This window comes from Solanum stenotomum, chromosome 5 (genome assembly GCF_019186545.1).
Source record: "Solanum stenotomum isolate F172 chromosome 5, ASM1918654v1, whole genome shotgun sequence".
In the NCBI taxonomy this organism is placed as follows: Eukaryota; Viridiplantae; Streptophyta; class Magnoliopsida; order Solanales; family Solanaceae; genus Solanum; species Solanum stenotomum.
In genome coordinates, this window is record NC_064286.1 from 38,793,816 (window position 1) to 38,865,904 (window position 72,089).

Consider the following 72,089-nt stretch of genomic DNA (forward strand, 5'->3'; position numbering starts at 1 on the left):
TAGCCCATTCACTCTCTCAAGCTAAATGTGTGGGAGAAGGACTAGGATTCACTCTCTCGGCTAAACCCATGTCGACCTAACACCATTGGCTATCAATTTAGTAGTCTTAGTTTTACGACCTCTCTCTCGAGCAAGCCAAAAACACTAAGATGAAATTGTATTTCCAACTGCAATTCCATTAAGTTCGTACACAACTACTAAATGAAATCACATTTAAACAACAAATAAACCATCAACAAGCAAGACCCAACAAATAATCTAACCCATATTCACAAAATCACACCCCAAGAATTGGGGTTTTAGCTAGACATGTAAAAGAGATAAATATTTATACCAATGTTAGTTTCCATCAATGGGTATGAAGAATTTAGTCTTAAAATACGTCAAGAGTAAAGAATCTTTGAGACCCATGTCCAATTTCTTGGAGTTGAAACTCTTTGAATCTTCAAGGTCTTAGAACAAAGTCTCCAAAACCCTCTAAAACTTAGACTCTCAGAAAAAACTCTAAAAATTCGATAATAGAATAATTGATTGATTGATAATGAGTTAGGAATTTAAAATAAGTATTTATAGTGTTTGAAAATTTGTTCTGCGGAGGACCATTCGGCGCAATTAGTCGGGGTCGCCGATACACTCGGCAATCCACCTTTTGGTTGATTTCATCGCCTTCCTGCTTTAGCCTTTAGTCTCTTTGCATTTTGAGTCATTAGGCGATATGGTATTGTTTCATGGAACTGCTCCCTTTCATCGCCAACTTGACCTTTTCCTTCATGGCTCAGCACATTAGAACAAAAGGCGATCTCCAGGATAATCGGTGACTCGCCAACTCGGCGATCTTCAGGCCTTCATTTCTTCATTCCTTTCAGCCGTCTTGTTCCTTTTTGTTAAGTAGTGTCCATGCTTTGCCTCAAACTCTAAATACCTGAAATTAAGGGTTTTCATCAGATATTGAGACAAAATATGCATTTGAGGACACTAATTCTATCAAAATATAGCTCTAAATGAGTCCAATTTATGGACTCATCAGTTATACATGCTCCAGTTTGGAATGTTTCATTATCAGTATGTTAATGTTGAATTTTCAGTTAGTATGTTAGTAATTGAGCTATTCAGTATTATAGAAATCCAGTCATAATGTGTAAATTAGATAATCAGTTGGGAGTATACTTAATATCGAGTCGGACTAGGGTCAGTCACCCTCATAGTCCCAAACTACGTGCCCCCGTAGGTTACGTCCCTTATGTGGGCATCAGTTTTAGTGATCACACTAGTCATGCCTCTATACCTCTGGCAGGGTATAGTGGGTCCTCTCGATGGAGAGTATACATCTGACTTCACATTTAACTCATTTGGTTTTATGTCGGTTATTAGTAGCTCCCACAGTCAGATTCTAGTGTATTGACCAAGTTATCAGTTACTGTTCAGTACTCAGTTTCAGCATGTATAAACTTGGTCATTGCATGCAGTTAGTTCATGTTTAGTGTTTTCAGTATAGTAACATGCTCATCCTATATCATTGGTTAGTTATATGATTTGTTCAATTATGTATATTGTTCAGCTTTATTCTATCCTGCATGCTCAGTACCTTTCAAGAACTGACGCATACTCTGCGCTACATTTTCTCGTGATGTAGGTTCAGGTCCTCAGCTTCTAGATCACGCATAGATCGATTCTCGATCTTCAGTTCATTAACATCAGTGGTGAGTCCTCATTCTTCGAGGACAATTGACATGATTATCTTTCTACTTTCAGTCTTTAGTTTCAGTTTTTGCTAGAGTTAACTGGGGACATGTCTCAACATCTCTAGTCAGTTAGAGGCATTATTTCAGACATAGTTAGATTCAGTTTTAGTTTGAGTTTGACTTTTCATTTGTCATTAAACTCTGAGATTATATATATTCAAATTTAGTATGGGTATTCCCCATCACTTTAGTTTACATCATGTTTTAAGCTTCCGCACATAATTATGTTGTTTCAGTTATCACAGTATGCTTATGTTATTCTATAAAGGTTAGCTTGGGGTCACTCGTGATCCTAGGTCCCGTGTCCGCGTCCTGGGGTAGCTCGGGGTGTGACAAACTTGGTATTAGAGCATTAGGTTTAAGAGTCTTAGGATGTCTTAAAAGCCGCACTAAGTAGAGTCTTTTTCATGGGTGTGAAGTGCACCACATATAATGAGAGGGAGGGTACGAAGTGTTTTAGGAAAATTTCACTTTCTTACTATTCTTATCATGCGTGGGTATGATCTACCTTCTAACTAGTCGTTATGCGTTTCAAATCATGCCTCCTCGTAGAGCTTACGCAAGAAATGTGAATGCCCGCAATGCTAATGTAGCTCCTCCAGTCCCAGATCAACAAATTTCGAATGCAGAGTTTAAGAATGCTATCCAACTTTTGGCTCAGAGTGTGACCAACCAGAACAACCAGCAGGTTCTAGTTCTTGAAAATGCTAGTAGGGGATCAGGGGCAGCCAAGGTTCGTGATTTTGTTTGGATGAATCTACCTGAGTTTTTAGGGTCGCAAGTTGGTGAGGATCCCTAAAACTTCATAGAAGAGGTCAAGAAGATATTTGGAGTGATGTAGGTAACTGGGAATGATAGGGTTGAGTTAACATCTTACCAGCTTAAGGATATGGCTCACATTTGGTTCACTCAGTAGAAAGAAAACAGGGGTACAGATGCAGTTCCTATTACTTGGGAATGTTTTAGTGAAGCCTTTATAGACAGGTTTGTCCCAAGATAATTGAGGGAAGCAAAAGCTCAAGAGTTCATGAATTTGAGGTAGAGTAGCATGTCAATCCAAGAGTATGGACTCAAGTTCACCCAACTCTCTAGGTATGCTCCTCACATGGTTGTGGATTCCAGGGCTCAAATAAACAAGTTTCTATATGGGGTATCTGACTTAGTAAACACGGAGTGTAGAAATGCTATGTTACTGGAGAATATGAACATCTCTAGGCTCATGAATCATGCTCAAAAGGTTAAATGAGATAAGCTTAGAGAACAGGCTAAGGAGAACAAAAAGGCTAGGACAGGCAACTATGAGTATTCTCAACAGAAATCGGATGGTGGAAATCGCTCGCAGATTCAGCAAAAGTCTTCAGCCTTAGCACCTTTATCAGCTAGTGCTCCATCTTCCAGGTTTCGACATGAGTAGAAAGGTAGGGCATCAGGCTCTAAGTCTGAGGGGAGTGTTTCAGGTACCAGAACCTACCCAACTTGTCCTAAGTTTGCTAAGAACCATCCGGGCGAGTTTCTTCCAGGAAAGGAAGGATGTTTTGGGTGTGGTCAGACTGGTCACAAGTTGAGAGATTGTCCTTCTTTTAGTTAGGGTCAAAGAGGTAATAATCGTAGAGCTCAGTCCACAACCTCAGCAGCACCAACAGGTCGCCTGACTCAGCAGTAAGTCATCTTGTAAAGGTGGCGGTCAGTGCCAAAACAGGTTGTATGATCTCCAGGATCACCAAGATCAAGAAGATTCTCCTGATGTGGTCACTAGTACATTACGGGTCTTTAAATTAGATGTTTATGCTTTGTTAAATACACGGGCTACTCTTTCCTTTGTAACTCCTTATATAGTAGTCAAATTTGATATTAGTCCATAAACTCTTTCAGAACCCTTCTCAGTCTCCACCCCAGTTGGTGACCCAATTATAGCTAGATGGGTATACAGAAATTGACCCTGTCACAGTCTGTCAGAAAGTCACCTCAATAGATCTTGTAGAGTTAGAAATGGTAGACTTTGCTGTCATTCTAGGCATGGATTGGTTACATTCCTGTTATACCTCAGTTGATTGTAGAACTAGGACGTTCGTTTCAAGTTTCCAGAAAAACCAATCTTAGAATGGAAGGGTAGTAGCTTAGCGCCTATGGGTCGATTCATTTCTTACCTTAAGGCCAGAAAGATAATTTCCAGGGGATATATCTATCATCTAGTTTGGGTTAAGGATTTAAGCTCTGAAACCCCAACTCTTGAGTCAGTTCTAATAGTTAATGAGTTCCCAAAAGTGTTTACAAAAGATCTTCTCGAAGTTCCTCCTGAAAGGGAAATTGACTTTAGAATTAATCTCCTTCCAGTTACCCAATCGATTTTTATTCCTTCTTACAAAATGGCTCAAGCTAAGCTTAACAAATTGAAATAGCAGTTGAAATACCTTCTAGATAAGGGCTTCATCAGACCCAGTATTTTCCCATGGGGTGTACCAGTGTTGTTTGTGAAAAAGAAAGATGGTTCTCTCAGGATGTGCATTGACTATCGACAGTTGAACAAAGTCACAATCAAGAATAAGTATCCCATCCCTAAGATTGATGACTTGTTTGACCAACTTCAGGGTGCTAGTCATTTTTCAAAGATAGACCTCTGATCGGTTATCATCAGCTCAGAGTCAGAGATAGTCACATTATGAAAACAACCTTCAGAACTCAATATGGTCATTATGAATTTGTAGTTATGTCATTTGGACTAACCAATGCTCCTGTAACTTTCATTGATTTAATGAACATAGTGTTCAAGACGTATTTGGATTTGTTCGTTATTGTCTTTATTGATGATATCCTCATTTACTCTAGGAATGAGGAAGAACATGCTACTCATTTGAGAGTTGTTCTGCAACCTCTCAAACATCACCAATTATTCGCTAAGTTTAGAAAATGTGAGTTTTGGTTGCAATTTGTTATTTTCCATAGGCATAAAGTATCTAGCGAAGTGATCCGAGTGGATTCTCAGAAAATAGAGGTAGTGAAGCAATGGCCCAGACCCACATCTTCTATAGATACTAGAAGTTTCTTGGGTTTGGCGGGTTATTAGAGAAGGTTCGTGGAAGGATTTTAATCCATAGCTTCTCCATTGACTAAGTTAACTCAGAAAAATGTTAAGTTTCAGTGGTCAGATGAGTGAGATAAGCTTTGCAGCACTAAAAACTATGTTGACTACAACTCTTGTTTTGACTGTACCAGAGGGTTCACACAGTTATGTTATCTATTGTGATACATCCAGAGTCAGCCTAGGTTGTGTTTTGATGAAGAGAGGTAAGGTTATAGCATATACTTCTAGAGAACTTAAAGTGCATGAAAAGAACTATCCGACTCATGACCTTAAGCTTGCAGCCGTAGTATTTTCCCTAAAAATTTGGATACATTACTTGTATGGTGTTCACGTATATGTGTTCATAGACCATAAGAGCCTTAAGTATGTGTTCACCCAGAAAGAGTTGAATCTTTGCCGGAGGAGATGTCTTGAGTTCCTCAAGGACTATGATATGAATATGCTTTACCATCCTGGTAAGGCTAATGTAGTAGCTGATACTCTTAGCAGACTATATATGGGTAGTGTAGTGCATGTTGAGGAAGAAAGGAAGGAATTAGCGAAGGATGTTCACTGACTTGCTCGCTTAGGAGTTCGCCTTATGAGCATAACAGATGGTGGTGTAACAGTTCAGAATGGCTCAGAATCTTTATTGGTAACGGAAGTTAAGGAAAAACAAGAAAGTGATCCTATACTGCTTAAACTAAAGGGAGCAGTTCAGCAACAATGGGTTGAGGTTTTCTCCCAAGGGGGAGATGGTGTGCTCTGCTATCAGGGATGTTTATGTGTTTCTAAAGTGGGTGAGTTGAGACAACATATTCTTGCAAAATCCCATAACTCCAGGTATTCTATTCATCCAGGGGCCACCAAGATGTACTATGACCTGCGAGAAGTATTTTGGTTGAACGGTATGAAAAGGGATATAGCAGATTTCACGGCTACGTGCCCAAATTTCCAACAAGTGAAGGTAGAACATCAGAAACCAAGAGGTATGACTCAAGAGATCAACATTCCTACATGGAAGTGGGAAGTGATCACCATGTACTTCATTATAGGTTTACCTCGTACTCGCAGACAACATGACTCCATTTGGGTGATAGTTGCCAAAGTTACTAAGTCTGCGCACTTTCTGGCTGTCAAGACTACAGATTCGATAGAGGACTACACCAAGCTTACATTAATGAGATAGTCAATTTGCATGGGGTTCGTTTGTCTATCATCTCAGATAGAGGTCCTCAGTTCACCTCTCATTTCTGGAAGTTATTTCAGAAAGGTCTTGGTACTTAGGTTAATCTTAGCACTACATTTCATCCATAGACGGATTGTCAGGTAGAGCGTACCATTCAAACCTTAGAGGACATGTTGAGAGCTTGTGTGATCGACTTCAAGGTTAGTTGGGATGATCACCTTCCTCTTATAGAGTTCGCCTACAATAATAACTACCATTTCAGCATACAAATGGCCCCTTATGAGGCATTTTATGGGCGCAGATGTAGATCTCCAGTTGGTTTGTTTGAAGTAGGTGAAGCAGCCTTGATAGGGCAAGATTCAGTTCATGATGCTATGGAAAAATTTCAGCTCATCAGGGACAGACTTAAGATAGCCCAGAGTCATCAGAAGTCCTATATATATGTAAAGAGAAGGGACTTGGAGTTCCAAATTGATGATTGGGTTTTCCTGAAAGTGTCACCTGTGATGAGATTTGGCAAGAAAGGAAAGCTCAGTCCTAGATATGTAGGCCCTTACATGATCTTGAAAAGAATTGGTAAAGTGGCTTATGAGTTAGAGTTGCCAGCAGAACTAGAAGCAGTCCATCCAGTCTTTCACATTTCGTTGTTGAAAAAGTGCGTGGGTGATCCAGCATCCATAGTACCATTAGAGAGTGTGGCTGTGAAGGATAGTCTCACTTATGAGGATGTGCCACTTGAGATTCTTGATCGTCAGGTTAGAAGGTTGAGAAACAAAGAAGTTGCTTCAGTTAAGGTTTTGTGGAGGAGTCGGTTTGTAGAGGGAGCTACTTGGGAAGCAGAAGCAGCCATGAAGGCCAAGTATCCTCATCTTTTTCCTTTCGATTCCATTCTAGCATGAGGTGATAGTTCCTCTCCAGTTTTTCAGTCATTTATGCATAAAATAAGTCTTAGTATCTTGTTCCTTTAGTCAGTCTTGCATTTTCAGTGTATTTGCATGTTCTTGGAACTCAGTTCAGTTAGAAATCAGTTTCCAGTATTTAGTGGTAGGGTTTGCAACTCTTTCCCTCCATGTTCAGCTAGTTTAGTCTTCATTCGAGGACGAATGTTCCCAAGGGTGACATAATGTAACACCACGTATCCTAGACTGACCAGAATGCAGATTTTAGAAGTTGCAAGTGCCACCGACGAGCACCACCCACAAACCGTAAGGTGACCCATGAACCGTAGGTGGTGTCTGTGGATGGCCACCTGCAGCGCCTCCCCAGAAAGCCCAGAAATTTTGGCCAAGTCTGGACCTACGGCAAGACCTACCGTGTGTAGGTTAGACCACGGTCCTTGGTCCAGGACGTGGTTCAGACCCCTAATTTTCAACTCCCAGACGCTGAACGACGGCCGACCAGAATAGACCGTCGGTCCATTCGTGGTCCGTCGGTGACCTGCAACAACTTTTAAGTTAGAGGTCGTTTGGTCATTTCCCTATGTGTTGGACCCCTAAACTATGTCGTTTAACCCTTAAACTACGTAGTTTTGGTCAGTTTTAGCCTAGTAACTTAATTACACTTTCCCCAAGTCAATTCATTCTCCAAAAATTCATCAAGTTAAATGAAAAGAAGGAGAATGAGTCGACCAAGCCGTAGTCCAAGATCGCAGCAGGGTTTCATCATTTTCAGCCTCGAAATTAAAATATTTCTCCGTGGAATTCGTCACCAGGTATGTGGGATTTCATTAGTGGGTTTCTTTCGCCCATTAGGTCCCAATATTTCAGTCAAATTCTTGGTTCCATTGATATTATCACGACCTAGGGTTTCTTGAATGATAGAAATTGTTGGGTTTCAGCTATTAGAATGATCCAAATTAGATTATCGTGTTGTTTCTTAAGTTCTTGCATGAAATTCAGAACACTAGTAGTGTAGATTCGTTTAGTTCATAAATTACACATACTAGATCAGTTTTTTCAATTATACATGCTCCAGTTAAGAATGTTTCATTATCAGTATATTAATGTTGCATTTTAAGTTAACATGTCAGTAATTTGAGCTATCTAGTATTACATAAATTCAGTCATAACGTGTAACTTACATAATTAGTTGGGAGTAGACTTAATACCGAGTTAAACTAGGGTCAGTCGCCCTCATAGTCCCAGAACTACGTGCCCCCGTAGGTTAAGTCTCCTCTGTGGCATTAGTTTTAGTGATCACGCCAGTCATGCCTCTATACCTCTGGCAAGGTATATTGGGTCCTCTCGATAGGGCGTATAAATCGGACTCCATATTTAGCTCATGTGGTTTTATGTCAGTTATTAGTAGCTCCCACAGTCAGATTCTAGTGTATTGACCAAGTTATTAGTTACAACTCAGTATTCAGTTTCAGCATGTATAAACTTGATCATTGAATTCAGTTAGTTCATATTTAGTGTTTTCAGTACAATATCATGCTCATCCTATATCATTTCTCAGTTATATTCTTTGTTGAGTTATGTATATTGTTCATCTTTATTCTGTCATACATGATCAGTACCTTTCAAGTACTGATGCATACTCTGCTACATCTTCTCGTGATGTAGGTTCAGGTTCTTACATTTAGATCAGGCATAGATCGGTTCCCGATCTTCAGTTCAACAACATCAGTGGTGAGTCCTAATTCTTCGAGGACGATTGACATGATTATCTTTCTACTTTCAATCTTTAGTTTCAGTTTTTGCTAGAGTTAGCTGCGGACATGTCTCAACATCTCTAGTCAGTTAGAGGCTTTATTTTAGACATAGTTAGATTTAGTTTTAGTTTGAGTTTGACTTTTCATTTGTCATTAAACTCTCAAATTATATATATTCAGATTTAGTATGGGTATTCTCCATCATTTCAGTGTACATCATGTTTTAAGCTTCCACACAGAATTATCTTATTTCAGCTATCATAGTTTTCTTATGGTATGCCAACAGGGTTAGCTTGGGGTCGCTCATGATCCTAGGTCCCGTGTCTGCGTCTTGGGGGTAGCTTGGGGCGTGATAATTTTCCTTCTTGCAAGCATTGTGGAAAGAAGGGTCATCCACCATTCAAATGCTGGAGAAGGCCAGACCAGCAGTGTGAGAAATTTCAAAAGATGGGACATCATCAAAAGATTTGCAAAACCAACCCTCAACAAAATAATGTTGCACAAGTAGCTAATCAGGAAGATGAAGATCAACTCTTTGTAGCAACCTATTTTGCAACTAGCAGCTTAAGTGACAAGTGGCTTATTGACAGTGGTTTCACAAACTACATGACATTTGATCGTGATCTGTTTAAGGAGTTGGATACTTCAGTAATTTCCAAAGTACAAGTTGGCAATGAAGAGTATATTTCTACTGAAGACAAAGGTACTGTAGAAATTAAGATTGCTTCAGGTACAAAACTAATCAAAGACATGTATTTTGTACCTAATATAAGTCATAGTCTGTTAAGTGTTGGCCAAATGCTTGAGAATGGTTTCAAGTTTCATTTTGAAATCAATTATTGTCAAATCAAGGATGAAGGCAAAAATTTGTTCAAAGTAATGATGAAGGGAAAGAGCTTTACATTGGATCCTTTAGTGCATGAGCAAAAAACTTATTTTACAATTAAGATCAATGCAGAAGTTTGGCACAAAAGGCTTGGACATTTCAATCATGATGCTGTAAGGAACCTAGAAAAGAAAGATCTAGTTCGAGGGCTACCTAACCTTGAAGCTGAAATACCAAATTGCAAAACTTGTCGATTTAGCAAAGCCAAAAAGACTTTCTTCCAACAAAGCAACTTGGAGAGCTATTGAAAAACTAAAGTTAATCCACATAGATCTGGTTGGTCCTCAAAGAACTCCGTCACTCAAAGGGAGTAAGTATTATACAGTTTTCATTGATGACTATATGAGAATGTGTTGGATTTGCTTTCTCAGGTTCAATTTAGAGGTTGTCGCTATCTTCTAGAAATTCAAGCATTGGATTGAAACTCAAAGTGGCTGTAAGATTCAATCTTTAAGGTCTGATAATGGGAAGGATTACACATCTGATCAGTTCAATATATTTTGTGAAGAAGCTGGGATTGAACACCAACTCACTGCTCGATACACTCCACAACAAAATGGAGTTAGTGTGAGGAAGAATGGTACCATAATGACGATGGCTAGATGTTTAATTGTTGTATGAGAACTGTTTCCCAAAAGAGTACTGGGCTGAAGCTGTGCATACTTCAGTCTTTCTACTCAACATGCTTCCAACAAAAGCATTAAAAGGACCATTTGAAGTCTGGTATATTTATAAACCTTTTTTGAAAAATCTCGAAGTGTTTGGATGCTTGTGCTTTACTTATGTACCATAGGCTAAAAGAGATAAGTTGGATAAAAAGGTAGAAGCTGGAATATTTGTGGGTTACAACACTGTTTCTAAGGCTTAAAGGGTTTTCCAACCTCATACAAGAAAAATCTTGATAAGTAGAGGTGTGCATTTCATGGAAGATGAACAAGGGAACTGGAAAGAAGTAGAACCAACATTCATTCCAGATAAAAGTACAATGCTCTAGCTAAAAGCAGATGAATTGGTGGATGACATCCCGATAGGAGGCATACGATCTCTCTCTGATAACTATCAAAGATTCAATATGGTTGTTCTTGAGCCAACAAATTTTTGGGAAGCAGAGAAAGATCCAAAATGGAGAGTTGCAATGAAGGAGGAACTCACAATGATTGAAACGAATCGGACATGGAAACCTGTGAAATGACCTGAAGACAGGAAAGTCATAGGAGTGAAGTGGATTTTCAGAACCAAGTTAAATGTAGATGGCTCTATCAACAAGCACAAAGCCAGACTAGTTGTAAAGGGGTATGCTCAAATTTTTGGTATTAATTTTTCTGATACATTTTATCCTGTTGCTAGATTAGAAACCATCAGATTCTTGTTGGCAATAGCTGCACAAAATGGTTGGAAAGTGTTTCAGTTGGACGTTACATCTGCATTCTTGAAGAGAAAATTTATGTTGAGCAACTTGAAGGATTTGCAGTAAAAGGGCATGAAGATAAAGTGTATCATCTAAAAAAGCTTTGTATGGACTAAAGCAGGCACCAAGAGCTTGGTACAGTATGATTGATGAGCATTTGGTTCAACTTGGCTTTATAAAATGCCTTAGTGAAGCTACTCTCTACATTAAATGTGATAAAATTAATTTTATTGTTATTTTACTATATGTAGATGATCTATTGGTTACTGGAAGTAAAAATGAACTTGTTAAGAAATTTAAAGAAGATATGCAACATACTTTTGAGATGACGAATTTGGGAGAAATGGTGTATTTTCTGGGAATGGAAATCAAGCAAGAGCAAAATGAAGTGTTCATCTGTCAAAAGAAGTATGCAAAAGACATTTTGATAAAGTTCAAAATGTAAAATTGCAAAGAGACAGTTACTCCTATGTGTCAGAAGGAGAAGTTGAGTAAGATTGATTAAACTGAAAAAGTGGATGAGACTCTTTACAAGAGTTTGGTTGGCTATCTCATGTATCTTACTGTAACTAGACCCGACATTTTATATGTTGTAAGTATTCTATCTAGATTCAGTAATTGTGCAACTGACACTCATTTTAGAGCAGCTAAAAGGGTGATAAGATATGTTAAGGGAACATTGAATTTTGGAATCAAGTTCTATGCGAATAAGAAGTATGTGTTGCAGGGTATTTTGAGAGTGAATGGGATGGCTCTTCTGAAGACATGAAAAGTACTTCTAGTTATTCTTTTGATCTTGGTTCAAGAGTATTTTCTGGGTCTTCTAAGAAGCAAGAGATTGTTGTACAATCAACGGCTGAAGCTGAATTCATAGCAGCAACATCTGCTGCATATCAAGCCTTATGGCTTAGAAAAGTGCTACTTGATATGAATTTAAAGCAAGAAAACTACACATAGGTGTTTGTGGATAATCAAGCAACTATTGCTATCTCAAATAATCTAGTTTTTCATGGAAAAACCAAGCATTTCAACATCAAATTATTCTTTCTCAGAGACGCGCAGAAAGAAGGGTATGTTGTGTTAAAGTACTGCAAGACAGATCTTCAACTAGCGGTTATTTCTACCAAAGCCTTGCCCAGGAGCAGATTTGAATTTATCCGAGAAAGACTTGGAATTTGCAGAAACTCAAGCAAGGAGGAGAGTTGATTAATTACCTCAGTTACTGACGTAATTAGTCAATAGAAGTTTGCTTGATTTTCTTCAGCATTTTTAGCCATCTTCAGCATTTTAAGTTAGTTGCTGTTTTTTAGGAGTTAATTTGCTATTTTTAAGAGTTTGTTTATCATGGAATCATGTGCAAAGTAGTTTCTTAGATATAGGCCTTAGTTATTGCATTTTCTCTATATTTAAACAACATTTCAGTTCAATTAAAAATCATCTTTCCACCAGAAAATATATTATTCTCTTCTTCTTTCCTTTATTTTTGTTTATAGAGTTGAAGTTCAATCAAAGAACTCCAACATTAAGAATCAAAGTTACATGGTGCAGTTAATGGATTTACCTATCATACATGTGGAAAAGAAATGCAAGAAAGCATCTGTGATTTCCTCTCCCATGCTTTCCCAAGTATTTTTTAAAAATAAAGAACTAAAACCATCACATCCAGGATCTTTGGTATCATTTATTCCTTGTAATGCCATTACTATTTCTTGCCTATTCACAGGCTCAATCAATTAAGCTTGCTGACTTCTATTCACGACAGGTCCATTTCTCTTCCTTAATATCAGTGCTATGTTTTCAATCCTCCCAGTAGCAGTCGTTAAGCTTGTGATCTTGTTCTGGGCTATTCTACTCTTCAAACTAGCATTAAAGTAAGTTGTGTTTCCATCCCCCAGTTTTAGCCATTAATTGCACTCTTGACTTTTGCTTTACTATACTTTCTTCAATATTTAGCCATTTTTCTAAATTACTCTTAACCTCTTTTTCAACATTATTAATTTTATGTGATTGCCCAGGCTTCCTCATAGTACTTCGCAAGTCATGCAAATTTTGCCTATACATTCTTATTCTTTCCCACTCCATGATATTCAGAGGTATTCAATTTTTTCAGAATTGTCATGCCTGTATCTATAAAAAAAGAGTCAAGGTCCTTAGTTTTAGCTTCATAGATTATAGAACCAACCATTTTATCCTCAAATATATGGATAACATTATAATCTCTCATAGACATCCATGGCCCATGATGTCCTAGATCAATGTTTCTCAGCTTTCCCCATAGTCTTCTTCTATCCTCAATGGTATGCAAATCATATACTACATAAAAAGAAAACTTGAAATTTTGAGATTTGATTCTCACATCCGAGTGGATATATTTTTTATCAATTTCCACCGATTCATAATTCATGACTTGAGGGTCCCATATTGTCATGACCCAAGGTAGACCCTAGGCGTAACATGATGTATAAGACCCCGAAAGGCCCCATACAAGTCACTGAGCATTCTTCATACACGAAAATAGAAATTTTAAGAGATTTAAAAGAGTAAATCAAATCACAGAGTTTCATAAATCGAAGTGGAAAATTAACAAAGTCTCAAAGCCATTAGTACATAAGAAGTGCTTGGGACGTAGACCGTACATCAAGTTCAAAACTGAAAAGTAAAGACAAAATGAATAAAAGCTTGGTCCTCGGAACATGAAGACTCACCTATCTTCGAATCTCTAATAAAGATCCCTAGTCGTAGGAGTGTGAACCTGGAACGTCGAACCCTACATTTGGATCAGAAATGATGGCAAGAGTATGCATTAGTACAAAGATGCACTAAATATGAAAGCCATTCATAAAACATTTGAAAGCATGCTAAAAATGGACATTTTCATGAAAAGCAATGACCAAAGTAAAACATGAATTAAAAGAGTGAGAAAACATAAATCATAAGGTAAACATGGTCAATGCAAGTAACATCTTTAAACCTTCATGAGACACTTCAAGAAGTAACCTTAGTTCATTATTGTGGGAGATTTACCTTTAACCGACATGTGAGACCATGCGAGCTATTAACATAGAATCCGGTGTCTACCCCACACCGACAAGAGGTGTCCTACTTGCCAAGGTAAGACCATGAACTTCTAGGTATTGTGGATCCACTAGCTAATGTCTATCTAAGACAATCATCCTATGGGGCACATAGGTATGGGGTAAAGATATTGTTAGTAGAAACCCGACCTCAACTAACAGGAGAGCTTTCATCGCAATATCCTCTCGGTGCTAAGGGTAAATCACACAGAAAAGTCATTTTTATAACTAGTCCTTATTGTCCATGGAATGGCACGTCATATTGCCAAACCAAGCTAAGTCATATGTCATCCATGGAAAGGTAAACTTAAGCGACCAATCCAAGCTAGGTTTCATTTGAATAACTTCTTAACATTGATTAAATTTAGGTGAGAAAACCTTTCAACCTTAGAATTATTTATGTGAGAAATTGTTTCACAACAATTAACAACAACAACATCATATATTCTTTAATCTCAAAGCAATTTACATCATAATTCATCAATTTCATAAGAACATGCATAATTCCATAATTCTCCTATCATAGTTCAAAACCCACTTTCAATCATCATAATCTAGAAAACATGGGTTAGGCATGGGTTCTTGGGGATTCATCTTTAAAACATGGAATTATCTCAATTTATGCATCAAAGTTCATAAATCAATCGAATAAATCAAAATTTAAAGGAACCCATGACATAGAAGAAAATCCTAACTCAATTGGGAATTTCTGGCTTTATAAATTGGAGCATTTAGGAGCTCCACGGAGGAAAGGGCTCCATAGATGAAGACTATCATATCTCAATGCCAAAAGTTTGTCTTCAATGGTAGGAATAGGAGACTTGACTTGAAACCCTAGGTTGACTCCTTCTTCTTCAAGCTTTCTAGAGAGAGAAATACTTTTGGAAAGGAAGACTTGTTCTTCTTTTTGGAAAATAGAGAGAATGAGTTGAATTTGGGTGATTTTGTGGGTAAAAACCTTTATAAAGTGGCTTGGGTTAAGGAAAAAATGGCATTGTATTGGGCTAAAATAATTAGGAAAATACCCAAAAGACCCTGACTTAAAACTGACGCGAGCCTCTTCACGGCGGTTTTCACAGCCCATCAAGGACCTCACAAACCATTATGGTAGTCGTGGTCTTTGACTAATTTCTAGGGAAAGAAGCCTTGCTAGTGGGTCACTTTGACGACGACGACCACCGCCTGTCATCCTCACCACGGGCCATCAAGGCTTTCGTGGGAGGGAAGCTGGCCATTACAGTCAGTAGTTAGCCCCCTACAAGCTCTTTAACGAGCCGTCAACCTCACCATACGCCATCAAGGCCTCCGTGAGATATAATCTTGCGAGGTAGGCCTGGGAGACTTACCACGAGCCCCTTAATGGATAGTTGTCCCCTTCATGGCCCATAAAGGGCTCTGTGGAGGGTTCTATGGTACAGTTCTGGCTTGTGAGTTTCCCGACTAGACTCGTTTTCAAGGCTTTCTTGAATCCGAGGTGTTACAATATATCCCCCTTGGGAACATTTGTCCTAAATGAGATTTAAGACATCATAAAGAGGGTAGGACTTAATCTAACAACCCATCATGCATGAAATCACATAATGCACATATCCGAGGAGGAAACATCAACTCCAAGCTACATCATGTTCAAAACATCATTTCATGAAGCCTATATGCAATTCATACTCATATGCACATAAACATGAAGAAATCAATCAAGTTAGCTAATTTTCTCAAAATTAAAGTTTTTCATGAATCATGCATAAATGAGATCTACATCTCCTACCTTATAGAGCCTCAAATACAGCCATAAAAATGATTGAATGATAACTATTATTGTAAGTGTTGATGATCATGGGAGTGACACCAGTGGAAAAGGTGGTATTGGCCGCTTATCAACTTAAGGTGTTTCTCAAGTTTGGTTCAAGCAATAGAAAGAAGAGAGGGTGGTAGATGAGGGTCCTCTTGATTGGGATAAATTTAAAGTTGTTTTTCTTGATAGGTTCATTCCCCTTGAGATGAGGGAGACAAAGTTACTTGAGATTATTCACCTTCGTCAAGGGTATATGAGTGTGAAGGAGTACGCTTTCAAATTTACACATTGTCTAAATATGCTCCAATTATGGTTGTCGATCCAGGGGCAAGGATTAGTAAGTTTGTGTTGGGTGCTTCCAACTTATTGGTCAAAGAATGCTTAACTGCCATAGTTGTTAAGGAGATGGATGTCTCCCTTTTGATGCTTCATGCACAACAAATATAAGAACAAAAAACTTAAGGGGAAAACTAGGGATTCAAAGAGGGCAAGAAGAGATGACGGTGAGTTCTCACATTCAAGGGTAAGGGTAGTAGTGAGAAAATATGGCTTGAGTGTCGGGAGTGTGGGAGAAGACATAAGGGTGAGTGACTAGCCAGTTTAAGTTCATGTTTTGGTCTTGGAAAGATGGATCATAAGATAAGTGATTGTCCTTCGATTGCTTGAAATGAGGGAGATAATCGTCGATAGGCTCAACCCTACCCTTCCTCAGGTCCTAGTGGTGGTCAGAAACATGATAGGTTTTATGCTCTTTTAACTTGACAAGATCATGAGGGTTACCTAGATGCAGTAATTGGTGAATTATGGTCTTTTAGCTTGTGGTTATGCATTGCTTGATATTGAGTGTTTCATTTGGTATGGTAAGACTCCATGTATGGTTATTGTGTTTGGAGTAGTCCTTGAAATCATTGTGGAAACATCTTATGTGTTTACTTGTATCAATGGTTTAGTGGTTGTTAAGACTTTGATGTTATGGTTGGGTTGAGGGAGATGGATTCGAAAAGACTAGTGGGGTTTGCTCCCAAGGGGGAGATAGTGTGCTTCATGGTTGATGTGAATAGAGCTATATTGATTTTGGAAGAGTTCCTTGTTATGGTGGGGTGTGTGAAAGTTCCATGGCGATGTGATGTCTTAGTGTCACTATATTTTCCTTCTATCTTTGGGTCTAGCTTGAAGCCTTAGCCCTCATGGTTCACTCTTTAGGACTCGTGTGTCTTAGTCATCCTCATGTTTCCTGATGCATGCATGCTCAAATAAAAAATGGATTTTCAAAGATATGATTTAGCTTAATTGATTGATTCATGTTTATGTGCATTTTAGTATGAGTTGCATATAGACCTGATGAAATGATGTTTTGAACATGCTTTAGCTTGGAGTTGATGTTTCCTCCTCGGATATGTTTATTTATATGATTACATTCATGTTGGACTGTTAGGTTAAAGATCCTACCATCCTTATGATGTCTTGAATCTCATTCGAGGACGAATGATCCCAAGGGAAAGATAATGTATGTCACGCCCCGAGACTACCCCACGAGACGCAGACACGGGACCTAGGACCACAAGTGATCCCAAGCTAACCCTGCTGGCATGATCATGAGCATACTAAAGATAAGTTGATTAATAAACTAATGCGGAAGCTATAATCATAAATAAAATGAAAAAAATGGGGAATACCCATATACTATAACTGAGATATATGAAAAATGATGAGTTTAATACAAAGAAGATATTAACTAAATTCTAAGTTGAATCTAACTATGTCTGAAATAAGCCTCAAAACTGACTAGATATGTTGGGACATGCCCAACTATATCTAGCAAAAATGAAACTAAAGGACTAAAAGTACTGAAAAGATAAACATGTCACTGGTCCTCGAAGAATAAGAACTCACCACTGATGTTGCTAAACTGACGATCGGGAAGTGATCTAAGCGAGATCTGGATGCTGAGAACCTGAACCTACATCACGAGAAGATGTAGCGCAGAGTATGTGTCAGTACTTGAAAGGTACTGAGCATGCAGGATAGAATAAAACTGAAATAACATATAACTGAACAAAGAAAATAAGCAATGATATAATCTGAACGATATAGATACTGAATGCTGAGCTAATTGAATGCAGTGACCAATTTATAACATGTTGAAACTGAATATTGGATATACTGATAAATGGTCAATGCAATAGAATCTGACTGAATTGTGGGAGTTACTAATAAGCGATAGTAAAACCACATGAGCTAAATGTGGAGTCCGATGTATACGCCCCATCGAGAGGACCCAATATACCTTGCCAGAGGTATAGAGGCATGCTGGCGTGATCACCGAAATGATGCCCATAGAGGGGACTTACAACCTACGTGGCTAGTAGTTATGGGACTATTTGGGTACACTAAACCCTAGTCCAACTCGATATTATGCTACTCCCAATGGATTAAGTAATTAACACATTATGACTGGATTTCTGTAAGTTATTGGATAGCTAAAGCTGAACATGCAAACTGAGTATGCAACAATTAAACTGATATTCATGCATTAATAACTAAGGCATTTATAACTGAATAACTGAAATATCATACCTAGCATGTGTAATTCAAGAACTAAAGAAATACATAGCTAGGGTTCTGGAATTCATGCAATAAAATGAATATTAACATACTAATCTAATTTGCATCATTCTAACAGCTAATAACCCAATAATTCTAACTTTCAAGAAACCCTAGGTCTAGTCATAATAAGGGAATCAAGAAACTGACTGAAAACTAGGGACCTAATGGGTGAAAGGAACCCACTAGAGAAATCCCACATACCTCGTGACGAATTCCACAGAGAAATCTTTAGATTTCGGGGATGGAACTGATGGAACCTTGTTGCGTTCTTGAACTAGGGTTCTTGACTTCTCTTCTCCTCTTACGCTCTAATTTTTCTAAGTTTTGATTAATGATCTGACTTAGGTAAGTTCTAGTTATGTTTCTAGGCTTAAACTGACTAAAACCTCATAATTTAGGGTCTAGACGACGTAGCTTAGGGGTTAAGCGAAATAGGAAAAGACCAAAAGACCCCCGACTTAAATGCTGTCGGAGTGACTGACGGACGAGACCTACGGTCCGTAGGTTGGGGCTATAGGTCAAGTCTGCCCAACAGGGCTTCACTAAAATGAGCATAACTTTTTACTTGGGGATGGGATTTTAGAAAACTTGGTGGTGTTGGAAACAGAATCCAATTATCTATCATATAGTAGGTCATGGGACACCTAATTCCTTTTGTGCTATGAGTGATGACCATTTGAAGTTGACCCAATCAACAATTTCCCCTTAACTGGCTGCTGACCTTCACCAATGATTAGACCTACAGACCGTAGATCGAATGATGGTCTATGCTGGTCGGCCATCGTTCACGTCAGAGGTTGGGTAAAGGGGGACCTCGATCCACGGACACAGACCGTGGACCATGGTCTAGCTTACGGATCGGGGGTCTATCCGTGGGTCGAGACTTAGTCAATTTTCTGAGCTGGGTTTGAGGAGGGTTTGCAGTGGTAAACCATGGACCCACAACACAGGCCATGGGTCAGACCACGGTCCGTGGGTGGCGACTGTAGGTTGCACCTGCAACTTCTCAAAATCTAAAATTTGGTCTGCTTTCAGATACGGGGTGTTACAACTTTGTCTTTGAAGAACACTTTACCAACATAGGTTGTGGTGCACTGGTGGGAGTGCTTAACCCTTAACCAGTGGTCTCGGGTTCGAGCCCTGGTAAGGAGAAAATCATGTTGGGAGCGCCACCCCCAAATGGGCCCTGTAGAGCGCGATTTGAATTTAGTCGGAGCTCAAATGTGGGCACCGGACACTGGGTGAGAAACAAAAAAGAAACACTTTTCTAGATTTTGGTGTTTTACAACTTGGAGTTTGAATTTGATAAATTGAAGTTGAATCTAATGTGGTTTTACTCTTAATTGCTTGATTTCAAGTTACCCATGGCTTCTTTCATGAAAGGTATAATTTCTTTAATTTTTTTAATGGGTGGCTAAAACTCCAAGATCTAGTGGGTGCTCAAATGTGGTTGGTTGTTGATTTAATATAGTGGTATTGTGCTATGTTCTATTTTGTTGTTGTTCATACATGAATTTGGTCTAATTACCATGAAGTTATCTTAGGGATTAAGGACGCAAACTTAATTCCTAGTTTCGATCTCTAGTTGACGCTCAAAAGAGACTAATTGGAGTGGGTAATTAGTTTAATACAAGCAATTTAGGTTTGATGTCTGTGGCTTGCTTGAATTTGAGGCTATGGGTTGGATCTATTTTCCCTATTCTTGAAAGAGAGAATAGAGTAAGGTATTGGGTTGTTTAGAGTGACATTTAGATGAGACCAAAAGGAGATTATATGCATAGATGTTTTGAGATCCAAAGATGATTAGTGTCAATGAAGATGACTTACCCTATTCATGAATGTTCATCACTATAGAGTAGCACAATTACCCCTATGTGATATCGATTAACAATCCCCGCACCCCTAGGTTGCTTGTTAACTCTTGATTTCGTCTATATTGTAGTGCAATTGGGATAATTGATAACCAAATCTTTATATTAAGTTGGTGGTATCATCCACCCAATTGTTCTTACTATTACAAATGAACTAAATTAAAGTCCAAATTTCTTGATAAGGAATTCTTGACACAAATTAGATTTTCTATTTCAACTTTGAGTGGGAATTAGAGAAAGTTATTACTATTTTTAAATTTTAAACTTGTTTCTTAAGGGACTTTCAGAGAAGACTTATAAAATAGAATAAATGTGTCATTTTGGCATTTAAATTTGGGACAATAATTCCAAGATTGTTATTTTACGTTATGTGGACAAAAATAAGAGTTTAACTAATATCCATCGATGGTGTAGATTTTTTTGCACGGTCAAGTAACTTTTTTGGTCTTAATTCCTGAATCACGAGACAACAGTCAGCCAATTTTATCTTGCAAATACAAGTGCAGAAAATCATAAATTTTTTTTTGAGAATCCAGATATTCCAGTCAGAAGTACAAATGAAAAAATACAGGCCTAATTCGTGAATAATGAACCTTCGAAAATAATTTGAAAATTGACTTTGACAAATCAGGATACCAATATAGCCAATTTCATCACCAACACCCAATCCGTGATTGTTGATCAATTTTACGATGGATAGAAAATAGTCATCATAACTCAACTTCCTAAAAGTAAAAATTTCATCTTCATACTTCTTAGTGTCATTCTTCTCTATTATATCCAACAAGTGAACAGACACCCCATTCCCGTTCACCAAACTTCTTGCCAGCTCCAAATTCCAGTGTGGAAGAATGTACTTAAAGTCGTAGAAAATGGAATCCGCATCTTTTCAAAAGCGAGTTCATCCTGGGTAAATTTTTTCCATATGTCCCTCGCGGTATTCGGATCAAATATCAAGGGAGGGCCTATCTCTATTAGCTCTGAGTCTTTACCCGTGATGTGTTGTTAACTTTGCAGGCTTCTTCTACGATTGATGGCATGAAACATAAGAGAGTATATATTTGTGGGTCATCATTTTGATAAACAACTATTTTTATGTCATTTTTTTTCTTATTTATTACACTGATTAAAGCAAATAGATTACCATTTATATTTTGACCTTATGTGAACTTTGTAGAATATATAACCCTTGAGAAATTATTCTCCCTGATAATATTAGCTTCAACTATAATGTCTGCTCATATATTTCTCAACCTTAGATACATGATAATAGGCTAATGTCTCATGTTAGTAATAACTTATATAATTTTAGATCATAGCCAGACATTTTCTCATAAGATTATCAGCTTGCTCAAAAGGGATCTTTATACTATTTCTAAAAGGTACATATCAACTTTACTGTTGGAATAGTAAATAATGGAATAAATATTGATGTTTCAGATTAGATACATTGATATTACAAGAAGAAATCACTAGGACACTGCCAACACTATATATAACACCCTAAAACATGAATGAATTTTAGTTATATAATACATAACCTACGATTAACTAGATTACAACCTTTTTGGACATTCAGAAAATTACACAAGGTACAAATTTCCTCTTTCAGCCCATTCAAAAATATGCCAGATAACAGTCCATCAGACACCTCTTGCTTAGATGTTGACACCTTTTCAAATTCTTCACGAAATGTGGTTACTGTGGTAACCTGCTTCAGTCCCATTAAAACATCATACTGATTGATCTTTTGAGAATGATTAAATCGTTCAACAACTCCCTTTAATGTTTTCCCAGGTTAATATTGGTTGCCGAAACCCTATCCAATAATAGCAATTTAAGGCCTTTCCTTCCAAATAAACACCTGCTGCATGTAATCTTTCCGCTTCAAAAATTTCATTTACCCCAAAATGCCGTTCCACTTTGAAAATCCATCCTAAAGGATTCTCTCCTTCGAAAACTGGTAGTTGTGATTTCAAAAAAAAATTCCCATTTTTTTCTCCAGCCAAGTTGACATCACTTCCCTCTTCTTAGTTTCCGATGAATCTAGTTTGAGAAAGGGATGCTTCTCCCATCATGGTTCTTCCATGCGGTTCAATTCTCACAAGAGACTCTTTTATTTCTTGAAACCATCCTTCCAGTTTTTTGACGTCTTCTCTTACCCCTGTCAAATTAGTCTCCACTTATTCGACTTGTCTCTCCATTCTACTCACCATCCTTGAAAGTTGTTGTTTAATACCAAATTGATAGACTTTATAGCTGAAATAGTAAATAAAGGAATGGATTTTAGTTATATAATACATAATTTCACTAGGACACTGCCAATACCACAAATTTCATCCTAAGACATGAATGAATTTTAGTTATATAATACATAATCTACAATTTACTAGATCACAACCTTTCTAGACATTTGAGAGGCTAGAGCTCTCCCAGAATTCCCTTTTCCTTTTCTTGAACACCCTCTTTTAATTGCCTTGCTCCTTCTCTACATAAACAACCAGACAATTATTAAGTCTTTTAATTGTTTATTTGGTCTCTTAGAATAAGCTTTTATAACTTGCGGCACATCAGTACATAATTGTTTATGAGATTTTTTTTAAAAAAAAGGTCATTTATTAAAGGGAAAAGGCTAAATACACTATCGAACTTCAGAAAATTACACAAGGCAGATGATTGAAAGAGCTTAGACCTTAAATTGATACAAAATTAGTTGTCTTAACTTAATATATCTCTGTTCAATTTAGAAATCACATTCCTTTATTCAAACATTCCCTAGTACTTTGTACTCTTATTTTCTATAGATATCTTATTTACTGCACTCTATCGTACGAAATCCATCTATAATTAAGGGGTAAACTTGTACCATTGAAGGTGTGCCAAAATGGGGTCCTTAATTAGGTCATGTTAGGTCCTTATTTCCAGTCATTTTTTGTAAGTATATCAACTTATTTCTCACATTAAGCTTATTTCTAGGTTGACAAAGAACATCACAATTATCTAAACTATTATACAAACTTAAAAGAACACTATACTAATGGGGAATGAAAACACAAGTGCAAAAAGGGATTGCGCAGAATAAATTGGGAACTTCATGAATTCCAATTTCATAATTGTGTCTTCAGCTATTGTTTCTGGTCCTAAATTATTGGACCTTTCCACTGAGAACCAACATGAGAAAGCAATTTGAACACTATACAAGAAAATCTAGTATCCCAATAAAGCCCAATTTCATCACCATCGCCCAATCTGCGATCCTTGAAAAATTTGATGCACCAAAGAGAAAAATCATCACTGTACACCTTCCTTACCCAAACACTTCCACCTTCATACTTCTTAGGGACATTCCCCTCAGTTACATCCCACATGTCAACACACACACTGCAGCCGTTCTCCAAAATTTTGGCCATGTCCAAAGTCCAGTATCGAAGGATGTACTCAAACATCTCAAAAAATGGAATCATCAGCATTCCAACAACGATCTCGTCATAGGTAATCTTTTTCTTGATCTGCCATGGGTTTTGCAAATCGATTTTGGGGGCAGGGTATAAGTCCCTTATCTCCACTAGTTCTCGAGTCACTACATGTGGAGTGTGGTTAACTTTGCAAACTTCTTCTTTAGCCTTTGATGGAAAGAAATTGTAAAAGAAGGTCTTCTTCATACTAAGCAAAGGCCTTTGATCAGCCATCGAAGAAACCAAGGAAGTATACAATATTCAAGAAAATAAAACACTGAAAAAGAGAGAGGCAGGAACACCTTGTAAAGACACAAATTAGGGTTTCTATTCAAACTTTGAGCGGGAATCAGAGAAAATTATTACTATTTTTAAATTTTAAACTTATTTCAGAGAAGAGTTATAAAATAGGAACAATGTGTCATTTTGGCATTTAGATTCAAGATAATAATTCCAAGATTGTTATCTTAAGTGAAGTGTGGAAAAAAATATGAGTTTAACTAATATCCATTGACGATGTAGAATTTTTTACACTTTCAAGTAACTATATGGGAAAATCCAACTTTTGGTCGTGATTCTTGAATCATTTGCACAAGTATCAGAGAATCTTTTCTTGCAAATACAAGTATAGAAAAGCAGACAAAAATTTGAGAATCCACATATTCCAATCATAGGACGAATTCGTTAATCATGAACCTTCGAAAATAGATTGAAAATTAACTTTGATCAATTTGACGATGGATAGAGAATAGTCATCAGTACTCAACTTCCTAAATGGAATCTGCAACATCCAAAAGTAAGTTCTTTCTGAGTAATCTCTTTCCTAATGTGCCTTGCAGTATTCGAATTGAATATCAGGGGAGGGCCTATCTTTATTAGCTCTTGAGTCCTTACTCGTGATGTGTTGTTAACATTGCAGGCTTCTTCTTCAGTGTTTGATGGCACGAAACTGGTGAGAGTATATATTTGTGGGTCAGTATTTTGATAAACGGCTATTTATGTCATTTTTTTCTTATTTATTTGAGTGATTTAGCAAATAGATTACCATTTACATTGTGAACATTGCCCAAAATATAACCCTTGAAAAATTATCCTTCTGGTTAATATTAGATTGGCAATAATGTCTTCTCATATATTTCTCAACCTTAGATACACCATAATATGCTATTGTCTGATGTTTGTAATAACTTACATAATTTTAGATCGTAGTAGTCAAACATTTCTCATATGATTATCAGCTTGCTCGAAATGGATCATTATACTGTTTCCTGAAAGGTACGTAAAACATGTAAAAGATTTTTTTTAAAAGGTCATTTATTAAAGAGAACAGGCACAAATATGTCATCGAACTTCAGAAAATTTCACAAGTTGTACTCCAAATATAGTGGCCTTGATTTTTTGTCCCCCATAAGAAAGTCTTTTAAGGAATGTCATTCCGTGTTAACGTGGTCCAGGGAAAGGCCTGACGCCAAGGGACGTGATGTAAATAGCCTACCCTAGTGCAAACATTAGTGACTTCTTCCATGGCTCAAGCCGGTGACACATAGGTCACACATAGCTAACCGATATAGCAATATATATGTAAATCTAGTAATAGATTCACATAATATGAAATAGTAAATAAGCATAAAAATACTGATGACAAATAGACTCGTAATACGAAAACATTAAATAATATGACAATACACGTGACAAATAGACTTTTAATATGTAAACATTAAATAATGTGACAATACACGTAACAAAATCATAGCTATATCTATATCTATATTACCTTAAAAGCATGAACTCGTAACTTGAATGTTAAATTACTATAATATTCGTAACTTAGGTTGTGACTTTTCCGATAAGTTGTGACTTTTTTCAAAGTGTTATCATTTTTCGATGAGTTGTGACTTTTTTCAAAGGGTTGTGATTTTTCGATGAGTTGTGACTTTTTCAAAGAGTTGTGACTTTTTCAATAATTTGTGATATCATTTTTCGATGAGTTGTGACTTTTTTCAAAGGGTTGTGATTTTTCGATGAGTTGTGACTTTTTCAATAATTTGTGACTTTTCCAAAGAGTTGTGACTTTTTCAATAAGCTGTGACTTTTCCAAAGGGTTGTGACTTCTCGGAATGACAAGACACAAAAAACATTTGTTTAAACAACCCTTTGTTGGCTAAAAATAGAGGGGTTTCCTCTCAAATTTCCACCAAAATATTTTTTATCTTCTACTCTTCTTCTTCGTGCATTTTAATTGTTTTATGTGATTTATTGTCTTTGAGTGAGTTTGAAGTTTAGTGGAATATGAGGTACCACTATTCTAATGAAGTAAGTCACTCTATCCTAAGATGAGGGTATATTCCATAACCTCGAGTACTTGAGGAAAATAATTTTGATGATATAATAATTATTTTTTTGCTTAATATATACATTAGTATGTAATGTTCCAATATACAAAGTTAACATGATGTAGTCTAAAATCATTTATTTCTTTTAACAATTTCTTTTGTGATGTAGATATGTGCTTCTAAATATTTTTTTCCAAAATTTAGAGAATTGTCACGATTTGTTTTTGATGCTCAAGAAAAAAGAATGTCTTTATTTATCAATGCTACTTGTGTGATTTAGACTCTCAGAAGTTTGCTTCAAAATAGTTATTACAATATAACATTGCCCTTTTGTTTTACTTATTTATTATTTCTTAATATTTCACTATTTTGGACAAAGAAAAGTTCATATGAGTTGTAATGACGCCAATTTAAGTTTGTATTAGTTTAAGTTTTATTATTTATTTAATATCTAATTTTATGAGATAAATATTTTTCATTAATGCAAATATATATTTATATTTGGGTAGGTATTTGTATTTAAATTAAAGTATTATATATGTCACAAATGTATTATCAAATTAATCAAATCTTCTAACTTCAAAATATATTATTTTAAAATGTTTCGAGTTCTTAAAAAAAATATATCACAACAAATGTGAAAATATGTGAATATACAAAATGTAGTTGTTTTCTTCACATGCTCATATGACATCTAAGCAATTTAATGTGGAATACACATGCAAAGCACATCTAGTTAGATGACAAGAAAAATACAAAACAAAAAATGTATATAAGATAATATTAGTGAGATAAGACTAATTATATGATTGAACCTCATCAAATTGAAATAAATATATATATTGTTGCATTTAACTAATAAGATTTTTCATTGACTATCTTCATAGATTTGCATGAATAAGTTCACAAAAGAATTTGCAATATTGTTTTTTGTTAAGCTTATTATTCAAATCTTCACTTAAACAAGCAACTAGTTACTATAACATATATTTTTGGAATAAGTAATCACGTGCAACGCACGTGTCAAAAAACTAGTTATACTAAAAGTGGAAGCCACAAAGTTACAAATTGAGGTATCATTTTACCCCTATTCTAATTCAAAATGTTATGACATATCGAATAAGTTAAATATTAATTATTAAAAATATTTCACATTCTTTTCATCTCCTAACTTAATTGCAAGCTAAAGAGTCATAAATTGACCATATTCATTTTGTAAGTTACACAGTGACCAGTTAATAACATATGATTAATATGTAAAAGAAAATAAAAATAACTATGGTTAATTTATTGGTAAACTTTTGAATAAAATAATTTTATTGCAAGTTGAATTTTTCCTTCAACATATTTCTTCCAATCATGTATTTAGTGTACCCTAATAATAAGAATGATATTTGTTAATAACATGCAAAACTTCTCACATTTCTGATGAATATAGACAATTAATTAAAGAAAAATTAATAGTTATGTAACTTAATGAAAGTCTATTAAATATTAAATAATTGCTAAATGTTGTCAAACCTTTTGTTTTCCACCATCTAGTACTCCCTTCGTCCAACAATAGTTGTCCACTATACTAAAAATAGTTGTCCAATTTAGAAAATCAAGAGATAATTTACCTTTTGCGTCTATTTTACCCTTTCTATTAAAAGCTATTTATCATCTAACACATTTTTCAAATAATTAAATTTAATGAAGTCAAAGGGTACAATAGTAATATTACTGCTATTATTTATTGTTTCTTAAGGGGTGTGTCAAGTAAATAGCGGACAACTTTTGTTGGACAGAGGGAGTGACAATTAACACTAATGATGAATTATATTGAATTTTTCTCATTAAACATATTATATAAATTATTATCAAGAATGCGTCATGATTTCATCATTGGATGACAGAAATTCAATAGGTATCCTCATATGTCGGTTCTACTTTTATTTTCTTTGTTCATTTTTTCCTCAAACCACTAACTAATATGGTGAAGTTTTTTGATATTCTATGTAAATTTTATGAGATCACATTTTGTTTTTTGTTATTTTATGTATATATAGAGATGTTGAATTTCCTTAGGTAAAAAATTATATTGTTTATAGATGATTCAAACCCCTTTCATGAAAATTCTGAATCTATAATTCTTATACAAACTTTCCATTGTAACTCAGACCCCTAGCGACTATTGTTGAGTTATTAATTCATTTATTATTCGTTTATAACAATAAATAAACCAAAAATGTTACTCCATATATCCCAGTATTTGACTATAACAGGATATACAGTTTAAGATGTTAAATTTGGACAAAAAGGATTGCTCTGATGGTAAGTACATTCCCTTCAACAGTGATATCCATGAGCTTTCCATGCTTTAGTTGTCATAAATGGGGATCCATAATTGATTATGCTTGTTAACCATGTTTTGACTATGTGTTATTCAATCATTCTTCTGCTACCTAAATAATGTTATTGAGGAGTACTCGGTGTCTAACCTTGACTAGTATCGCTCGTTACCAATTCAACAAAATCAAATGGAAAATCTGATGTACCATCTTTCAAATGTTAAGATTTTCATATACAAGTGTGATTTGGGTCAAGTTCTTTTAATTGGCCTTAATTGTTACTGGAATGGTTCTCTTCCTGATATGCATATTGTCATTAATTGCCTAGGTGATTCGGGCAAAGTAAAAGCACCGCATTCTTTGAAGGTAAAACTTGAGCAAGGTAATCATTCTTTCACTACTGATTTTCTTTTACAGCTTCAACATGAAAATATAATTTTGGTGCCAATTGTTATGATTGTCTTACATTTTTGAGCTATAGACACAAAATCGAATGTAAAAGTTGAAGTACCATCTTCCAAATGTTAGACTTTCATATTATGCAAGAAATTGGAGAGAATAACTTGTGTCTTATTCAATAAGTAAACATGTATAAATACAATAATATTAGAAGCCAACTAAGGAAAGAAACAAAGAGGAAATCCTAAAGATATGCTCTCTATCTATAGCTTTGTACAATATCAAGAAAGATATCTATATACATTCTGTAACACTCCCCCTCAAGCTGGAGCATGTATATTGATCATGCCCAGCTTGTTACGAAGGTAATCTACTCGATCTCCATGCAATGCCTTCGTGAAAAAATCAGCTACATGTTCTCATGTTTTCACGTAGCCCGTAGATATCAAGTTTTCCTGAATTTTCTCACGAATAAAATGACAATCAACCTCAATATGTTTTGTTCTTTCATGATACACCGGATTTGAAGCAATATGAAGCGCAATTTCATTATCACACCAAAGTTTTGATGAAGTAGAATGCCTCAATCCAATTTCAGTTAAAAGATGATGTATCCACGTGATTTCACATGTAGAATGTGCCATTGCTCTATACTCAGATTCTGCACTGGACCGAGATACAACGTTTTGTTTCTTACTTTTCCATGACACCAAGTTTCCACCAACAAAAACACAATAATTAGTAGTATATCTTCGATCAATCTTTTATCCAGCCCAATCTGCATCTGTGAAACACTCAATGTGATAGTGTCCATGATTGCTATACAATATACCGAGTCCAGGGGCTTCTTTTAAATAATATAAGATTTGTTCTAAAGCTTCCCAATGTCTGACTCTGGGTGTGGACATGAACTGACTAACCACACTTACTGCAAAGGCGATATCAGGACGAGTCACAATGAGATAATTTAATTTCCCAACCAACTTTCTGTACCTTTATGGATCTTCAAATGGATAGTCATCATCTTTCATAAGATGCACAGTAGGAACCATTGGAGTACTGCAAGGTTTGGCAGCCAACTTTACAGTTTCTGCCAGTAGGTCAAGAATATACTTTCCCTGACATAGAAAAATACCCTTCTTGCTTCTAGATACTTCTATTCCCAAGAAGTATTTAAGTTGTCCCAAGTCTTTTGTATGAAACTTAGTATGTAAGAAAGACTTGAGAGAAGAGATACCTGTAAAATCACTTCCACTAATGACAATGTCATAGACATATACGACAAGGAGAATAGTTCCAGCAACAGATTGCCTGTAAAAGACTGAATGATCACATTTGCTCTTTCTCAATCCAAACTCCTGAACTACCTCGCTAAATTTTCCAAACCAAGCTCGAGGACTCTATTTCAAGCCATACAAGGACTTCTTCAAGTGACAAACCTTTCCATACTCCCCCTGAGCAATAAAACCATGCGGTTTCTCCATATTATCCTCTTCGTGGAGATCACCATAAAGGAATGCATTCTTAATATCCAACTGATGTAATGGCAAATTCTTAGAAGCAGCTAGAGAAATGAACAAGCGGACAGAAGTGAGTTTGGCAACCGGAGAGAAGGTGTCTGAATAATCCACCCCATAAGTCTGAGCATACCCTTTGGCCACAAGTATGGCCTTAAGTCTTGCCACAGAGCCATCTAAATTAACTTTGACTGTGAATACCCACTTGCTTCCCACAGCTTTCTTTCCACTAGGTAAGTCTACCAGATCCCATGTGTGATTTTCCTGTAAGGCATATATTCCTCAAGCATTGCTTTAGACCATCCAGGATGATTCAATGCCTCCTTAACAGTTTTGGGTACAGTTATAGAGTCCAGAGATACAATCAAAGATCTAGATGCAGGAGATAACTGACCGTAGGAAACAAAATTACCAAACGAATAAATGGATTTGCAACTGTGTGTACCTTTGTGAAGAGCAATAGGAAGGTCATTATTTTATGTAGGATCACTTGGAGGAGGATCTGATGTCGAAGGAGCTGGTGCAACATAGGTACCATTAGTCTCCCGCCTCCTAGAGTAAACTTGAACAACGGGCGGTCTTATTGGAGCTAATGGAACTGGCGCTGAAGGCACAATAGTGGATTGGGGTTCAATTGAAAAATCAGGCAATATATGAGAAACATCATTTGATCGTTCTGGTATGGCCCTGGTAACTTGGTACACTAACCACTCATCATTTATCCGATGATGGCCAATGAGCAACATCAACCTTACTATTACACTTATCTAAACTCTTCCATTATTCTCCCTTATTGTCATTCATTCTCATAATATCAACGCAAATTAACAGAGAAATCACCAAAACTCCCAATATAAAGGTTTTAACAAGGGAATAATCAACATCACAAAATGGCTCAACTCAAGTAGAGAAAACCAGAGAAAACCAAATAGCCCATACCCAGTAGTTCACAGAGTAACAAGAAACTAAAATATGAATAGCCAAAGGCTCCGGACAGAAAGCCAATCAAGCAACAGAGAGGAAATTTGAACCAGCAGCAACAAATATCAGACAGTAGTCTGGTTCAAAACAGACCAAACAGCAACAAAGAAAGGAATTCAAACTAAAGTATCACCAAAAGAAAGATTGCAGAACCTGGATCTTGATGTTACATCTTCAAAATGTGGTCCAATGATAAGAAAGCCACCATAAATCAACTGGGAATCTTAAGGCAACGTGAAATCAGTAAGACAGACCACCAGTGGTGAAGTCACATGAACCAAAAAAATGGAAGCTACTAATTTCGGCAACCACCAGTGGTGAGGCTCGAGAACCACCACTTCAAGTCTCACAATTCCGGTTATGCTCTGATACCATGTGCAATGAATTCTAGAGAATAACTTGTGTCTTATTCAATAGGTAAACATGTATAAATACAATAATATTAGAAGTTAATTAAGGAAAGAAATAAAGAGGAAATCCTAAAGATATGCTATCTATCTATAGCTTTGTACAATATCAAGAAAGATACGTATATACATTCTGTAACACATATAAAGTGTGATTTTGGTCATATTTTTTCGTGGTTGGTCTTAATTATTACTAGAGTTTTTCTCTTCCTGATAATCCTATCGTCATTAATTGCCTAGGTGATTCGAGCGAAGTGAGAGCACCTCATCTTTTGAAGGTGAACTTGACCAAGGTATTCTTTCATTCCTGATTCTCTTTTACAGATTCAACATGAAAATATAATTTTGGTGCCAATTGTTATGATTTTCTAACTTTTTTGAGCCATAGACATAAAGTCGAATGTAAAAGTTGAAGTACCATCTTTCAAATGTTAAACTTTATATTAAGTGTGATTTTGGTCATGTTTTTTTGTGGTTGGTCTTAATTATTACTGGAGTTTTTCTCTTCCTGATATGCATATTGGCAATAATTGCTTAGGTTATTCAACTGAAGTGAAAACACCTCATCCTTTGAAGGTGAAACTTGAGCAAGTTATTCTTTCATTCTTGATTCTCTTTTACCTCTTCAACATGAAAATATAAGTTTGGTGCCAACTGTTATAATTTCTAACTTTTTTGAGCAATAGACAAAATAGAATGTAAAAGTTGAATTACCATCTTTCAAATGTTAGACTTTCATATAAAGTGTGATTTTGGTCATGTTTTTTCGTGGTTGGTCTTAATTATTACTGGAGTTTTTCTCTTCCTGATATGCGTATTTTCATTAATTGCCTAGGTGATTCGAGTGAAGTGAAAGCACCTCATACTTTGAAGGTGAAACTTGAGCAAGGTATTCTTTCATTCATGATTCTCTTTTACATGTTCAACATGAAAATGTAATTTTGGTAACTTTTTTGAGCTATAGACACAAAATTGAATGTAAAAGTTGAAGTACCATCTTTCAAAGGTTATACTTTCATACACAAGTGTGATTTTTGTGACGTTCTTTCATTGTTGGCCATAATTATTGCTTGAGTTGCTCTCTTCATGATATGTATATTGTCATCAATTTCCTAGGTGATTCAGGCAAATCGAAAGCACCTGATCCTTTGGAGCCGAGACTTGAGCAAGGTTTTCTTCCACTAATTATTCTCTTTTACAGCTTCAACATGAAATAATAATTTATTTCTAATGTAAAGTTTTGGTGCCATTGTTGTGATTTTCTTCCTTTTCTATCTTTTTGAGCTATAGACACATCATTTTACTCTTGCTCCTTTGGCTTCAGAATTTTTAAGCAAGATAGGAGAAATAAGAACTAATAATTTGTTAAGCCACCAAGCGCTGCCAATCTAAGGGTTAAAATTTAAATGGATTAGCTGTTAAAATAGTACCTTGTGTATTTTGGATGGAATATATGAAAGACATGTAATTTTTATGGAATAGCATAATTATAGGTCTAAACTTTATTCGCACAATATCATGTGAGTTGTAATGTATGCACTATGTGAATTTAGTGTTAGTGGGCATTTCATTGCCATTATTGCTTAAAGGAAATCTTAAAGTAACAATGGCTAATTACAATATGAGGTCAACTCTATTCTAATTTTAATTCTAGGAATCTCTTCATTTTTATCTAGATATTCCGAAAAATACAACATGCCTAAGTGATTGTGAAGTTATTGATATTTTGTAAGGGTTCCAAGAGAGAATGGTGGCATTTTCTATAGAACCACCTGCGTAAGAGAGTGCATGTTTGTCTCTCTACATTTTTCTTGTCTGTTTTGCTTCCTTCTTGTGATAAGAGCTAAGCTTTGACTTTGTTTGGTACCAATTCATTTGACAAGGGATTGGAATTTATTTAAACTAACATGCTTTATGATAATGCCCAGGTTGTTAAACAAATACTCGAGTATCCTTGAGACCTTTAATTATTCAAATAAAAAGAGAACTTCTTGCTATAACTGTCTCTTAAAATTTTTCTAGTGCTGGTTTTCATTTAACTCAGATCATGCCTCTAAAACAGGATGGTGTCTCTGATGGGGAGGTATTGAAGATTTCGACCTGTTAATACGTTGATATTTTACATGTGATGTGAGGCGATATTTTCATATTTCATTGTTGTATGGATGTAGCTCTGCATGATTGCCAAATTTCGCTTGGAATGTGTTGATGAAGTATTTTCTCTTGTTCCCTCATTGAAAGTATGGACTCCATATTATGGATATTGATAGTTCAATAGATCATTAGGGTGTTGGGGCTGCTATTAATTGAATTTTACGATTGACTAGACAAGGGGCGATAAAATCTATAATCAATTTCTTAAAGAACCTTCTATATATGTTCAAACTAACAAAAGATGGGAGGAAACAAGATTTGTTTCTTAAATTATTTCCTTCGACGATGAAGATGGTTTATGCTCATTTCTACACAAAGGGCTAAGATATGAGTGGGACAACTATTGCTGTTAGTTTAACTTAAGGAGGAATGGGAATTATTGCTTTTGGTTTCAAATTTGTTTCCAGTGTCGATCTTTTGTAGAATGATTTCATCATTGGTTCTTAGGTGTCTGACAACACTAACAACAAGTATTGTATGAAAACAAGTTTTTCATTACCCAAAATTGAATACTCGCTTAGAATAAGAAAACAAATTATATTTGTTGAGAAGTGCAAAATTGTATGGCGAACTTGAGAAATTAATTTGAACATTAATTATTACTAGATTTTTTCTCTTCCTAATATGCATATTTTCATTAATCGCCATTATAAAGTGTTATTTTGGTCATACATTTGTAAAAGGAAGGTTGATGTTGATAACACAACTTTCTTCTTGGCGTTTATTGTTGGGTATGTAGCAAGAGTTAATGGGAAATGGAGGGAAAATGAAAGAGGAACTTGAAAAAGTTTGGAACTTGGAAAGTTGAGAAGTTGAAAAGTCCTCTTATGCTTTATGGAAAAGACATTTGTCCCTCATCGGTGGTGGAAAGAAAAATAGGAGAGTTTAAATATGAAAACACTCCTATTAATTGTTAAAAGGGTTGGAAAGAGGGACCCCCCTCGCGCCGTCGTCGTCGTCGCTCGCTTGGCTCGGCTTCGGATTTGGAAAATCGATCGAGAGATTGTTTTTTGGACAAAGTTTCCCGTTTTATTTGAATTTCCCGCCGTTGGAAGTGACTGTTCTGAAAGGGTTGCAACTTTCAGAAACAGCCATGACCGTTTGAAAGGTTGCAAACTTTCATGAATGGTCGTGTGGATTCTGAAAGGATTGCAACCTTTCGGAACCAGTTTCTCTTGCCTATAAATACATTGATTCCTCAGAGTTATTCCTTACGAATTTTTCTGATTTCTTCTTCTTCTTCTGCACAAAATTTCTTCGTGTACTTTACTGTTGTTGAGTGGTTCGCTGACACCAGCATTTTGGGTATCAATACACTGGTGATTGAGATCATTCTATCCTGGGAGGACATATTCCAAATCAAACCTCGGATACTAGAGGGGAATAATTTCCTTAAGGGGGACACTGTGTATTCAATGGGCTTGATCTTTTTCTGATTCTGTTTTTCCAGATTGTGGTACGTTTTTTACAGATTTTAGTTTTGTCAATTAATTTCTGTTCATCTATTCTTACTGGTTTATTAAACTTTGGTTACTTCGTGTTTCTGCAAAGTTTATTGAAATCAGTAATTTTGATTTTTTTTACACAGAGTGATAAAAATTATATTTTTGCATTATTTAAGCATCCGCATTTGTAATATCATCATAGAGTATGTTACTAACTCAATGATGGTCGTAGAATACATAGTTCTCTCTAGTTCTTTTTTTCTTCATGCTAGTTAATTAGTAGGGGTTCATAACCTTATTAGGAATGGAAATGTACGGCCTAGCCCCGCTTGCTTGTACTTATCCCTGTTGAGGATTTTTATATTTTTTATATTAATAAAACACCACTAGACACTCTGTCTAGTGGTATATTTATATAAAAAAACAAATGGTGTGCTCTGTCTATACCATTTTATTTAGTTTGTGTACTTAGCATTGTATTAAACTAGTTTGATGCTGCTGTGAAAAGTTGTAGACTAAAAAGAGTAAGCTGATAGTTCCCCTCAAGAATGTGCTGGCTGAACTAGCCAAACTTAGAAGGGCAGCATAAATGGCTCAAGATGAGCATTCTATGGTAATGCCATCATTTTAGTGCAAATAAGAATTTTGACTTCCAGAAGATGATTTTTTTTCCAATGTAATTAATGCAGGTATTTGTCCAGAAGGTTCTACATGTGTCACTTAAGGACATGCCCAACAATTCCGAAGTCAGCAACTCATGTTGCCTTTCTTCTCCAATGTTTCATTTGCTCTAGTTATTAGCTAATATTTTCAATGGCAGCCAGAGGCGGATTTGAAGTTTGTTGGTTCTTATTATGATCTCTAATTAGTATATACTAGTCGTTGAGTTCTCAGTCAATTATTTAATGAGTTTCGTGATACTTCAATTATACTTCTGCAGTTGTGCTATTGCAAAAGTTTTCAGGTGATTGAAAGAGTTTAGACTCTATATTGCTACAAAATCAGTTGTCTTAATCTCTGTCCAATTTTCTCAGTTATATTATTTGACAAAAGTATCAATTTACTGATTGATGGTAACTTTTTGATGACACAAGTATCAATTTCTAAGGCATTACATTTATCCCTGTAAGGAACTTGGTGTCTTCATTGGAGTTTTTCTCCAATATCATCTTAAAGAAGTGTAGTTTTTCATGTCCAATTGAATATAGATGTTTTATACAATAGGTAGCGGTCTAAGTCATTAGTGATCTTGCAATGCAACATCTCTCCTGCGGAAAATTATAGTGTGAATGAATCAATATCTATACACAATCCAAGCGGCACATCTGGGTCACTCCTCCTAGTCGTATGAAACTGCAATGTTTCTGCAATCTGTGTCACATGGAGAAGCTCAACAAGCCTTGCAAGAATTCATCCTGGCTTTCGAGACTCTTTCATAGAACTCCAACAATTTCTTCCGCTTCTCAAAGTCTACCGGAGTGGTGTTGATGCTACTAATACGCCCCTCAACTAATATGGAGTTTTCACATAGAATAAATAGGTCATTTTTGATAGTCATGCGAACAATGAGTTTTTGTCCAAATAATGTATGATTGCTAGATACTATTGTTCCGAATAGTTAGTCTCTGAATAGTTAGTTCTAGACTCCGAAGGAAACAAACAATAATTGTTAGATACTATTGCTCTGAATAGTTAGTTCTAGATTCCGAAGGAAACAAATAATATACTAACTGTTGCGATGGAAAACTTTATATGAACAATCACAAGTAAATGTAATAGCAACAACATAAAAGGGAAGTCTGGTGCACTAAACAAAGGGATTTATTTTTCCTTACCTGAAGAAGGATTTACTCCAATACCCAAAGTTTACTTCTGATGCTAATTTTTTCATCTTTATATTTCAAGTGGACTTTTCACCTCAACCATCCAACAATCCGAAAACCTGTGCAACTAGACTATTGGGTCTGAACCTTCTGGTAATTCTTTTTTTGCTAACCTCAATTGTCTATCAATTCTCTCTTAGTAAAGGTGGGGGACATACTCTGCTCCTTTTGCTTCAAACCTTCTACTAGTGAGTTCGTGCGTGAAATCGGATAATGTTAGGTTTGTATCTTGGGTATTTGTTGTGAGTATAATCTTCTTTGTAGAAGTATTTGCTATCACCTCACATACATAGAAGTTGATACCTATCGTCTAATTGAACAATAGATGTATCGCCACCCCTGTTTTGGAATTTTGACCTCTTGACCACCGAGCTATCCGATCAGGGCAAAATGTATGTTTCTTTTCCCTCACATACATAACAATTGATACGGGATAGGACATTTAGTGTCAGTAAGATCAAATGCTTTTGAATAGCATTCTAAGTTATACAAATTGATGGTGCAAAGAAACTCTTTCCAAGATATATTATAAGGCTTGACATGGAGAGTTACGACTGTTCTAGATCAACATATCCTGATACTTTTTGCTGTCAGTACTTTCAGTGCACAAAACATGACCTAGGTTGCCTTTTTCCTCATAAACCAGCAAATGAATCGGTTCTTGGATCACAATTGAATATGTCTTACCTCCTTTTCAAATTATCGCTGAGAGACTTATGTTTTGGCACGTGTTGGAGAACTTACCATAAAGGTATCCATTCTTGTTTGCAACTTAGAGGAGAAATCAATCAGTGGAGAAAACAAACTTTGCAAAGCTACGACTGTGTTATAAATCAGCTCTATCTTCTATGTTTGGAAGACACAGAGGATACTATTATTTCTTTGCGAATTTTCATATCTAAATTATTAGGGGTTGACAGAACTCCCAGAACTACATTAGCACTACAATAATAAAGAATAAAAAAACAAGTACCAAAAGGGGATTGCACAGACTAAATTGGGAACTTCAAGATTCATTATACTCCATAGAGCAAATATTCCAATCTTTCGCTATTAAAACTATATGAAAGAGTAATACTAACCAAAAGACTATGGTGTGTTATTTTTGGTCCTAAATTTTTGGACCTTTCACTAATGACGAACCTAAGAAATTAATTTGAACATTAAACTTGAAGATCTAGGATCCAACTATAGCCCAATTTCATCATCAACGCCCAATCCGCGACTATTGAACAATTCGATGCAGAAAAGAGAAAAGTCATCGTTGTACAACTTCCTTAAGCAATTACTTCCATCTTCATTCTTCTTAGGGATATTCTCCTCAATTGCATCCCACACGTCAACAGGCACATCGCACCCGTTCTTAGTTAAATAATGATGGAAACTTAGAACTTCTGGAAATGAAAGAATTGTAATATGTTTCTTGATCAAACTGTATGATTTACAAGAGAATATATACAAGGATTAAGAGTCCTTATTGGCTGTTGATTTTAAGCTAGTGACTGTTAGCCATAATTGGAGATCCCTGATTTTGGGAGAAGTCTTATTTGGGGTTGATAAATAAGGTAAAGTCAACACCCTCCCTCAAACTAATGACGAGTATCACAAAGCATGAGTTTGGACAAAAGATAATTGTGTCTATTTCTTAACATGACCTTTGTAAATAAATCAGTCAATTGATCTTTAGAGGATATATACTTCAGGTTAATACTTTGATGTTCGACCAGTTCTCTTATTTAGTGATAGTCTACATCTATGTGCTTGGTATTTTCATGATGAACGAGGTTCGTTTCTATTCTGATTACACTACTGATTTCTCCATACAATGTGGTTGATGCTTCCATTTTGATGTCGAGTTCTGATAACAACCTTTGTAGCCAAATAATTTCAGAGCATGCAGCAGACATACTTTTATACTCTGCTTCTGTAGATAATTTCGATGTTTGAGGTTGTTTCTTGCACTTCCAAGATATCATACACGAGCTGAGGATCATGCACCAACCTATAGTGGATCGTCTTGAGTTAGGGCATCCTACACAATCTGCATTAGTATCCTACTATGACCAAAGATGAAGATGATGGGAATAAGAGACTTCTATTCACAGTACCTTTTATGTATCTAATAACCCTGAGTAAAGCTGTGTAGTGTATCTTGTAAGGCATGGTAACAAATTGACTTAACACATGTACTGCATAAGGAGTATCAGGATGACTCATATACAAGGTCTGATCCCCAAATATCCCTCCTTCCTCTTTTTTGTATTTTGTATTCGCTACCATTGGTGTATGGACCTTCTTATGAACCATAAGATTAGATAACTGAACTAGATTTTCTGCATACTTTTGTTGACTCAATCATATGACTTCTTTTTCGTAACATACCTTCAAACCCAAAATAAATTGTTAGCTTTCTTAGGTCATTCATCTTGAACGAGGAGTGTAGGAGATTTTTCAATTGAGAGATTCAGACTTCATCGTTTCCTCTGATAATTATATCATCCACATAAAGGAGAAGAATAGTAATACTTGAGGTAGACTGACGTAAACATAATGAGTAATCTGAGTTGCTCTAAGTAAAATCAGCACCTAGGATTGTAGTGCAGAACTTTTCAAACCAAGAGCAAGGAGCCTATTTTAATCCATAGAGATATTTATTAAGAAGACACACCTGATTTAGATTAAAAAATTTGTAACATGGTGGTGGATTCTGTGACATCTTGCAAGTTGGGGACTAGGAAGAAGCTTTAAACTTGGAAATAGTCTTTTTGGAAAGAATTATTAATCTGAAAATTTTGGTTAAGTATGAAAATATAATGAATTTTAGGCCAACTTTGAACAGTTATAACTCCTAGCTCAGAATGATCTAGGTGTGGTTCCAGTTATGGTTGCAAATTTTGTGGATTGGTCTTTCCAACGCCATCGAGTTTGCTCGTTTCTGAGTTCGTATGAGCGAGTTATGCCCTTTGAAAGTTGGGCAGTTGGCAGGGAATCCGTCCGGAAATTGTAAGGGTATTTTGGTCTTTTCCCTAGCCTTGTTTTTGGATATATATTAAGGTGTAAGACTGATTTTTGATCAGTTTTTTCCTTTTTTAAAAGAGTAAGAGTTAGGGTTCTTGAGAGAAAAGGAGAGAAAGGAGATGAAGAACCAAACTTCGTAAAGATCGTCGTGGTTTTCTTCGGGGGTGATCCCTATTAAGGTATGTGAGTTCATAGTGTTGGGTTGGTTCTTTCCCCGACACGCCAAGCTCGTTTAATTTTGAGAAAAGATTGAATATGTTTGTTGAAGTTGTAGTTGTGTTGTGTTGTAGTTCTTGTTGGTTTGGTGTATGTTTCCGGTGGTGTTTTTGAGATGAATCTAGTGTATGTTAAGGGTTTTGATGATCCTAAGTGTTTGGGGGATAAAGCTTTGAAGTTTAGAAGGTTTACAGTTGGAGAAAAGGTGGAGAAAAGGAGGAGAAAAGTTGAGTTTTCGGGGAAAAGGGTTGGGGCGTCGCGCTAGTCAGCACGCCCCAAGAGGGACTCTGAGGTCCAGCCCCTGGGGCGGCGCCCCTACCAGAGCCCCAACCAGACCCCTCTGAAGTTTGAGGTCTGGCGCTCCGCGCCTCTCAGAGCGCCAAGTCTTCCCATTCCTTCCCCACTTTCTCATACATGCTCCTAGGTGTTGTACCTATGTTCCCTAGTTGTTTCCAACACTCCAAGGTACGTTTAAACGTCAAGAACTCGTCCATAACACGTGATCAAACACCTTGAATTCATGATTCCAATTGAAGGAGAGTTAGTTTCCAAGTCAAGTGAAGTTAAGAGTTGAGTTAGAAGTTAAAGAAGGGAGTCAGAGCAAGTCTTTAAAGCTTTCCAAGAGTCTTTGTTGAATTTTTTAACTTCATTTTAAGGCTCAAGTTTCAAGTTAAGTCAAGACTTTAAAGTTGAGTTCATTTCTCAAAAGTTATTAGGGAATTATGTATTCCCAAAGAAGTTTCCAAATGTTTTTACATTTGAGTAAGAAAGGAACTATGATTCCAAAAGAGCCTTTGGGCTAGTTTTCAAGAAAAAGGAACATTGTTTCCAAGTGAGCCTTGGGGCAAAGTTTTGAGTAATTATCTCAAATAAAGGAAGATGTGTTTAAAACACTTATGAGCTAAGTATTTTTGGGAGTAGTCTTGAGCACCGAATTAAGGACACAAGTTCATATAAATTCAACTCTCCATACGAACCATGCACCAACATGGGAGTTAACGGGTCATACTTTTTAGATGAATCCATAAAGTTAAGCTAGTGGATCCACTTAGTAAAGATAGCTTCCTATATCACGGCAAGGTATAGGATGGTCCTTGGGCAACGTGAGGTAAAACGTTGTATCACCACTAGGGCTCATAGTGGTGATTGTCGGTTAAAGAATCTCCCACTAAAGTTATATTACTTTTATATAAGTAAAGTTGAGTTTGTTATCGTTTTATCTTTAATGAACTAAGTTGTTTACATTATTTTACAAGCTTTATATATTGCATGTGTCTTATTGCTTTATATATTGAGTTTAGTTATTCATGAGTTGAACAGAGCCAAGGTAAGAGTTCCTTTGTACTCCATCTAAGCTTAAGTTGTGGTTTAGCTTTCCAGCTCGCATACTCGTACATTCAATGTACTGATGCCAGTTGGCCTGCATCTTATTATGATGCAGACACAGGTACCCAGGGCCAGCATCCGGTTTGCCGTTGATCCAGTTGAGTACTTCAGAGTTAGTGGTGAGCCTCTTTGCATTCCGGAGGACTCAATTATTTTGTTCTATTAGTTTTGTTTTATTAGGATGTTGTGGGGTCTGTCCCAACATCCATCTCAGTTGGTTTTGAGTCTCTCATCTATGTATATATGTAAATATTCTATTTTGGGACTTGAGTTGCCATTTTGGCCATATTTTTATCAGTTAGGTTGTTTTATAACCTTGCATTGCATTGAGGTTCTGTCGTGTTAAGTTTCCTCTGAGTTAAGAAAGCCAGGCCAAGGATTCGCTTGGGGGCCAGCAATGGTCTTCGAGTGCCGGCCACGTCCAGGCTGTAGGCTCGGGGAGTGACAGATTCATGTTGACAACTTCTTGCAACTCTTCATGCAAGAAAGCATTCTTGACGTCCATTTGATGCAACTCCCAACCTTTTAATGATGCTAAAGCTACCAATATACGTATTGTTGTCATCTTAGCTACTACAACAAATGCTTCATCGTAGTTGATTCCATATTCCTTCTTTATCCTTGAGCTACCAATCTTGCCTTGTATTGATCTAGGGATCCATCAACTTTTATTTTGATTGAGTACACCCATCTACTTCCAATAATTGTTGCATTTGTTGGTCTATCCACCATAACCCATGTATCATTTTCCTCATGGGCAACTAATTTTTCATGCATTGCATCTTCCCAACATTTTATACCACTAGGCTTCATGTAAGGATTCGGCACGACAATAGAATTTAAGGTCGTTAATAAGGCATAAGATCATCCGTATTCACTTGTTGAGTATCCATATCGATCTGGAGGAGAAGCATGACGAGAATATCGTATAATGAGGTCAATCATATTTTGATGTGTAGGAGAAAGTTGGTGATTAGGGTTCAATGAAACATTATATATGGTAGTTTGATGTGTTGAAGAAGAAGGAAGCTGACGATTGGAACATGTCAAAGGAACAGGTCCATCGAAGCTGATTGACATGTCTACAACAAGTGTTGATGAAGAAGGAAGTTGACGATTGGAACATGTCAAAGGAACAGGTCCAACGAAGTTGACTGGCGAGTTTACAACATTGCTGTAGAATTAGTGTCGCACTAGGTTTAGACTACTTATATTAATTAGGATTATATTACGACTAGAATTATGTTATGATTAGGATTATATTACGACTAGGATTAGATTATTTATAATTGCATTATTATTATTATTATTATAGTAGTAATAGGTATTATAGTAGGACTCTAAGTACTGTTAACTTAAGACTCTACAATTCTCTCCCTATATAGGGAGTATATACTCTACAATTTTATTCATCAATATAATCCTTGATTTCTCTAATCCTAGACGTGAGATTTCTACATGGTATCAGAGCATAAAAGCTCTTCCGCTCTCTGAATATTGATCAAAACAACAAACAACCACATGTTAGAATTGTTATGACCCATTCTACCAATACTATGACGACCTTCTCACTTCACCAACTCATTGCCTCTTGCTCCATTAAACTTAAGCCAACAAACTACCTCATATGGAGGACACAAATATCCCAATTGATTCACGTGATGAGACTAACTTATCTCATCACAGAGAATGAACCAAGTAAAAGCAGTTGTTCCACTGGACAGACTGCTGGGAAAGTTGTAGAGGTTGATAAGGATGCAAAAGATAGTGGCACCATTGATGATTGGAAAGAGAAAGATGTCTTACTAAGGAGTTGGATCTCAAGCACCTTGACCGAAGAAATTATGCACCTAATTGTTGGCTGCTCAACTACCAAGGAGATATGGGATTGCTTAGAAAAAGCTTATATTGAAGAAACAAAAGTACTTAATTTTGCTAGAGGTTTAGGTAAGGCACCGTATTCCACCCTTAATCAATTTATTTATGCTCTCACGAGTTTTGATATAAGGGAAGATGATAAAGAGGTGCCACAACAAAACCATAACATGGTATTATCTGCTCAAACAGGCAGGGGAAGAGGGAACATTAACATTAACTCCAGAGAAACAGGTTTCAAGCCTACTGGACAGGGAACAAGTTCTCAGAATAGTCATTATGGATCAGGTTCTCTGAACAATAAAAGTTTCCAAAGTGAAAATAAGGAGAGGAATAATATTGAGTCATGTCAAATCCGTGGTAGGAATAATCATACTGCTCTTAAGTGTTTTTACTGGTGGAACTACTCGTATCAATCTGCAGATGACCTATAACAAGCAACGACTAGACATAACATTCATACCGAAGCATTGACAAAACACGTTTTTGCTGGGTATTCAAAGGTTTTTTTTGTTGGGTATTCGAAGCAAGCTAGGAGTAACCGTTCCTCTATTCACTAGCTTGAGGGGAAGTGCTGAAGAAGAAGGAAGTTGACGATCAGAACATGTCAAAGGAGCAGGTCCAACGAAGCTGACTGACGTGTCTACAACAAGTGTTGATGAAGAAGGGAGCTGACGATTGGAACATGTCAAAGGAGCAAGTCCAACGAAGCTGACTGGTGAGTTTACAACACTGTTATAGAATTAGAGTCGCACTAGGATTAGACTACTTATATTAATTAGGATTATATTATGCCTAGAATTATATTATGATTAGGGTTACAATACGACTACGATTAGATTATTTATAATTGCATTATTATTATTATTGTAGTAATAGGTATTGTAGTAGGTCTCTAAGTATAGTTAACTTAGGACTCTACAATTCTCTCCCTATATAAGGAGTATGTACTCAACAATTTACTCATCAATACAATCCTTGATCTCTAATCCTAGACGTGAGATTTCTACATGATGAGGTAAAGGATTAGTATTTACTCAACTAGTATCATTATCAAAAATAGGATCAAAGTCATAAGTAGAACCTGTTGTGGCGGAGGACATGTTCGAAGATGGACCAGGGGCTAGGTGACTATGGGAAGAAGAATCATGAGTATAAATTTTTTCCAAGAAAGATATAGTAGAAAATTGTGAGTCATTGTTATCATAAATAAAAAAATTCTCAAACAAGATAACATGTCAAGAAATTCTCAATAAACAATGAGTTGAATCATAATACAAATACCCCTTTTGAATACCATTGTATCCTCCCCAAAAAAAACAGTTAACAACTTTTGAAGATAATTTATGACGTTCATGATCTGGAAGAATAACAAAGCAAACCCAACCAAATACTTTTATATGTGAATAGTCGGGCAACTTTTTGAAAAGAAGAAAATATGGACAATTTTGTTTCATCAATTAGGATGATTGTCTATTTATAAGATAAATAGATGATTGGTTTGCTTCAACTCAAAATATTTTTGAAATTTACATGTGAAGAATTAATAAGAGCTAAGGCAGTTTCAACAATATGTCTATCCTTACGTTCCACCACATCGTTTTGTTCTGGTGTATAAGGACAAGAACGCTGATGAATAATTCTTTTTTCTTGAAAAATTAGTGAGGTTTGTATTGACATACTCTCCTCCTGAATCTGAGCGAAAAATCTTGATCTTTTTCTCAAATTGGGTTTCTATAAGGTTATAAATTTTTAGACAATGTTTGGTATCTCAGATTTGTTTTTCAAAATGAAAACCCATATATAGCGAGATGTGTGATCAATGAATAAGATTAAATACTTGTATCCCAAAGGAGATACAATTGGAGAAGGTCCACAAACATCGATATGAATTAAATCAAACGAAGTACAATAAGTAGTATTGCTTGATTGAAAAGGAAGTTAATGACTCTTTGATTTTGCATAACTTTCACAGGGTAATTTAGAGGGAAAACTCAATGAGTGTTTACTAAACAAATTACAATATTTCAACATTAAATTCAAACGAGAAGTGTGTGGATGGCCTAAACGGAGATGCCACAAGTTCCATATTTTATTTGAAAACTGAATATCCTTTAATCAAGCTGAAAGAAAACATTGAGGAACTTTGGAGTCCAAAGATTGAAGAAGAAATAGCATGCCAACCTTACGTCCCCTGGCCATCGTTTCCCTGTCAATATGTTCTGAATAACACAACCATTAGGAGAAAATAATGACCAAAAAAATTTTTATTCGACAAGTTTCCCAACAGATAAGAGATTCGCAGTAACTTTTGGTACACAAAAAACTTTTGAAAATGGTTTAATGGAGCCAATACCAAATGCAGATAAAACGTAGCCATTTGCTGTAATAATTTCATGTCTAGAGCATGGTTTAGATAGATCAGAGAAAAGTTTTTGATTTCCTGTCATGTGGCTAGATGCAGCAGAATCAATATATCATAACATTAAATCTGAAATTTTATTCTTACTTGGTTACGTAGTAGTCATAGCTGAAGAGATTGCATTAGGAAGAGCAGCCACAACGATTCTTATATCACCTTGTAGATATCATTGTGATCAAGCAATATTGGTGCTTGATGTGCTTTTAAGCTTGGTGTTTCCTGTGTACCAACATCTCTTGCTATCGCTTGGAAGGTTTTATAAGGAGTTGAGCGTTTGTCAAGACCAAATTTCTTGCGACATTCCAAAATAATATGACCATCCTTCTTACAGTAGTTGCAATAATTCTGCTTTTTGATATGAGAAATAACATGCCCTGTTTTATTGATATGATATCATTGAATAGGCTTATTGGAGTTTCCCGAGAAAGATGAATCTCTGTATGCAGCCATGGCAATGTCCATGGTAAGGGATTTGTTCATAGAATCTTGAGAACTTAATCGAAATTCTTCTCGAAGAACTTCACAAACTACCACGTCCAAAGCTGGTAGTTTTTTCCTGTTAAGAATACTAGCACGCAAATACTCGAACTCAGGCCTGAGATTCATTAGAAATTGTATTGTCCTTATCCTCTTCATTGTAGCCATGAAGTCCTTTAAAGTTCAGTCCATCCACAAGGACAGAGGCAACAAAAACCTGATCTTGCTCTGCCCATAATATGAGTAATACAGAATAAAAACAACGAACATTTTTCTCACCTTGTGTAGATTCCACAAGTAGTCTTTCTAATTCGAATTCTCTGGCCAGATTTTGTTGGTTACCGCGTATATGTAGATGACTCCACATTTCTGATGCTTTCTCAAGCGATGTCAGTTCCATAGCTATATCAACAGAGACATAATTGACTATCCATGTGATAATTTTTCCATTGTCAGCCTCCCAAGCTTCTTTTACTTTATCTTCTGCAGGTACATCCTTTGATCCATCCAGAATTCCAAGGAGGCCCTTGCCTCTAATGAAAGCTTTGAAATGCAACTCCACAATCGAAAAGTTATTCCCAACAAATTTTGTTGACAAGGTATCTCGTGAATCTATCGGGAAAAAAGGAGGGCTCTTCATACTAAGTTGAATAATGATGGAAACTTAGAACTTCTTAAAATGAAAGAATTGTAATATGTTTTCTTGATCAAACTGTAGGATTAATAAGAGATATATACAAGGATTAAGAGTCATAATTGTCTCCTGACTTTAAACAAGTGACTGTTGGACATAATGGGAAATCACTGATTTAGGGAGATCTCTGATTTGGGGTTGATGTGGGGCTGATAAATAAGGTAAAGTCAACATTCTCCAAACTTTTGGCCGTGTCCACCGTCCTGTATAGAAAAATTTACTCAAACATCTTGAAATATGGAATCATCAGCATTCCTACAACAATATTGTCATGGGTAATCTTTTTCTTGATCTTCCATGGGTTATCCAAATCGATTCATAGGGTAGGGTATAAGTCCCTTATCTCCACTAGTTCTCGAGTCACTACATGGAAAGTTGGGAGTTGTTAAAGAAAATAATATTCGTAGAAGAATGTTGGTGTGATAAACTGTTGGATGTCAGAGAAGGAATAGCACAAGCAGGAATGTCATTTGAGGTGCTTAAACATATGGACGGATGCAAAAGCTCTCCCTTCGTCATTTTCATACCTATTGAATCTAGAAAGTCTGGTGGTTGATAAAGAATGGTGCCCAAGGATGTTATTCATCATGACAAATTATTCCTTCTTTTGGCACGTATTGGAGCACTTACCAGGGAGGTATCCATTCTTGTTTGCAACTTAGAGGAGAAATCAATTAGTGGAGAAAACTAGCGAAACAAACTTTGTAACACTAGACTTGCTGAAAAACTCAGGTGGTGAATAACATATCAAACAATTTACAGTAACCTAGTATTTGGTGACTGGCAAAGCTACGACATATGAGAATCGATGATTATTTCTCTTCGAATAAACTGTGTTATAAGTGGACACAAAGTTAGAGAAATTGAGAATACTATATCAGCTCAACCTTTTTTGTTTGGAAGACGCAGAGAAATCTTTTCCCATGCACGAGGAACTAGAACTATTACGGAGATCCCAAACAGTATTGCTTCATTAAAGTCAATCACACTTTACGGAATCCATCAACTTAAGATTTAGCCCTGATGATTAAGGAATATGTTGCAGATATGATGGGAGAAGACGAGTTTGGGTTAATCTTCTATAAGTGAATTTGTGCATGAAATGGGTTCCTTATTTAGGTCATGTTAGGTCCTTATTTCCAAGTATTTGTTGTGAATATATCAACTTCGGAAGAATGACCATTAAAACTTTGCCTTTGTGAAATCTTTACATTTACTCACAATCTCCATAGAATCTTCTTGCTATATTTATTGCAGTCGCTAGCCCATAAAATAGTAAAACGGACACGGTCTTTTTGATGTTACTGTGCATATTATGTTAGGTGAACCATGGAGAACTACAATGACTAGTGCTAATCCAAACACCTGGTTACTAGAATTTAAGTGCAAAACAAATTCAGTTTGGCAAAATCGAGGTGTGATGATGATCGATGATATCAAAACATTCATGTAAAAATGCAGAAAAGGTTGTATCAAAAGAAATATACAAACTGAGAAAGAATGTGCTTGTTGTAAGACCTTTCAAGAACAATAGTACAAGATGTTTTGGAAAAATTGTGATCAAACAGCTCGAGTTATCACAAAAACCTTCTATATTTGTTAATACTTACAAAAGATGGGAGGAAACCAGATTTGTTTCTTAAATTGTTTCCTTCAACGATGAAGATGGTTTATGTTCATTTCTACATAAAGATCTAAGACATGAGTCATATGACTACTATTGTTAGTTTAACTTATGATACGAAAAGCTGCAGACTAATAAGAGCAAGCTGAGAGTTCCCCTCGATCAAACTTAGAAGGGCAACATAAATGGCTCAAGAAGAGCATTTTATGCTAAATGTAGGTAGTTGTTCAGAGGGTTATGCACCTCTCTCTAAAGACCATTCCCAACAGTTAAGCAACCAACAACTCATGTTTCGATTATGCAGAAAAATGGAAACAAAGAGTTGAATGAATTCATTATTACAAAATTAGTTGTCCAAAGTTAATACATCTCTGTTCAATTTAGAAATCACATTCCTCTATTCAAACATGCCCTAATACTTTGTACTCTTATTTTCTATGGATATCTTATATAGTGCACTCTATTGTACGAAAACCATAAACGTAAAGATTCAGCCCTGAAGAATAAGGGGGTCCTTAATTAGGTCATGTTAGGTCCTTATTTCCAGACATTCTCTATAAGTATATCAATTTATTTGTCACATTAAGATCCTTTGTAATGAGGAGCATATATAAGAAAGGTTGACAAAGAACATCAAAACTACTAAACTATTACATGAACTTAAAAGAACACTATAATTATAGGAAATGAAAACACAAGAACAAAATGGAATTGCGCAAACCAAATTGGGAACTTCAAGAATTCCAATTTCATAATAAAGTCTTCAGCTATTACAACTATATAAAAGAGTAATACTAAACCAAAGACTATATGATAACATATATGTTATTTCTTGTCCTAAATTATTGGATCTTTCCACTAAGAGCCAACCTGAGAAAGCAATTTGAACACTAGAGTTGAAGATCTAGGATCCCAATAAAGCCCAATTTCATCACCATCGCCCAATATGCGACCCTTGAACAATTCAATGGACCAAAGATAAAAATCACCATTGAACAACTTCCTGAACCAAACACTTCCACCTTCATACTTTTTAGGGATATTCTCCTCAGTTACATCCCACATGTCAACACATACCTTGGATCCATTCTCCAAACTTTTTGCCACGTCCAAAGTCCAGTAACGAAGGATGTACTCAACCATCTCAAAAAATGGAATCATCAACATTCCCACAACGATCTCGTCATGGGTAATCTTTTTCTTGATTTTCCATGGGTTTTGCAGATCGATTCTTGGGGCAGGGTATAAGTCCCTTATCTCCACCAGTTCTTGAGTCACTTCATGTGGAGTGTTGTTAATTTTGCAAGCTTCTTCTTCAGCTTTTGAGGGAAAGAAATTGTAAAAAAAGGCCTTCTTCATGCTAACCAAAGGCCTCTGATCAGACATTGAAGAAGGTGAGGCTGAAAAGAGAGAGGCACAACACCTTATAAAGACAAAAATTAGGTTTTCTATTCCAACTTTGAGCGGGAATCAGAGAAAATTATTACTACTTTTAAATTTTGAACTTGTTTCTTAAGGGACTTTCGGAGAAGAGTTATAAAACATGATAAATATTTCATTTGGCATTTAAATTCGAGATAATAATTTCGAGATTGTTATATTACCTAAAGTGTTTACAAAAATAAGAGTTTAACTAATATCCATCGACGGCGTAGACATTTTTACACCGTCAAGTAACTATACGGGGAAATATCCAAGTTTTTGGTCTTAATTCTAGAATATTTTACACAATTGTCAACCAATCCTTTCTTGCAAATAGAAGTACAGAAAAGCAAACAAAAATTTGAAAAAATAATTTTGACCTCTTGACCAAAATACAGGCCTAATTTGTGAATCACGAACCTTACAAAATAATTTGAAAATTAACTTTGATAAATAAGGATACCAATATAGCCCGATTTCATCACCAATACCCAATCCGCAATCCTTGATCAATTTCGTGATAGAAAGAGAATAGTCATCATTACACAACTTCCTAAAAGTAAAAATTTTATCTTCATAATTCTTCATGTCATTATTCTCTGTTATATCCCACAGGTCAAGAGACACCCCATTCGCATTTACCAAACTTCTTGCTAGCTTCAAATTCCTGTATGGAAGACTGTACACAAACGTCGCAAAAAATGGAATCGATAACTTTTCCACTGTACTGAGTTCTTACTGGGTAATCTTGTTCATGATGTGCCTCGCGGTATTCAGATAGAATATTAGGGGAGGGTCTATCTCTATTAGCTCTTGAGTCTTTACCCGTGATGTGTTGTTAACTTTGCAGGCTTCTTCTTCAGCGTTTAATGGCGTGAAACTGAAGAGAGTATATATTTGCGGGTCATTATTTTGATAAACAACTATTTATGTCATTTTTTTCTTATTTATTTGGCTAATTTAAGAAAATAGATTGCCATTTGGATTTTGTCCTTATGTGAATTTTGTCCAAAATATAACGCTAGAGAAATTATCCTCCCGGATATAATGTCTTCTCATATATTTCTCAACCTTAGATACAACATAATAGGCTATTTTCTGATGTTTGTAATAACTTACATAATTTTAGATCGTAGTTGGACATTTCTCATACAATTATCAGCTTGCTTGAAAGGGATCTTTAGACTGTTGGTTGAAAGGTACATACACCTGTAAGAGATTATTTATTTTTAAAGAAGGTCACTTATTAGAGAAAAAGGCTCAAATATGTCATCGAACTTCGGAATATTACACATGGTGTCCGTCCCCCAAATATAGTGGTCATTATTTTTGGTCCCCCGTAAGAAAAGACTTAAAAGAATGGCATTTCATGTTAGCAGGGTTCCGGGAAAGGCCAGACGCCAAAAGGTGTGATGTAAATAGCCTACTCTAGTGCAAGCATTAGTGACTTCTTTCATGCTCAAATCCATGATATACAGGTCACACATAGATAATTTTATGTTGTTTGAAGGGTCTCCTCCCAATAACATATATCAAATCATATATATATGCTATATATCTATATATATATATGCTATATATATATATATAAATAAGAGAACCTTAGGCCCGTCTACATGGCGTCATCACAAACCAGGATTTCCTTTTAATTTATTTATTTTCAAAAACTAGTCTTTCCCTTTCATGAAAAGTTGTGACTTTTTATAATAATTTGTGACTTTTATGAAAATTTGTGACTTTTATTAAGAGTTATGACTTTTATGAAAAGGTATGATTTTTATGAATGATTGTGACCTTTCTGAAGGGTTATAACTTTTTCAAAGAGTTGTGACCTTTTCGATAAGACACAATAAATATTTGTTCACACTACCCTTTGTTGTCTATAAATAAAGGGATTTTCTCTCATTTTAAAACAACGAAGATTCTGAAGTACTTCTTCTTCTGCACAATTAAATATGCTTGTACTTTGCTCCTGTTGAGTGGCTCAATACACCATAGTTTTTTGTATCAATAAACTGGTGAATAGAATCGTTCTATCTTGAGAGAATGTATTCCTTTAAACCACAGGTACTAGAGGGGAATAATTTCTGTACGGGTACACTGTGCATTCACTGAACTCATTTCTTTCCTTTTTGTTTCATTCTATTGTTACAGACCGTGGTATTTTTTTACAGTCATTAATTTATGCTTATGTTATTAATTATGTTTTTGAGTACATGCTTTAAACTTTTTGGTCTATGTTTCTGCAATGTTATTGTTATGACTATTTGTTAGTACATATGAAATAACGCACATTAATTGAGCATTCACACAAGTTTTATCTACTGAAATTGCTGAAGGTATGGTAAAAACATTCCTGAAAGATCTATACTACCATCTCTTGAAGCCAAAATTCATATTTGGTATGTCATTGTAAGGATATAAAGACTTTAAAAACTTTATCGCACATTGAAGTGTAAAGTGAAGCAGGTAAAGAAGAAAAGAATTAATAAAGGTTTGACATGTGTTCAACGATGTGCCAGATGACCTATATAGGAATATGACTAGACTGGAACCTCTATCAATCCCAAAGGCTTAGACAACTACACAATAAATCAATTGCTCATATTCAATATAAAGTATGAACGTATTCTCAAGTTTACTTCAAGTTGTAAATATTTTTCTGGAAGTAATAAATGTGTTTCTCTACACTGTGGCAAATTGAATTTCATCACTCTGGTATGTTGATGCTTAACACCCAAACAAATTGAATAGTTTTGTGTAATATTTTTTCGTTTCAATTATATATAATAATTTGATCTTTTGTCAAATATGATACATTCTCCCTTTAGTTTTTCATTTTAAAAATTACTTATGCCACATTTAAATGGGCAACTTTAAAATGATAGATGTAAAGCAAAAGGTAGGGCAGAACTTTCTACACGTTAGAATTAGAATACTTGTTCACTTCTTTTAGCCTTTTAAAATTTATTTATCACTTCAAAAATGATTATTTAATGATTAGAAAATTTAGTATCTCTGGTTGATGTTTATTTGATTTCCCAAAAATATCAAATAGTAACACTTTCTGGAAGGGACACAAAAAATTATAAAATTAAATTAAAGATGACTAATTGAAAGATAAATGATAAGATGTTATAATTATCATTTTCCTTTACATTATTAATGTTTGTTACTATGTAATCTTGTATGTAAGATAATATAGCGTTTTATTAGTTTTAATGACTAATAGGTTTTAAGTATTATTTTATAAATTCCGTGATATTAAATTTCCACGCGAGACACTGACGATTGTACTAGCAATATAATATATATATATATATATTTATACTAATAAAAGATGGGAGGAAACTAGATTTGTTTCTTAAATTGTTTTCTTCGACAGTGGATATGCTTTATATACCATTTCCTGTGGGATTTGACCCAGACTCTTCGTTAGATTTTTACTGACTACGATCGCTCACTATTTTAATTGGTTTTGGAGAGTTATTTGAGCATTATCATAAACGTATAAAGTCATTGTTACGACCCAAGTCTACATCCTCGACGTGGCCGACAATCGAGAACCATTGTTGGTCCCCAAGCAAACCCTCATCCTAGCTGACTACAAGCGGAAGACTAACTCAAGCATACAAAAGTTTAAAAACTAAATAAAAATTTATGAAACTCAAATACAAAGCTTTAACTCAAATGATTTACTCTGAATATAAATAGAATATTCAACTCACCAAAAAATAGGCAACTTAAGCCTTTAAAATATTTAACAAAATAAATGAACAGACTTCTAAAACCCTATTGTCTATCTATGAAGCCTATAAATGATAAATATAGAAGTTGGGACAAGACCCAAGGCCTCCTAACAACTACCGATATAACTGAAAGTACAACTAGAATCCTCCAGAAGAAAGGAGGCTCACCAAAGCTAACTTGAACTCCATGTGGTATCAACGTAGCTCCTGTTGATAACCCTGAATACATGTATCTAAATCATGAAATGATGCAGGCCAAATGGCTTAGTATGTGGAATGTACGAGCATGTAAGGGGAATTCTAAAGCATAACATAAGCTTGAACTTGATAAAAAGGAAACATACTTACCTCTTCTCAACTAACTCAAGAACAAGATACTCAACTCAACCAACTCAAAGTATGGTACTCAGCTCAAGATACTCAAGAAATAAGCAACAATAAAAGATCCAATATATATGGAAAGTTGTAAAACTGTAGATAGCAACTCAATGTATTGAAAAATACAATAATACTCAGTGTGTTTATAAAAATATATTATAACTTTGTGGGAGTTTCTCTAACCGAAAACCATCACTATGAGCTATGTGATGATATAACGTCTAGCCCACGCTGCCAGATTTGTCCTACAACTTTTTGGGATATAAAACGCCTCAACTAAGTTGATCCACTAGTCTATGCTAAAAAAATTAAGGAATCATCTAAAAAGTATGACACTTTCTACCCACATTGGCTACATGGTTTATGGGGGCTGTGAGTTGTATAAACTCTCCCCCATATCGGTGGTCAATACTACTACCAAAATATACTTAGCACATATGTTTAAAAACATAACTCTTTATGTGGTTTGATATTATTACTCAAATCTTTTTCTAAAAAGAGATGTTACTCAAACTGCTCAAAACTCTTTTGGAAATCTCAGTTTCCTTCTCCTTTAAATGTGAAAATATTTACTCTTGGGAATACATAGTTCTCATATATCATTTTAAAGCAACATGTACTCGACTATACTCGTTCTCAACTTTAAGTGCTCAAGTCTTAAAACAGTTTTAGAAAAAAATTGTAAACGACTTCCCAAAATAAAGTTCATGCCGAATTATAGACATGAATGACTCAATTCAAGGTTTTCAATAACCATAACTAGAACTCAATACTCAAGACTCAACAACTCAGAACTCAAAAAATTTAATAATACTAATTATTTCAAGAATGCTCAGCTCATAGGGTTCATGCGAAATTATTGGCATGAACTCATCAACTCAAGGACTCAAAGATACTTCTCATCTCAATACTACTCGACTTATAGGTTTCATGCGAAATTATGGGCATGAACAACTCAACTCATGGAAATAACGACTCGAAAACCTAGTAGGTGAAACTAGAAGAACCTAACGAGTTTGTTTTTTAGTTTGATACGGTGTTATGTGTTGTAATGTGTCTTCCCGAGCGTAGGTTGAGGGGTTTAGGGGTTAAACGTCAAGGTACGACTCCCCAAGGACCAACCAAGGGGTCTTTGAGCAGGACCCTAAAGCCTAACCCGAAGACCCCAAGAAACCAAAAATCTGCCTAAATGTAGTGACCTACGGATGACCATCTACGGCCAGTAAATGGACCCATGACCCGTAGGTGGGGGTATTGGATCAGGCCCCAAAAATACATGTTCCATCCCCAAGCCACGGACCAGGAAGACGGGCAGTCACCCCACTTACGGTTCGTAGGTCGTGGGGCGTAGGTCATGCCTGTAAACGCTGTTAAGTCTCGGCCTACAGAGGGGTGGTTTGGTAAATTGCTAATTAGTTGGTTAGGGGTTGGGGACAGTTATTATTGAGTTATTAAGGTATTTTAAGGATTTTAAATTTTTTAAAACTCCTTTTTGAATTCATTACTTCAAATCACAAAAAAATAGAAACCTCCCACCCTCCTCAAATATTCTCTCTCTAGAAACCATAATTGGAGGTGAAGGATTCAATCTTTCAAGCTCAAGATGTCACCATTCTCACTCAAGTTTTGTGGAGTTTCATCCCTAAATATATGGTAATCTTCATCCTTGATTAAGTTTCATTCAAGGAGCCCTATAAAAAGTGGATTTCAAGTTTCCAAAAACCCTAGTTTTCAATCTATGCATGGGTTCAATTCCAAAACGTTTTCAAAGGTTCATATATGATGATTTATGATGGGATTGATGAATTAATGGTGAATTAAGATGATTTCTCCTATGAACCCATGTTTTCCCCCAAAATCCTAAGTTGTGATTTGTGATTGGGAATTGATTGATCATGAAAGTATGTTGAATTGTTTATGTTTATATTGAATTAGTTATTGAATCTTGTTAATTCCATTATCTATTCTAGTATCTTAGATTTATGGGTTTATATTGATTCATAGCCTTGGAAGGCAATTCCATGAAGGATCTATGTATGAACATGATGTGAAGTATATGTATGTAATCTCAATGAAAGAACTATGATCATGTCTAGAATGTAATTGTGCTATTACTGAAAACATATTATCAATTAACACTCATGAGTGATGATAATAGAATGTTATGGGTTTCTATAATGTGATGTTATATCCTGAATTCGTAGGCTTAGGCATCCTATTGTTGTATAAATGAAAGTAATGTGGATTGGTGAATCTTGAGTTGGTAGGCTTAAGACATCCTTTTCTTGTATTGATGAATGTGATCTTGAATGAAAGACCTTGAATTAGTATGCTAAGTCATCCTCTTCTTGTATGATGAATGTGCATTGACCTAATGAATATGAATCGATAGGCCTATGTCATTCCTTTCCTAATGAGTCAATGTACCATGAATCGATAACCTTATGTCATACCTTTCATGTGTATAATAATGTAATGAGGAACCATGAACTGATAGGCTTATGGCATTCATTTCATGAAAATTCTAGAGATATCCTAATAATGAACCATGAATCGATAGGCTTATGGCATTCCTTTCATGTGTAATGATGTAACTTGGGTCGATAGGCCAATGGCATTCCTCTCAAGTACGATAATGTAATGTGAATGAAATTCTCTATGGGAATGGAGGCTAAGCACCGAGTCGATATGGCAAGATGGAAACTCTTCCAATGTTAGGCTAGGGTTCCAATGAACATCTTCCTATCCCATAACTATGTGCCCACATAGGAGTTTAGGTAGTGGATCCACTTAAGCTAAAATGTTACCGATCCTACCTTAGGCAAGTCGACCACCTCTTTACGGTGTGGGGTTAAATGACACCGGATTCCATGTCAAGCTCACATGGTCTATGTCGGTTAAATGATTATCTCCATCATGTGAGATGTGCACTATGGTTTCTTAAGAAATTCTATGAAATGTGGGTGGTAGTGTAGGATGCCATCCATGCATTGCACGAGTAGGCTTTGATAAGGCTATAGTGAGTTCTCTAATGTATTAATGACTAATGAATGAGTTCTTAATGAAGCTAATGAAGAATGTTGACATTATATGCTAAGTGTAATGAAGCATGCTATACTTGGATTGTATTATGAGTTACTTCCTTGTCATTACTTATGAAATGTCTATGTTCCTTATGTATGAGTATTGTCTAAATGAGAAAAGGAAGAATGGTAAGTTAAGTTTTGGTGGCCTTAATGTGGTACTTAGTGTTGATAGTGGTATGGGACGCTATTCATACATTGCACAAAGTATAGCTTGGGTTACTTAAGGAGAAGGCTTTAATGTGATGAAATGTCTTATGTGATGATTATGTTCTAATGTGATGAAATGACTTATATGTTCGTTATATTTGTATATTATGCCTCTTATACTTATGTTCATGAAGTTTTCTCAAATTGTCATAAAGCATGACTTTCAAATAAAATGTCTGTTTTAAAAATGGTTTTCGCATGGCTATAATACTTAATACATTAAATGTGCTAACCTATATTTCTTCATTATCTACCAAAGTGTAGGGTTTGGAGAATTGATGTCCTATACTTGAAGGATAGCTTTCTAAGTTACTTGGAGATGAAGTTTTTGTGAGTCCTCATAGTTTCAAGGGTGAACCCACTATTTCCCTTTATGTCTTGTATTTTTATGTTTAGAGCTTTGTATGGGCTGTGTCCCAATGTTTTAAGTCTTATGTTCTAGATGGTTTGAGACAAAGTATAGAAAATACTTCTGCTTGCTTTTATGAAAAATTACTTCGATTGTAAAGAAAAGTTTTAAATTCCGCTCTATTTTCCTATGCTCTTATGTTCAAGAATGCTATGAGGCTTGTAAGAGACTTTTCGAAGTCTTGTACGTCGTGTTACTTTTGGGGTGTAGGCTCGAGTCGTGACAAACATGGTATCAGAGCACAAGATTTTGGAATAGTTTTAGGATATCTCAAACCACGTCTAGTATAGTCTTGTTCATAGTGTGAAGCGCACCACATTTATGAATAGGAGGCTATGGGATGTTAGAAAATTCTCACTTCTTCATTTTTCAACTAATGCCATAGAGTTTAACTCTATAAGTTTTCTCTCCTATTCCTTATTCGATGACCTGTAGGATATGACCACTTGAAAGGCTTTTGATAGAAGGAGTGAGGGAGAAAGGTTGGTTGTGATGCCAGATATGGCTATGTGACTTGTTAGATTTGAGGTGATAGATTGTGAAGTTGTCTTTAGTGTGAATGGGTTGACTATGGTTATGTTTAGTTGATCTTAGAACCCGACTTAGTCATGATGAGTTTTGAGGTATGTTGAAAGAAATGATGTTTAAAAGATTTTGTATAGGCTTGCTCCTAAGAGGGAGATAATGTGCTTAGCTAGCAAAGTCATTGAGTATCCTTGATGTTCATGAGTTAGAGTTGCTTGAAATTCTCACCTTAAGAGGTGTAGTGAATTTGAGAAGTTCAGACCCGGTTTGGTAGACTCATATGAGACCTTGAGTGGTGTTGGTAAGGTTGTTGTGAGCAACAATTGCTTAATGAGGACCTTCCTAGTTTAGAAGTACTGGTTGGGATCTTAGACCGGTAAGTTAAGAAATAGAAGGGTAATGAAGTTACTTCCATGAGAATGTTGATAAGTTCCTTATAGTTATGAATGTTTTATTGAGGTCCCTATGTTATTTTCATGGTAACCTTAGTTTGGGCTTGCTCCTAAGGGGGAAATGGTATATTGAATAGTAAGGTTGTTGAGAGTTCCGATATCCTTATCTCTTTCCTTCTATTCCTATTCAAGACTAAGACAAAGAGTTCCTTAGGGCTTGTTTCATGTTTTGGAGTCATGAGTGATTATGAGTTTCCATGATCTCCTTATGTTATGTATGTTCTTGATGGTTATATGTTTAAATGAGGAAATGAGTTTTATGAAATATGTTCCTCATGTTTATGTGCATTTAGTAGGAGTTGTCTATATGTTTCATGAGGTGAATTGTTGAACATGCCTAAATGTGCTTTTAAGAGAAATTGCATAATGTGCTTAACGATGTTATGATGAGCATGATTTGAGTTGGAGAAGGTAATACCTCCAATGAACTGAGAAATGTTGAAGTTATGATGCATAATGAGTTTGTAGATGTAGTTCCTACTTTCTTGTGTTGCATTGAGTATGTTTGAAATGGAGTTGATGTTTACTCCTAGTTTTATGCATTTTTATGATGTTGCATGCATGATGAGATGCTAGTCTTGAGTCGTTATACCTTAAAGTGTTTAAAGCGTCATTCGAGGACGAATGTTCCTAAGGGGGAGATAATGTAACGACCCGGAAAACTAGTAGGTTAAACTGAAGCCTAACGAATTTGTTTATAGTTTGGTATGGTGTTATGTGTTGTAATGTGTCTTCCCGAGCTTTGGTTGAGGGCTTTAGGGGTTAAACGGCAAGGTAGGACTCCCCAAGGACCAACCAAGGGGTCCTTGAAGAGGACCCTAAAACCTAAACCCCAAGACCCCAAGAAACCAAAAATCTGCCTAAATGTAGTGACCTAGGGATGGCCATCTACGGCCAGTAGATGGACCCACGGCCCGTTGGTGGGGGTTGTGGGTCTGGCCCCAAAAGTTCATGTTCCAACCCCAAACCACAGACCAGCAGGACTAGGCGTCACCCCACCTACGGTCCGTAGGTCATGCATGTAAAAGTTGATAAGTCTCGGCCTAATGAGGGGTGGTTTGGTAAATTGCTAATTAGTTGGTTAGGGATTGGGGATGGTTATTATTGAGTTATTAAGGTATTTTAAGGCTTTTAAAGTTGTTAAAATACATTTTCCAATTAATTACTTCAAATCACAAAAAAATAGAAACCTCCCACCCTTCTCAAATATTCTCTCTCTAGAAACCACCATTGGAGGTGAAGGATTCAAGCTTTCAAGCTCAACATCTCACCATTCTCACTCAATTTTTGTGGAGTTTCATCCTTAAAGGTATGGTAGTCTTCATCCTTGATTAAGTTTCATTCAAGGAGCCCTATCAAAAGTTGATTTCAAGTTTCCAAAATCCCCCAAAAACCCCAGATTTCAATCTATGCATGGGTTCAATTTCAAAACGTTTTCAAAGGTTCATATATGATGATTTAAGATGGGATTGATGAATTAATGGTTAATTAAGATGATTTTTCCTATGAACCCATGTTTTACCCCAAAATCCTAAGTTGTGATTTGTGATTGGGAATTGATTGATCATGAAAGTATGTTGAATTATTTATGTTTATATTGAATTAGTTATTGAATCTCGTTAATTCCCTTATCTATTCTAGTATCTTAGATTTATGGGTTTATATTGATTCATAGCCTTGGAAGGAAATTCCATGAAGGGTCTATGTATGAACATGATGTGAAGTATATGTATGTGATCTCAATGAAAGAACTATGATCATGTCTAGAATGTAATGGTGTTATTACTGAAAACATATTCTCAATTAACACTCATGAATGATGATGATAGAATGTGAAGGGTTTCTATAATGTGATGTTATATCTTGAATTGGTAGGCTTAGGCATCCTATTCTTGTATAAATGAAAGTAATGTGGATTGATGTATCTTGAATTGGTAGGCTTACGACATCCTTTTCTTGTATTGATGAATGTGATCTTGAATGAAGGACTTTGAATTGGTACGCAAAGTCATCCTCTTCTTTTATGATGAATGTGCCTTGACCTAATGGATATAAATCGATAGGCCTATGATATTCCTTTCATAAATGACCAAATAATGTGTTCTAAGGCTATATCTTGAATCGATAGGCCAATAGCATTCCTTTCACAATGATACAATGAACTAATGTAATGACGACTCTTGAATCGATAGGCCTATGGCATTCCTTTCCAAATGAGTCAATGTACCAAGAATCGATAGGTTTATGGCATACCTTTCATGTGTATAATAATGTAATGAGGAATCATGAATCTATAGGCTTATGGCATTCCTTTCATGAAGACTCTAGAGGTATCCTAATATTGAACCATGAATCGATAGGCTTATGGCATTCTTTTCATGTGTAATGATGTAACTTCGGTCGACAAGCCAGTGGCATTCCTCTCAAGTGCAATAATGTAATGTGAATGAAATACTCTATGGGAATGGAGGCTAAGCATCACGTGTATATGGTAAGATGGAAACTCTCCCAATGTTAGGCTAGGGTTCCAATGAACATCTTCATATTCCACAACTATGTGGCCACATAGGAGATTAGCTAGTGCATCCACTTAAGCTAAAATGTTACCGGTCCTACCTTAGGCAAGTAGACCACCTCTTTACGGTGTGGGGTTACATGACACTTGATTCCATGTCAAGCTCACATGGTCTATGTCGGTTCAACGCTTATTCCCATCATATGAGATCTGCACTATGGTTTCTTGAGAAGTTCTATGAAGTGTGGGTGGTAGTATGGATGCCATCCATGCATTGCACGAGTAGGCTTTGATAGGGCTATAGTGAGTTCTCTAATGTCTTAATGATTAAGGAATGAAAGTGCTCCTAATGAAGCTAATGAAGAATGTTGACATTATATTGTTACTGTAATGATGAATTCTATACTTGGATTGTATTATGAGTTACTTCCTTGTCATTACTTATGAAATGTCTATGTTCCTTATGTATGAGTATTGTCTAAATGAGAAAAGGAAGAATGGTAAGTTAAGTTTTGGTGGCCTTAATGTGGTACTTAGTGTTGATAGTGGTATGGGACGCTATTCATATATTGCACAAAGTATAGCTTGGGTTACTTAAGGAGAAGGCTTTAATGTGATGAAATGGCTTATATGATGATTAATTTCTAATGTGATGAAATGACTTGTATTGGTTATGTTTGTATATTATGCATCTTATACTATGTTCATGAAGTTTTCGCAAATTGGCATAAAACATGACTTTTAAATAAAATGTCCATTTTAAGCATGATTTTTGCATGGATATCATACTTAGTAAACTAAATGTGCTAACCCATATTTATTTATTTTCTACCTAAGTGTAGGGTTTGGAGATTTGATGTCCTATACTTGAAGGATAGGTTTCTAAGGAGCTTGGAGATGAAGATTTGGTGAGTCCTCATAGGTTCGAGGACGAACCCACTATTTTCCTTTATGTCTTGTATTTTTATGTTTAGAGCTTTGTATGGGCTGTGTCCCAAAGTTTTAAGTCTTATGTTCTAGATGGTTTGAGACAAAGTATAGAAAAGACTTCCGCTTGCTTTTATGAAAAATGACTTCGATTGTAAAGAAATGTTTTAAATTCTGCTCTATTTTCCTATGCGCTTATGTTCAAGAATGTTATGAGGCTTGTATGAGACTTTTCGGAGTCTTGTACACCGTATCACTTATGGGGTGTAGGCTCGGGTCTTGACAATGGACATCATGGATAATATGTAATAGTCCCATGATTAGGAATATAATCTCGAAAGGGTTAGGAACTCAATACTCAAGAATTAGAATTTGAAGATACTATTCCTCTCATAGATGCTCAGTTTATGGAGTTCGTGCGGAATTTATGAGCATGAATGACTTTGACTCAAGGGTCTAAAGAATATTATGGAACTCATGTATACAACTCTTCTCATTCTCATAGTTACTTCCTCAAAACTTAGCTCAAATCACTAGTTGATCTCAAAGAATTCACAATTGAACTCAAAGACTTTCTAGAACTCTACTCTTAACTCTTTCTTGAATTTGGATTATGAATTAAAGACTTATGGTTCATGATATGAAGGATCTCGGTGATAGTAAACTAGACTCATGAATACATTATCCTCATTCTTATGCTCACTTGCTCGAGTCTTGAAAAAAGTTGATTGAATTTGTAGAAGACTCCTCAAAAGATTCAAAGGGAATTTCTTAAAAGACTCGAAAGAACTCTCAAGACTTGACTCTTAACTCTACCTTGAATTTGAATTATCAATTCAAGGTTATGATATATTATAGGAAAGGTATCATGATGATTAGGAGTGCTTTTAGATAGTTAAACCTGAGAAACGATCAAGAAATCACTGTCTGGAAGCAAGTCCGCGACGCGGAGATGCATTTAAATATTTGGTCGCAAAATAAATTTTGAGGCAGAGGGATCCACAACCTCTTTGCAGCGCGGAGAAATATTCTGGGCATAGGGAGGGCAGGTCCGTGACACGAAGCAAGGTGCTAGATTCGCCCAATTTTTCCTTCTTCATTTTGTAACCCCAATTCGCCTAGATTTCGATTTTTTTTCTCAATTTCTCTTTATATTCAGATACCCAATCTATGTACACAACAATCTACTCATAAACGACTCTACAATCGACACGATTTCCTTAAGAACTCAACAATCCCATCCCAACTCAAGAACGAAAGCCAATTTCAAGAATACAATTCAAGATCGTCAAACTTTCAGCTTTCTAGAATGAATTTCACTGAAATAAACATGATTGGTGCGTGGATGAACAAACCCAACACTATGGAAGGATCCATACCTAAAAGAGCCATCTTCTTGAAGTTCAGGAAAATCTTGGAAGAAGAACCCTAGCCTTGGCGTTTCTTGAATTTCTTGAGCGTAGAATCTTTAGAGTGGATGATAGGGTTTGATTTATGAAAACTGATTTTTCTACACGTTTAGGGAAATTTAGATGACCTCCTCAGGGTTTTTAGGACTAAAATACCCTTAAATAAATAAATAAAATGAGCTGGGAGTAAGAATACTTTTTCACCAGGCAGTGAGGTTCTTATTGGCTCCGTAACGCAGAGCCATCGCGGAGGTGCTGCCATGTTTGGGCGTTCTTAGTAAAGCAGTCATAACTTTTTACTCAGAGTTCAAAATTTAGAAAACTCAGTGGCGTTGGAAAGATAATTTAAAGACCTTTCATTTTCCATCTCATGGCACACTTAAACCCATCCTGTACTAATAGTTATAGTCGTTTGAAGTTGACCCAAATCATAGAAGAACTTAGGAATGACTTCAATGAATTCTCTCTAGTTCTTTTTGGAACACAAGGTGCTACATCTAGTGACTTTAACACTTAGGAACAATTTAAATTCCTTTGTAAAAACTTACTCACTACGAAGGATGGTTGAAGTCTTGGCTAAAAAAAAAAATTGGGGTGTTACAGTCATGGCTGTCAAAATCATTTGATATGAAAGATATGGGTGAAGAAGACTATATATTAGGTGTTAAAATCCAAAGAGAACGTTCTAATAATATTTTGAGTTTATCTCAAAAAACTTATATAAAGAAAATATTGGAATACTTTCGAATGAATAGTTACAAATTCATGGATACTTCTGTAGCAAGGGGTGAAACTTTAGGCCTTGAAATGTGTCCAAAGGCTGATAAACAAAAGGAAGACATGTCCCAAGTTTCATATTCTAGATTTATCACAAGTTTGGTGTATGCTATGATGTCTACTCACCTAGACATTCACTATGCCATAAGTCTAGTTAGCAAGTATCAATCCAAACCTAAGAGAGATCATTGGAAAGTAACAAAGAGAATATTATGATATCTAAAGGAAACTGCATATCATTCACTATGTTATATTGGATCTAATTTATTCATAAGAGGTTATACAGAAGCTGATTGATTGGACTGGTGACCGGTGTGATAGAAAATCAATCTCTGGTTATGCTTTCTTACATAATAGTGGTGCTATTTCATGAAAATGTAAGAAAAAAACTTGCACAACTTTTTAAACCATGAAATCTGAATTCGTGGCGTATGCGTCTCTAGTACAAGAAGTTGTTTGGTTATGAGTTGAGTTACTTTTTGTTCTTTTATTTATGAGTATGTCTTCCCTTAAGTATTGAGCCAGGCCAAGGGTTTGCTTTGGAACCCGCAATGGTTCTCGAGTGTCGGTCGCGTCCAGGGTGTAGATTCAGGGCGTGACAAACTTGGTATCAGAGCACAGAGTTCAAAAGTCCTAGGGTGTCTATGAAGTCGTGTCTGTAGAGTCTTAATTATCGGTGTGAATCGTGCCACATCTATAATTAGAAGGCTGCGACATTTAGGAACTTTCTCACTTCTTTCATACTCTTTTCATGCGATAGAGTTCAACTCTATAAAAGGTTCTTTCTAATTTGTACTTGCGCGTATCTTTTTAGATCATGCCTCCATAAAGAGCTATATGAGGTCGTCCTGCTAGGAGGAATGTTGATTCTCAGGATCAAGGGGTCCCCAATGCAATAGAAGTGCAACCCCAATGAGAGGTCACTAATTTTAAGTTCCAGGATGCTATCCAGATATTGAGTCAAGCTGTGACCAACCAATCTAGGCTACAAAGAGGGAATCGATAGGATGTTTCTGATACATCTAGGATCCATGAGTTCTTGAGGATGACCTTCCAGATTTCACCAATTCAAGTGTCATTGAGGATCCGAAAAACTTTGTGGAAGAGTTGTAGAAAATGTTTGAGGTGATGTATGTTGTAGATGTTGAACGTGTGGAACTAGCTTTATACCAATTGAAGAGTTTTGCTAGAGTCTGGTATGACAAATGGAAGAAGAGTAGAGCTGAGGCTGCACCAATTGTGAGCCGGGTTTTGTTCGAAGAGACCTTCTTGGGGCGTTTCTTTCATCGTGAGCTGAGGGAGGTGAAGGTAAGAGAATTCCTTCACTTGAAGATGGAATCCATAAGTGTGCATGAGTATAGCCTCAAGTTCACTCAATTGTCCCATTATGCTCCGAAGATGGTTTGCTGATATGAGGAGCAGGATGAGCTTGTTTGTGTTTAGGTTGTCTCGTCTATCGAGCAAAGAGGGTAAGGCTGTGATGTTGGTAGGGGACATGGACATAACAAGGTTGATGATCCATGTGCAACAGGTTGAGGAAGATAAGCCGAGAGATAGAGAAGGGTTCTGAAACAAGAAGGCTAAGACAACATGAAATGAGTCCGGGTAGCAGAAGAGCAATGCGAACCGGTGATCTTTCCAACAAGAGCCAAATGGACCTGCTCCATCATCTACTAGTGCACCTGCACCAAGGAACAGAGGTGAGTTTAAGAATCAAAATTACCATAACTTTAAAGCTAGACCTGCACAATATTAAGGTAGTGTGGCATAAAGAGGTAATTAGACTTCTTCATGTGCTAAGTTTAGTAGGAACCACCCACGAGCGTGTCGTGATGGCTCCACTGGTTGCTTCAAGTGTAATAAGAATGGTCACTTCATGAAAGAGTGCCCAAAGAACAGTTCGGGTAGTGGTAATGGGAGCAATAGGGCCTAATCTTCTTCACCGGCTCCACCAGATAGAGTTGCACCTGGAGGAGATACTTCAGGTACAGGTGGAGGAACAAACTATTTGTATGCTATTACCAGCCGCCAAGAGCAAGAGAATTCACCTGATATTGTCACTCGTATGATCAAACTCTTTACTTTTGATGTTTATGCCTTGCTTGAGCCAGGTGTGAGTCTATCTTTTGTGACATCATATATTTTTATTAATTTTGATATTTTTCCTGAGATACTTCTTGGGCCCTTCACTGTTTCCACACCCATTGGTGAGTCTATTCTAGCTGACAGAGTTTATCATGATTGTACCATTTCTGTCAATCACAAGAACACCATGGTTGACTTAGTCGAGTTAGATATGGTAGACTTTTATGTTTTTCTAGGTATGGACTGGCTTCATATTTGTTATGCCTCAGTAGATTGTAGAACTCAAGTAGTTAAATTCCAGTTTCCTAATTAGCCAGTTATTGAGTGGAGGAGTAGTTCAACAGTGCCTAAGGGTCATTTTATTTTGTACCTTAAGGCCAGAAATTTAGTTTCCAAGGGGTGCATCTATCACTTAGTCTCAGTTAATGACTCTAGGGTTGAGACACCACCTATTCAGTCAGTTTCTGTTATGAGTGAGTTTCAAAGAGGTCTTTCCAGATATTATTCCCAGAGTCCCTTCTTAGAGAGAAATAGACTTGGTATAGATATTCTTTTGGATACTCAACGTATTTCTATTTTGTCATATAAAATTGCTTTCGTTGAGTTAAAAGAGTTAAAAGAGCAGTTGGAAGACCTTCTTGATAAAAGTCTCATTCGACCAAGTGTCTCACCATGGGGCGCTCCGGTCTTATTTGTGATGAAGAAAGATGGTTATCTTAGGATGTGTATTAACTACCGCTAATTGAACAAGGTTACTATAAAGAATAAAAATCCCCTTCCGAGAATTGATGATCTTTTTGATCAACTTCAGGGTGCCACTTGCTTTTCTAAGATAGAACTCAGATCGGGCTATCATCAGTTGAGAGTAAGGGAAAGTGACATTCCAAAGACAACATTCAAGACCCGCTATGGTCATTATGAGTTTCTAGTCATGTCTTTGGATTTGACTAAAGCTCCTACAATGTTCATGGATCTTATGAATAGAGTGTTTAAGCCTTATCTAGATATATTCGTTATCATGTTTATTGATGACATTCTATTTATTCGAGGAATGCTGATGTAACACCCGAAAAACTAGTAGGTGAAGCTAGAGCCTTACGTGAGAGTTTTAGAGGTTGATGTGTGGGTTAATTTATAAAATGGCTTCTTGTACATAGGACGAGGTGTTTAGGGGTTAAACGTCAAGGCACAACCCCTCAAGGACCCTCCAAGGACCAACCAAGGTTCCTTGAGGAGGACCCTAAAGCCTAACCCCAAAATAGCCAAAGCTGCCCAAAATTGGTGACCTACGGATAGGACCTATTGGGCATAGGCCTATCCACGCCCCGTAGGGCATAGTCGTGGGTCAATAGCCAAGTTGAGGATCTGCAGACCCCAACCCAAGAGTGACCAGTACGGTTTTTGGGTCCATCCACGCCCCATGGATGGGGGTCGTGGATGGGGCCTGCAATGCTGCCTCAAAGTCGGCCAAGGTAAGTTGGTTTTAGGTAATTCCTAATTTAATTATTATAATGTGGAATCATTTTAATTCATTTTAATAGACTTATATAAGTAGTTTTAAACCATTAACTAACCAATATACTTCATAAATCACAAGACCCAAAACATAACCAACTTTCCCCCAAATATTTCTCTCACTAAAACCTCCATTGGAGAAGAAGAATAAATTGAAGTCTAGGGCTCAAGAACTCATCATTTCTACCCAAATTCGTGAGGAATCTTCATCGAAGGTATGGTAGTTTTGATTCATGGTTAGCTTTTCATCCATGAAGTCCTCAAACTCTCAATTTCAAAGTAGAAAAGTTTCCAAAAACCTGGGGTTTTCACTCGAAGTCATGAATTCTTCCTAAAAACGTGTTCAATGATTTAATTATCTTATATTATTGTTTAATTGCTGTTTTATTGTGGTTTTATGATAAAATCTTCCATGAATTACCCTAATTTCCCAAAATCTTCTTAAAGTGTGGGTGTTGATTGGTATTAGTAGAATGTTATAGAATCGTGAATATAACGAATTGGTTGCTTGAATTATGTATTAATTGAGGAATTTCTATAGTTTTGATGTTGAATTTCCTATAAGAACCCATGAACCCCATGTCCCTAATTTGTGGCTATGTGATGTGGGTGAATTGTGGTGAGATGAATATTATGAGATTATCTTGTAGTAGTTTAGTTATTGAATCTTGTCACCGTCTATATCTAATGTAGTAATTCTAGATTGATTGGTTGAATGTGATCTATAGCTCTTGAAGGGCAAAATATGAGAATTAGCTATGTGTATGAGACTTGTGTGCATTCAATTAGATTGCTTTGAGAGTAAAGTGAATACATTATAATCTAATTGTTGTGTTGATTGGATGATTATCCTCATTTGCACACCTAGGTATGAATATCATACAATGTGAAATGTTTGTCATAGATAGTGATTCTAAGGGTTGAAGACTAGTCTCTCCTAATGAATGTAGGAGCTTTAGTATGAGTTTGTTGGATTGAGTGTCAAGAAATTTTTCAATTATTATCAATTTAAGTCAGGACTTAATATAAACTTAATGGGAATTATGCTTAGCACCAAGTGGATATTGATATGAGATGGAAGCCCTCACGATAGTAGAGGTCGGGCTTCTAGGAACAATCTCCTGGGATGGAAACCCTTACGTTATTAGAGGTCGGGTTCTCTAGTAGCAATCACCTTATCCCATAACTACGTACTCCCATAGGTTATTTAGCCATTGGATTCATTTCCAAGCTAATACATTTATGTTCTACCTTAGGCAAGTAGGATACCATTTTTCGGTGTGGGGGAGGCACCGGATTCCATGAATAAGCTATCATGGTCTATGTCGGTTTATAGCTAATTCCCACAAGGTAAAGTTTAGGATGAACTATGGCTATTCAAGAAGTAATACTTAGTATGGGTGGGGGTATGGGACTTCATCCATGCATTGCACAAGTAGGTTTTGAGAGTAGTTGTGGTAGATTCCCCTTATGTCATGATTATTCATGTAGTGAACGTGCTTGTAACTAGATGGAAATTTCATAAGATAGTAAGGCTACTTGTAATGTTGTATGCTAATTTGCATTGTTTCCATGGGTTGCTTTCCTTGATATAGTTGATTAAAATTGAATGTTTCCTTGCCTATGAGAAATAGGCTAAGGATGGGATTAAAATATGGTAAAACATGAATGAGGATCTAAAGTGACTTGCTTAGTATTGCTGGGATTATGGGATCTTACATATGCATTGCACAAGCTTGCCTTGAGGTGACTCATGAAGTGTTTCTCTCATATCATACTAAAACTAGATTGTATTCACTATGTATATGTTCCAAATGGAATTTCTTATACTCAATAGTTGTGATTGTTATCTACCATGCTATAGTCTATGTCGTATCATGATGTCTTTTATGTTTATGACTTGTGTTTTCACACTAACTTTTAAATGATGCTTTAAACTAGGAAAGTGCATGCATTCAACTAAAATGTCCCCTTTAGCATTTTTCAATGGTTTTCATGCATTGCTATCATACTTAGTGCATTTTTGTACTAATCCATATTTCTTCAACATTTTTCACAAAGTGTAGGGTTTGGCGATATCGACTTCCATCTTCGTGTCTAGGATCATAGTGGATCAAGAAGAAGAAGCTTGGTGAGTCCTCATAGTAGTCGAGGGCTTGACCATTATGTCCTTTGAGTCTTTTCTTGTGTTTTAGACTTTTGTAAGGGTTGTGTCCCTAAGATAGTATTCAAGTGTTATAGATGGGTTGAGACATAGTGTTGTAGACTTCTACTTGTTTTTATAGAAAACTTCGATTGTAAAGAAAAGTTTTAAATTTTTGCACTATTTCATATGTTCTTATGTTATGATATGCTACGAGGCTTGTATGAGGCTTTTCGAAGTCTTGTATGCCGTGTTACGTCCGAGGTGTAGGCTCGGGTCATAACAGAGAAAGATCATTCTAGTCATCTCAGAGTAGTTCTTCAAACTCTCAGAGATAGAGAGTTGTATGACAAATTTTTCAAGTGTGATTTTTGGCTTGAGTCTGTGGCATTTTTAGACCATATTGTTTCTGGTGATGGAATTCGAGTTGACACTCAAAAATAATTGAGGCAGTGCAGAACTGGCATAGACCCATATCTCCTACTGATATTAGGAGTTTCTTGGGTTTGGCTGGTTATTATAGAAAGATTGTTGAGGGGTTCTCATCTATTTTGTCCCCTTTGACAAAGTTAACGCATAAGACAACAGTTTCAATGGTTTGAAGCTTGTGAGCAAAGCTTTCAAGAATTGTAAACATGGTTGACTATTGCCCCAGTGTTGACCTTACTGGAGGGTACACAAGGATTTGTTGTGTATTGTGATGCGTCTAGAGTTGGACTGATTTGTGTGTTAGTGCAGAATGGCAAGTTTATAGCTTATGCCTCCTGACAACTTAAGATTCACGAGAGGAATTACCCAACCCATGATCTAGAGTTAGTTGTTGTAGTGTTTGTTTTGAAAATATGCCGTCACTATATCTATGGTGTTCATGTTGATGTGTTCACCGATTACAAGAGTCTTCAGTAGGTATTTAGTCAGAAAGAACTTAATATGAGATAAAGGAGGTGGCTGGAGTTCCTCAAGGATTATGCCATGAGTATTCTCTATCACCCCAGTAAGGTTAATGTTGTTGCTAGTGCCTTGAGTAGGTTATCTATGGGAAGTACTTCCCATGTTAAGGAATGAAAGAAAGAGTTAGTAAAATATGTGCACAGACTTGCACGATGAGGTGTCCGGTTAATATATTCTAATGAAGGAGGAGTAGTGGTGATGAATGAAGCTGAATCATCACTTTTGTCCAAAGTGAAAGAGAAATAAGACCAAGACCCTGTTTTACTCGAATTGAAGGAAAATTTTCATAACCAGAAAGTGATGGCTTTTGAATAAGGGGGAGATAGTGAATTGAGTTATCAACGTAGGTTGTGAGTACCAAAGGTGGATGGACTTCAAGAGAGGATCATGGAGAAAACTCATAGCTCTAGATACTCTATCCATTCGGATTCCACAAAGATTTATCATGACTTGAGAGATGTTTATTGGTGGGGTAGTATGAAGAGGTGTATTGCAGAGATCGTTTCTAAGTGCCCGAATTGCCAAGAAGTCAAGGTAGAGCACCAGAGGCCCAATGGTATGGCTCAAAAAATAGATCTTTTGGAATGGAAATGGGAGATGATCAATATGGATTACAGTACCATTTTGCCGCGGTCTCGCA

General features: G+C 36.1%; 2 protein-coding genes across 2 annotated transcripts; both read right to left on the bottom strand.

The window, feature by feature from the left end:
* Positions 1–23,423: 23,423 nt before the first annotated feature.
* LOC125863938 (uncharacterized) lies at positions 23,424–23,972 on the bottom strand. The gene has a single exon (XM_049543903.1). The coding sequence runs from the start codon at positions 23,970–23,972 to the stop codon at positions 23,424–23,426; it is 549 nt and encodes a 182-aa protein (XP_049399860.1).
* A 25,785-nt stretch (positions 23,973–49,757) lies between these two features.
* Positions 49,758–50,285, bottom strand: LOC125865873 (B3 domain-containing protein At1g10455). The gene has a single exon (XM_049546127.1). It carries the CDS (start codon positions 50,283–50,285, stop codon positions 49,758–49,760), a length of 528 nt encoding a protein of 175 aa, XP_049402084.1.
* Positions 50,286–72,089: the final 21,804 nt, after the last annotated feature.

Coding starts and splice junctions, on each gene's coding strand:
- LOC125865873 (XM_049546127.1), bottom strand. CDS start 50,285: ATGTCTGATCAGAGGCCTTTGGTTAGCATGAAGAAGGCCTTTTTTTAC.
- LOC125863938 (XM_049543903.1), bottom strand. CDS start 23,972: ATGGCTGATCAAAGGCCTTTGCTTAGTATGAAGAAGACCTTCTTTTAC.